General features: G+C 43.3%; 1 protein-coding gene across 3 annotated transcripts; it reads left to right on the top strand.

The window, feature by feature from the left end:
- Positions 1-9,637: 9,637 nt before the first annotated feature.
- On the top strand, positions 9,638-49,778 carry LOC122174994 (mothers against decapentaplegic homolog 2). Of its 3 annotated transcripts, none has more exons than XM_042862358.1 (11): positions 9,638-9,701; positions 17,908-18,191; positions 36,226-36,315; positions 37,448-37,641; positions 38,250-38,384; positions 41,659-41,733; positions 42,215-42,268; positions 42,838-43,050; positions 44,185-44,322; positions 44,500-44,644; positions 47,867-49,778. In XM_042862358.1, the coding sequence occupies exons 2-11, from the start codon at positions 17,959-17,961 to the stop codon at positions 47,988-47,990; spliced, it is 1,401 nt and encodes a 466-aa protein (XP_042718292.1). In that variant the 5' UTR covers positions 9,638-9,701; positions 17,908-17,958; the 3' UTR covers positions 47,991-49,778. The 3 variants fall into 3 exon arrangements, with proteins under 3 accessions (XP_042718292.1, XP_042718294.1, XP_042718293.1); XM_042862359.1 differs by lacking the exon at positions 9,638-9,701 and adding an exon at positions 9,726-9,744; XM_042862360.1 differs by lacking the exon at positions 36,226-36,315.
- Positions 49,779-68,909: the final 19,131 nt, after the last annotated feature.

Below are 68,909 nucleotides of genomic sequence, written 5' to 3'. Positions count from 1 at the left end.
AGTCAACAATTTGAAAGGGTAGATAACGGCAGGACAAGGGGAAATGGTTTGAAGTTGAGGGAGGGAAGATTTTGGTTGGATGTCAGGGGAAGTTCTGTGCTATGAGAGTGGTGAGGTGCTGCAGCAGCTGCCCAGAGAGGCTGTGATGCCCCATCCATCCCTGGAGGTGTTCAAGGCCAGGTTGGATGGGGCCCTGGGCAGCCTGGGCTGCTATGAAATGTGGAGGTTGGTGGCCCTGCGTGTGGCAGGGGGTTGGAAATTCATGATCCTTGAGGTCCCTTCCAACCAGGGCCATTCTGTGATTCTGTGATTCTGTTATCTGTTTCTCTCTCTTCCCAATTCCCTCTGCTCACTCAGCACTGAAAGCTGGAAAAAGACACGAATGTTGATCAAGCAAATATTTAAAATTCAGTATTTAATATTGTGATTTAACAGAAAGCTCCAGTGGAGGTTAATGAAAGATTCAAACTTGTTCTGAATGACAGAGAAAAAAAGGGAGTAATTACTTAACTGAAGTCTAATTTCATTCATTGTTATTAGGTGGATTTAGATTATTGCTTGCTCAAGATTAGAGATTTGAAGTGCATGGCTGAAATCCTCTTTCTAATTCAGAACTGCTAAATCCTTGGGTATTCCTCCATTATTGTGTTTTGATTTGCATCTATGCTCATCTTCAGGATATAGCTGAGCAAAACATTTTCTCTTTTCTTCTCTCTTCACTGTTCTCCTAGCAGCAAGTGCCGTAGGCACACTAGCACTGACTCCTCTGGGTTGATAATTAATTCAAAGCAAATGATAATTAATTTTATCCAAGCAGAAGACACCAACAACATGAAACCAACTAAAAAATGTCTTCTAAAGACTTTTTTTTCAAGAAGGACTCCAGGCCTTGGTTCTAAGTATGCTGACTGAGATATAAGCACCCTTTTCATTGCAGGAGTCGGACAAGATGATCCTTGAAGAGACCTTCCAGCCGAGAAGATTCTGTGATTCTATTCCACTGGTGGTGGATGGCATTGTTAATTGATTACTTTAGTATCAGTATCACTTGCATGGTCAAGGGAAAAGCACTGTGACATCCAGTTTTTCTCACTGACGTCGAACCCACACACTACTCTGGGGCAGTGGGATGTCACATTCACTGTCACATCCCAGCAACTGAATATCACATGGACACATGGAGCAAGTAGTTCGGGATGCCTTGGGTAGCAGAAGTGGGGATGGCGCTAGGGCAGCCGTTGAACTGTTACCAGCTCTCAGCCAATGGGTTAGGGATAAGGGAAGGGATAGGGACAGAGATAGGGATGGGGGGTAGGGTTAGTGTTGGGACATCTTTTTTGTGTGTGTGAAATGGCCAGAGCTCACGCTGGGAGCCAAGGAGAACAGACAAGCACTCAGGGATTAGATGAGGTATAATCCTCCCTAATCCCATTTCTAAACCCAGTCACTAGAATTAGCGTTATTACCACGAGGACACTACGGCAGATCATTTATTTCACAATTACTGACTCTATGAAGAGGGCAATCCCCAGCCTACAATGCACACTATCTCCTCCATCTCGCACAAAGGACACGAAGGGACAAAACCAGCAGATATGGCTTGCTACTCTCAGTGCAAATGGCAGCAAAACCATAAGCAGAAGCAAATGTGAAAGACCCTCTGCAGTCCTACAGGGCCAGTAGATGCAGATAAGAAGGTACACAGCAAACCCATTCTGCTCTTCTATTGCCACGACCCCAGGCCAAGGCTCCGCCCCGCTCCAGCTGCAGGCTGCCAGCAAAGCCTTGGGTACAGTTTGGGTTGTAGGCCACGCCAGGGACCATTAGCAAGAACATTTCTGTGTTTCCACTTTGTTTTGAAAAAGAAAGTTTTGAGATTTTTGTCATTCCACAACAGCTGGTATCTCCACTATCACTATCTGCCTGTAGGGATAAGAGGGTGGTGTTTGGCACCTCTCAAAAGACAAGGCACTTTTAGCTTGCAAATTCTGCACATTTATATCTCTTTTGAACATTACAGACCAAAAACATGCTCCAAATACCCTTTTCTGAATACAAAAGACTCTTCAGCTACTGCCTTTTTACCCAGTGTCCCCACCACCATTTCCAGCTGAGACCATTAAGCTGTACTCCATGTAATGGAGTGGAGTCAAACAGTTGCTATGCTCAAGGGAAGGCAAAAAGTCAGGAGATGGGAGAAAATGGTTGGATTCTTTCTTGGCAATGGTCTTGTCTGTCTGGAATTGTAAATTGTAAAGATGATGACTGAAAGAGGATTCGCGAGGAAAATATTCTTCCCTATCATTTTGTTAACTCTACAAGCTGACAGCACATCACTGCGTCTAGACACCTTTGTGGGGAGCCTGACAGTTGGCTGTCAAGGACACATGGTGGTGAGATGCTATGTGCACCTCTCCTCCAGCTCCAGGGGAAATAATGGTGTCAGCAGCAAAAGCATGAGGAGAGAGCAGCCAGGGAGGGGAGATCAGACAGCAGCCAAACCCACAGGGTATCATTTTTTAGGGCACCACTAGAACAGGGCAATTCCTACATGGAGTCCATCAGCAGAGGCATAAGGATAAATGCAGGACATTGTCTTAGGCAGGATGACACCAGATTCAAGGCATGTCTGGCTGTCTTTCTTAAGAGTGGGAAGAGTTCAGACTGATTTTCCCTCCCCAGACAGTGCAGTCAGCCGTAATGCTGAGTGTTCTGTATTGCAAAATCTAGCCTACCAGCCCCGAACTCTGCATAGAGCACCTGGAACACCTGAGCTGTCAAGCTCAATCTACGGGGTTCTGTTTCTGAATTACAGACATCCTTGCAGAGAGGCTGCCCAGAGAGCTGTGGGTGCCCAAGGCTGTGGCTGGGGCCTTGGGCATCCAGAGCTGGTGAGGGGCACAAAGCTCACAGCAAGGGAGACTTTGAGGTTCCTTCCAACCCAACCATTCCAGGGTTCTATGGTTCTGTAACCATCTTCACGGCCGCTTCCAACCCAAACATTCCTTGGTTCTTCTGCTTCATTTACCTTCAAAAGGGCTCTCTTTCCCCTCATTTTTGGCCCAAATACAAGCTGAGCTCCACAAAATTTAACGCTAACTATTACACCCACTTTGTGGTCCTTCGAGGCTTTGCATTCTCAGGCTGCTCATCAGGATCTCCTGGGGGCTTCATGTGGTCAGAATGGTCAGTCTCTGCTCTGCAACAGCACTACCATCTGTCACTTGTATTACAGAAACGAGTTGTAGAATTGTTGTAGTCTGAAGGAAAACTGGCCTTAGACTTGCAAAAACTTGTGTTTAATCTTTACTTTGTGCAAGATACTTGCATTAGTGATATCAAGGAAGGCACAAGGTCCTTGGAATGCCTCTGATACCATGTACTGTTGAGTCTGAGACCCAAGCTACTTTTGTTGCTTTAACCTTCAAGCCAGAGGCTGGATAGCAAGGCATTGACTCTCAAGGATGACACTACTTGCCTCCAGGCACCACTGATTACAAACTGCTGCAGATTACTGTTTCTCTAGGCTTGAAAACTGATTTATCTTAGAACACATATTGTACTAATACTGCTTTAGCAGGGGGGTTGGACTCAAGGATCTCTTGAGGTCCCTTCCAAATCCTGCAATTCTGAGATTCTGTGATTACTGAGCATTACTCTCTTTGACTTTTTTCATGCTCTTTGCAGCCCACTGCTTTGATTTCAGTTGGTGCTTCTATTGATTTCTATGTGGGGTGCATCCTTCTTGCTCTCTTGTAGCTCTTCCTTGCTTTGCTCCCTGCTGTGACACCTGACAACAGCCTGATCAAATTCTGAATCTGTCCTTTGCAGCCTATGTTCTTTGCCTTTCTTATCTCTGGTGATTAAAACTCTATGATCTGTAAGAGGTACACCTGTAGTTGTGTCTAACTTGCACGAAGAAACTAACTCAGGTTGGCTGCAGTTGGGGATTTGGTTTGATCACGTATTATCAGAAAACACAACACTACTTCCATCTTCATCGTCAGTATTACTCTAAAGTGTTTAAGATCTCATTACTACCTGTCCTTTCTTTAAAGTATTTAAGGTCTCATTATTATCTGTCCTTTCTTCACCTGTAAATGCCAAAGTCTGAAAAGCCAGAATATCTCCTTGCCTGCAGCTGTAAGCTGTGAGGCCTTCCTACTGCCACATTTCATAGGCGTTGACACATTTCCTTTATAGAGCAATCTGCAAAGTGCAATAAAGGCAGACACTCCAGTGGTTGGTATTAAGATGGCTGTTGCAGGAAATCAAGGGTGCACATCTCAACTTTAAGATGTGGCACTGCGTTTTGGAAAGCAGTGACTTCAAAAAGGATTTATGGGTCACTTCTGAAAATACTGTGAGCACACATATTCCTTTTCTTTTTTGTAGTAGTAGTAGCAGCAGCAGCAGTAGTAGTAGACAAGAGAGGAATGTATAACAAAGAGGCAAATGAATACAAGCAGAATCACAGAATCACAGAATCATGGAGGCTGGAAAGGCTTCCATGATCCCCAAGCCCATTCCCACAGCCACTAAACCATCTTCCCAAGTGCCACATCTCCACTTGAACTCCTCCAGGGACGGTGACTCCACCGCTTTCCTGGGCACCCTGTGCCACAGCACTGGCACTCCTGAGAGGAGAAATTGCTTCTAATATCCAACCTGAATCTCTCCTGGCACAACTTAAAGCCATTACCACTTGTCCTAAAAAGGGAACTGTTATTATCCAGTGTAAGTATTTAAATACAAGTTTAAGATTCCATACTTTAAGAAAAGACATTGGAGAAGTAAAGAGCATTTGGAATAAATGTTGAAGTCTGGAAACTTTCCTTGCAGTGAGAGACCACAGAAACTCAGCCTGATTCATTTAAGAAAACCACTCAGATGTAATTCACTTCCACTTGTCAAATCCTTACATGCAACTGAGATGTCTTCTTACAGACATGAGTCTAGCAAAATGAAACCTTCCTAAAGGTATAATGAGCATGATGTTGAAGCTGAACAGATTCCATGCAGATAAACAAGGAAATGCTCTCACTTTCATGCCAGGTTGGTGGATTTCTCCCACCTCAGGCTCATGGATGGAGCTGAGCTGCCTTCTCCACGACTGATGGGCAGTAGCACCGAGCTGCAGAGATTATGAGCTTGAAAAAAGGGATGCTACTGAGGAAATGATTTGGACTTTGAAATAAATAACATAGAGGAGATGATTGTAATGGTCTGTCTTCGTCATAAATTTGAAGATTCTGGTTAAATGTTGAATTTTAACCTCTTAGTGACTTAAATCCTGCAGCAAGAACAGCCTAGTTTTTTATTATGGCCATATTTTTATTTTGTGATATCTCCATCTGCCTAACAGTAATATACGCTTTATGTCTCTAAATAAAAATAAGCAAGGGAGATTTTTGCAGCTTCTCTGAATGCTTGCTTTATTTGTGCTACTCATCAAAATAACAGCAACTATTTAAATGATATTGCCCTAAATCACCAGTTTTTAAAAGCACAAATACTCAAAATTTGCAACTAAAGCTTGGCAAGATCAATAATAACACAAAGAAAACTTTTATCTCGAAGGATTCTAGATATTTCATAAGCTAATAGAGAAAATATGTGGAGAAATCACTTCCAACTCTGCTACCGATGTAGCACAGATGGTGTAGAAAAGTGGGGTAAATCTCATTGAGACTAATCTATACAAACATATGCTTAATTAGCATAGTGCATCTCATACAGGGTAAAACAGAAGCAGACTGTATTGCAATAACTGATCACAGCATAAATTGGTTTATTTTGATCCCTCCTTGGGAGGCACCAACTAATTTTTTTATCGCGCAGATTTCACTGTAATGATGAATTAATTTCAGTTTGCTGGAAAATGAAAACAGAAGAGGGGAATATGGATGGCAAAAAAAAAAAAAAAAATCAGAAGAATGATCTCATTTATGCTGAATTTTATTCTTTTGGCTGATTCCACTGCCTTCAACAGACCCATTCACTACGCAGATTTAAGTGCATACACAAATCCTTGCTGGACTGAGGCCTGCCATTAATTCAGAAACAAAGCCATTGTCCCCCAGGCCTCCTCTCAATTACTCTTGTTTATTTAAGTCAATAAAGATAAACGGGTGTAAATCTCTCTGTAAACAAGGCTATTTCAGTTTAACATGGCTTACTTGGGGTTAGCATAAATGTGCTTGTAATCAACTTCAGTTAACCCAAACTGAAGGACGTAGGCAGAGGAATGGCGCCTTATTTGGGAGAATAGCAAATGATGGACGAACAACCTGAGAAAAAAAACAGAACTGGTGAGGACACAAAGCATGTCAGATCTGCACAGATCAGAGCGGAAAAGGAAAGAAATGCTATTTGCAATTGCTATGGGCAGCTGAAAGCAGCCAGGCCCTTGGTAGCAGGGTGAATCATAGAATCATAGAATCATGGAATCACTAAGGTTGGAAAGACCTACAAGATCCCCAAGCCCAACCCCAACATATGCCCGCTGACTATGTCCCCAGATGCCACATCTCCATGGTTCTGGGACACCTTCAGGGACAGTGACCCCATCACTTCCCTGGGCAGCCTGTGCCAGTGTTGACTGCTCTTTCAGAGAAGAAACTGTTTGCAATATCCAACATGAACCTCCCCTGGTGCAACTTAAGGCCAATAATTAAAGTGTTCTGAGTTCAAGCCGTGTAAGAAGTTCCTTGGTACTGGCTGACCACACCTACAGTTAGGCATAAAGCTGGGGCTTTGAAGCCAGGAGACTGCCATGATGTTGAGATGACCAAGTTTAAGGTATGCGTAATGCCTGTGATTGCATCTGAGCTACCAAGCCTTCGTAATTTTCCTCTATCATGACCTTACTGCCTTGACTGCATGGAATTCCTGACCCATTTCAGGGCAGAGTGAAACAACTAGGCACTGGCTGTTAGGATACATGGATATGTTAAGATAGTTTCATCATTTACTCATGAGAATTATACCATGCAAATAAAAATAGTGGCCTTCCAGTACCTCAAGGGGGCCTGCAGGAAAGCTGGGCTGGCACCTTTTATAAGGGCAGGTAGTGACAGGACAAGGGGAAATGGCTTTAAACTGGAAGAGGGTAGATTTAGACTAGATATCAGGAAGAAATTCTTTACTGTGAGTGTGGTGAGATGCTGGAACAGGTTGACCAGAAGGACTGTGGATGTCCACTCTCTGGAAGCACTCAAGGCCAGGCTGGATGTGAGTGACCTGGCTTTGACCAGGCTGTGAGCAACCTGGTCTAGAGGGAGGTGAGCTTGCCTACAGCAGGGAGTTGGAACTACATGTTCTTAGAGGTCCTTTTTAACCCAAACCATTCTATGATTCTATGATAAATACATAAATCTTCTGATTATGTTACAAATTTCTCCCAGGAGATGTCCATTCTAAAAACCATTGTCTAGCTCTATTACATCTGACAGATGCACTTTGTAACAGGAACACCAACCAGTTTGTACTCTGATAAAGTCAGAAATGTGTCTCCACTTTTAGTGTGTTATTTTACACTGATTATTTCTTAAGTCCACTGTGACAAGCTTACATAAGAGGCTATCAAGTTCTTCGCACTGCGTGTTCTTTTCATTGTTATGCTTTTTGCTTTTTTTTTGCTTTGCTCTGAAAACTTCTAAGAGCCTGATCTGAAACTAGAGTGATTTATATAGTATAGGAAACATACTTCTGCATTTTGGAAGAGGCAGTGAACAGGTTAGAGTTTCAACATTACAGACACTTTTCATTAGTAAAAAAGATAAAAAGAAGAGCAGGAAAATGAGATGTCCTTTTATGTACTTTGCTGTTGCTCCCAGCTTTAAGTCTTGGAGTTTTTTAAAGGAGGGAAAAGAACACTGCTCCTTTGCACATATTTAGTCTACTACATGCTGCTGTGAGTGAGAAGTTTCTGGAGAAGCAGCATTGCAGCCACTGATGTAAGAATCAAAGCTCTTATTGAAGGATCTGCTAGAGCTTCAATAGAGTGAGATGAAGAAATCTGGGAGCACTTCACAGTGCTCCTCCATGGACTCACAGTCATTTTCAGCATATGTTATTCCCTGTCTTGAGCATGCTGTCTGATCCTTTTGTACCCAAACTCTGTTTGGAGCTCTCCCTTTGTTATTTTCTGTAGAACAGATCATTTTGACACACTGCTAAGAACAACCTCAACACGGAAACTATCTGCCCTGTCTCCAAAGCCCTGCCTGCTTGGCAATACACTTCATGCTTTTCTTCATCTTCACGGTGATATCTGATAGTGTCTTGTCATTTAGAAATCCCAGGTGTCTTTGAACTTATCTGGTATCGGTTTTCTTTCTTGTATCCTTCAAGGGATTTACTCACAGCCTTTGGGAAGTCAACACACAGCACGGCGCAGCCGATCACCATTTCATCATGTTGCCTTTAGATCACAGATTACTCCCTTTGTTCTTTCTCCCCAGCAGGTGAAACAGTGGCTGGGAAGTAACCACGAGAATGTAATTCTTGGGAGTGTTGATCCCTGAGAGAACCCTTAGAGCCCTTCCTAGAGATGCTGATGCTCTTCCACCATGGGTTCAAATCTAACAGGGATTCGTATCTATCCACCTGCACCCCGCTGCTGATGTGCAAATCGTGCTGAGCAACACTGATTTACCAGCATCTAGCAACACCCAGCTTCAGCACGAGGGACTGGATATTGCCGTTTACTTTTACCAAAGGAGGCACTGCTCCTGCGGGTGCAGGTCTGTGTCTGGGAGTGCTTTCTGGGGCTGCTGAAGGAGCAGACACACACCTTGCCTGGCTTCTCCACAGCACCCACGCTCCTCAGGCAGCTTCTGGGCTCTGATGCTGTCTGCTTATTTTGCCTTTCCTGTCCTAAAGAAATGAGGCTCATGCAGCTCCTGTTTGTTTTTGCCAGGAGTCCCCCAGCATCGGCTTTTTTTTTTTTTTTTTTTTTTTAACCTATTGCAACCCAACCGGACAGAGATGCAGAGGCTCTGAAGAGACACCTGTCTGCAAAGTGGCTGCAGCAGAACAGGCGCGTTAGGGACCAACCGTGGGGAAAGGCAGAGAAGGCTCTGAGGAGACTCCGTGGGGCTGAGGGGCTCTGGGGGGTCTCGGCTGGGGCCTAAGGGGGTTCCGGAGGAGCCCTGGAGGGGTCTCGGCTGGGGTCCAAAGTGGGTTCTGGAGGGTCTCTGTGGAGGTTCTGAAGGGACGAGACCCCGCTTCTCCATCACCCACTCAAGGCCGCCGCAGCGGATCCCCACGGTACCACAGCGCCCCTCAGAGCGCTTGCGCACTACGCGACACACAAACTCTGCCCCTTCAACCGCCCCCAGAGGGCGCGCCGGCCGGAGAGTGACAGCTGGAGCAGCCAATGACGAACGCTGTTTTGCAGCGCCGCCGTGAGCCCTCCCACCCGGTTCCAGCCCTCCTCTCCTTGTTCTTTTTTTTTTTTTCCCCCCCCCCTCATCGCCGCTCCCATTGGCTGAACAGTCCGCCAATCGGCTTCGTGGAAGGGTCAAACCAATCCTGTCTCTTCTTTCTATCAGCCGCAGGTAGGTCGGCCAATAGGCCGTCTCCCCTCCCACCTCGGTGGGCGGAGCGTAGCAGTCACCAACAGGCACGGGAAGGGTGGGCGGGCAGCAGAGAGCGCTGAGGGAGGAGGTGGACGAACAGCGGCTCCGAGAGGAGAGGTCGGTGTGGGACGCTCCGGCCGAGAGGAGGACGGGACTGAGGGTCAGCGGGAGCGGCGGGGAGAGGCAGGAGAATCGCGGGGTATTCCGGGCGGCGGGGAGCAGCTGGTGCTGGCTGAACGGGCCTGGGCCCGGCGGGGGCCGCGCGGCGCCTTCTCCCCCTTTGTTGTGGTGGGGACGCGGCCGCGCTCGGGGCGGCGGGAGCGGGGAGGAGGGATGGGGGAGTCGGATCCAACGCGGGGAACAGCACGAACCCACACCGTGTGTTTGAGAGCTGTGCCTCCTTGAGCTCTGGCGGCCGTGCCCCTCTGGGGAAGGACCTTTCATCACGCCCCTCTGCTTGTGCACGGGCGCTGCGATGCTCCTGTGAGAGCGGCGTGGCAGCTCTGTCTGTGCTATCTTTTGTTTCTTTTTGTTGTTTTGGACGGGAAGAGGGAGTGCCTCGGTGCGGTCTTTCAGCCTTTGCATTGGGGAAATAAAAGAGCCCTTGTGGCACCCGACAGCCCTGGAGAGCCGTTGGGTTCAACGGGCTGCAGCTTGGTTTTTGTGTGTTGGTTGGGTGTCATGATCATTGATTAAAGAAGCCATGTATGTTGTGCTCCCTTTCAAATCCCTTTACATTAAGTAGGTAGTTTTAAGGAAAAGTTGTGTTTTCTGGATCCGCTGCAGGAAAAATTTCTGAAAGTGCTGCGCCTGGTCACAGGTGAGTAACTTCCATCTGCACAGAGAAGTTAGTAATGACAACTTACGAGGAGCCCACACCTAACAGCAGGTTTGTCTGTCCGTAAGTGTTCCACGCTTAGCCTGGAGAGCTGCGCTTTCAGCCTGATTCACAGCGTTACTTTTGTGGGGTTGGAGTGTGCAGTGAGGCTGATGAGTCTTTTCTCTGTTCTCCAGACTGGAAGAACCTCCTGTTGTTAAGTCGAAAGGCTTATCTAACGGAACGCAGTTGCTGTTTAGACTTTAAGAAGCGTTATCACAGTGTTGGAGCCGTGGTTGCATGGTACATGAGTAGCTTTATTGTTTGATGGCTTTAAAACCTCAGTGTTCACAAACTCCAGTGAATTACGGGGGAATGAGAATATAAATAGAGAAAGGTTTGAAGTTTGCAGTTGCTTCTCCCTGCCTCGCTCCATTTGCTTAGCACTATCTTGGTGGAAGATAGCATTGATTATCAGTGCCTTTAAAAGAGGAGTGGGGGAGGATTGCACTAAGAGTGGCTCAAACTTCAGTGTGTTCTTAGCATCACCTTTAACAGTAATTTGGAGTGTTTAATGACTTGTTAGAGAATTGGTCTGTAATCGCGTGGTTCAGGATTGGACTGCACTGACAGTCACCAAAATGAGCAGGAGTGCAGGTTCAGTTTTCTTTATGGAAGAATATGGCCACGCGTAATACGGTTTCAGAGAAAAGTTGTCAATGTTCCCGAGGTTTGTTTGATCATAGTAATAATAATTCCCTCCCTTTCCCCCCCAAAATAAAGCACATCTGGAAAAAAGTGAATTTAAAAAAATTGATCTCTTAACTGATCTCTTTTCCCCTCCTAGAAACCAGGGGCATGAGCAAGATCAGATGAGTTTGGATCACAGCGTATCTCTAAATGCAAAGCCCTGCTTGGGTGCTCCTTCACCTTCCTGTTCCACTTGATCTTTCAGAAGTGTTGAGCACTGGTTGATGTAATTGAGTGTATTGGAGCTTAGAAATCTCTGCTGCTGAGTGCAGATTTAAAAACAAAACTTGTCTCCATCTGTCTAATCTCCTTCCCACAATCGTACTGGGAGAACAGGCTTGGTAGTACGTTCTGGCTAACAAAGAATATGAATTATGGTTGAGACTGAAGAAAACTCCCAAGTTTTCTTTCTATAAAGAGCAGCACACAGAGTTTTAATTATTATAAAAGTATTCTAGATTTTTTCAAATGTACTCAACGCTGCCTTAATGACTGTGCATGTAAATGCCCTGTAATTGAAAGCAGCCATTTATGGGCCTGACTTGCTAAGTGAGCTGTAAATTCTGCTTTTCAGATTGGATTTAATGACTTTTATCATAAAGCCACAAACTGGTTGTGAGCTGTGCCGAGAGGCAAACAATACCTAAGCTTACTTTGCCAAAATATTTGTAATTGTGGATTTGTTAAACTGAATTGCTGCAGGTCATGCGATGGGATTAGTTTTTTGTAATAGAATGGGGAGTGCAGGCAGTGCTGTGCTCAATACTCTCTGGGCTAGAAGAAATTGGTGACCACAGAAAATCTTGCTAAACGTTGCTTTCAACTTCCTGCAGTGCTGCTGGATTACAGAGAGGAAGACTTTGTTCCAGATGACTTTTTATTGTGATTAAGTGTGTTTGACAGCAAGAGTGTGAAGGGAGACCAAAAGAGACTGTGAGAGAGCAGCTCCTGGGTCTGCTATCAGTGTAGTCCGGGGCTTGAGCTTGATTTAATTAAGCTGGAGCAAGATGAGCTTAATGGAAGACACTCTTCAAGCTTTGCCCGTGGTGGAGGAAGGGGAGTTTGAAGAAGTTGGGAATCTGTTAAGTTATGCAGATAGAAGCTGACACAGGCACCCAAGTACCTGCTAATCAGTTCTGGGACTGCTCCTTTCAGATTTACCCAGCAGCATTTCCTTTCTAACCTAATGGAACTGACTCTTGCCTGTTACACATGGAAAATTTTAATCAAAACAAATTAGGTGAGAAGAGCTTAAACTGCTGTGGTTTGGAATGCTCATTTGGTGCTTTTGTGGCTCTGCTGAGGTCTTCCAGTATTAAGGAGCAATGCTGTGAGTTCATAAATACTAAGTATGTGGGAAAAGCATGCTGCTTTGCAGACAGGTGAATTGGCTGCCTGCAGGTGTGGTACACTTTCCAGGCTTCTAAGAGAATGGCTAAGATATATTACTCTTATAATTATCTCAATCAGAGGTCAGTAAAATTAACGTCTTCTTTCTCGTATTTCTGGTTGCATGCAGTTTAGTGTCACTGGGTGAATGTGTTGCTTTCAGTCTGTTAGTTTTCTTCTAACAGTTTTTTCATTACTTTTTGAGTACTACTTAGTAACTGGAGAAAAATTCAACTTCTGAAGCTTTCCTCTTGTCATGTTGGTGCTTATTTTGGTTCTGCACGTAAGAGATGTGAGTTTTCTCATTTGATTCGTAATCAAACTTTGTGAAATGCGTGAGAGGAAATATGTCTATGCTCAAAGTAGATGTCTAATTCTCAATGAGCTACACAGAGGAAAAAGTTGTTACGCAAAGTTTCAAGATCCCCTTGAGCATAATAAACTTCAAAATCAGTGTGCAAATTGAGTCTATATAACGGCATGTTGCAAAATCCTCCTTCTAAGGTTGTCCTGGAGAAGGAATTCTCTTTGCTGCTGGTCCCCTGGATCACAGGCCTGCCTTGAGCTCCAGCAGCAAATGCAGGAGCTGAGTTTGGAGCTTGGCTTTGCCAATGAAGCTGTGGCCAGATGGAGCCCCTGGGGACAGTGTTTCCAAGCCCTCCTCTCAGCTGGGTAGTTGGCTGCGGGGCTCAGCTGGGGGTGAACCATGGCACAGGGCTGGATTTTTCTCCCAGCTCTCTGCCACCGTCGGCCCCACAGCAACAAACTCCAGCATCCTAAGCACAGGAAAGGAAGGAAACACTTGAAGCTGTCCTATCCCAGCCTGAATGTAGGGAGAGAAGGAGGTGCCTCACCTGAGTTCTGTGCGTGGTTGTTCTTCAGAAACCTGTGTGTGAACAGCAGGCTTGAGCTTCTCCAGATGATAAAAGAGGTATCTAACACACCTTTGTAGGGTAAGAAGTAGCCCCCATTGGGACTCAGGGCGTGATTTGGAGGGTGCAGGAGAAGAAGTGAAATGTCCCCTCTTGTCCATTCCTCTAAGTTCTGTAAATACAACATATTCCTTCTGCAGGGAGAAAGAGCTTTTAGTTACAGTGTGCAGAATTCAGGTTTCCTGCAGGGTGTGATAGTTAGCACTGGGGAAATTCGTTTCAGGTTCAGCTGTCTTGTTATTTGGAATAGCACAGCTTAAAGATTCCAGAAGCACGCCATAAATTCTGTTATGTTTCAGTTTAGTACAAGATGAAATGCTGCATCTTTTCTTAAAGTTTCACAGTCTTAATGACTTTGCATTGGTGTAGGTGACATGGAATACTACATATGCTATAGATCTTAAAGCTTTATCTCTCAGTGCTGTTTGGCATAATGTAAGATCTTGCTACTGCCTTAAACAGATGATGCTAGAATTAATATCTTTATTGTGAAGGAATTATCATAGGGAGGCATGTGGAGGAGAAAGGTGGATATTCCCTCTTCTTCTGAGATATGTGAAACGTTGTGCGCTGGGTGAAATTGGTATAGAATCTTGTCCAAATTCCAGGATTAATGAAAAAAAAAGAACCTTTTATATCACAAAATAGGTCTGAAACTGGGAAGAAATAAAGTTTTAGACTCTCTTAAATGCCACAAAAAGGTTTTCCTTGATTCTCCTTTAGCTTCTGTCCTCTTTATTGCAGAAGAGCACTTGAAAATGAAGTTATTCTCAGCCAGGTTGCATAGAATAAAACCAGGAGAGATCAGATTTCTTGATTTCAGATTTAAGATGAATGAACTGGTATGAAATACACTGCATAAGGCTTTACAGTAATTATCCAGAAGCCACTTGATATTTTTGCTTATGTGTATACCAGACACTCAGGAAGGGGAAACTTCCCTTGAAGATTTCAGTCTGCCTGCATGCTGCCCTGAAGTTTTCCTTCATATTTTACGCTTAGTTATTGCTGGGATCATAGGCTTAATATTTAATCCCCGTTCCAGAGAACCACAGCAGAATTGAATAATAGCAGACATGATTCAAACTGCAACTTTAGAAGTTGCCAGCGATCACACTGTTTGACCAACTATAGAAACGTGTGCATGAGGAAGCGGAATATACTGCGGGGGTAGAGATGGAGCATACCACCACCATTAGGCAATCTGCGAGTTTTCCAGCTATAATCTGTTGGATGTAACAGCACGTGTTCCCTGTGTGCCAGCAGTTCTGACACTGGTAGCCCTCTTTCAAACCCTTGAGTACTCGGAGCTGCAGTTTTAAGGCACAATCTGGCAAATGTGGTAGGGATTGAAGTAGTGACAGCTTTCTGCTCCGTGTCACAGTTCTGCTGCCTTCCTATGGACGTGCTCTATGGTGCCTTTCTTGTGATGAGAGGCTCAACATGGAACAGAGCACTGAGGTATGGCCTCACCTGTGCTGAGTACAGAGGGATGGCCACCTCCATGCTTCTGCTGGCAGCGCTGTTTCTGATACAAGCCAGGATGCTATTGGTCTTCTGGGCCACCTGAGCACACTGCTGGCTTGTGTTCAGCTGAGCATCAACCAACACCCCCAGGTCCTTCTCCTCCACACAGCCTTCCAGCTGCTCTGCCACAAGCCTGGAGTGATGCGTGGGGTTGTTGTGGCCAAAGAGCAGGACCTGGCACTTGGTCTCGGTGAAGCTCATCTTGTTGGCCCCATAGGCCAGCTATCCAGCCTGTCCAGATCATTCTGTAGGGCCTTCCTAGCCCCAGGCAGATCAGCGCTTCCTCCAACTTGGTGTAATCTGCACACTTCCTTAGGGTGCACTCAGTCCCCTCCTTTGGTTAATCAATGGAGTTGTTAAGCAGGATTGCCTCACTACTGACCCCTGGGGAGCACTGCTCATGGCTAGTTGCCAGCTGGATGTATCTCTGTTCATCACCATTCTCTGGATGGTAGTGGAAACAGTAAACAGGCAGGAAAAACGATTTTCTGCTTTTGGGACAGAGCACTAAGCTAGATGCACTGACTTCTGTCATGTTAGGGTTTTTCTTAATTACTTTATTGCTGCTTTTTCCTTGCATGATTGAGGTTTGTACTTTGCTGTGCCTCCTGTAGGCATGGAGAAGTGTGTAACTTCTGCATATGTTAAGCTGGCTGAAAGATTGTCCTGTGTGTATTCATCACAGTTGGCTGCAGCGTTAAGGTGAACAAAATCCTGTCCTACTTGTGTCACGTTCTCTTTGCTCACCCTTTGGAAGAAATGAGATTGCTGCTGGAGTAGCTTGTTGAAATGCCTACTGATAGAACTGGCAAATCCATGACATGGCGTAACCATGGCTAGAAGAGCAGTCAGAGCCTCCCAGAATCACACTTACTCTGCAGCCATGGCATATACATTGTTTTCTTAAATCATGTGTCCTCCTATTTAAAAATAAATTGTTTTAATGTAAATATGACCGCGGGACTAACAGATAAACTGTGCTTTATGAAAGCATCTATGAAAACTAGTAAATGTGTAAGGGAAGTGGTAGAAGTCAGGTAAAGAATCTGAAAATTCTGATTAGTTAGGGTTGAACTGTCAGTCTTATGGAAATGGGGAGAGGAGGATTTTTGCCTCAGACTATCTGGAAAATGTGAGAGTTCAAATGTAAACCAAGTCTGAGATGCACGGGCTTTCTGCATGTAGTCTATTTCAAGACTTAATCAACGTGCATTTGAGGCAGAAACACAAATAGTGGTCTGTATTTAAAAAAAAAAAAAAAAAAAAAGCACCAGAAATTGTATATAGATATCAGTGTTATCTCAAGGGAGAGAATACAGCAAGCTTGGACGCATCCTCTCGGGGGTGTTGTAAAGCTGAAAATAGATAAAAGGACAGAGAATGTTTAGAAGGTTTGAAAGAATAGGCAATTCAACATCTTGGTAAGTGAGACTGCTGAAGTGCCTACTTTATAATGCTGATAATCAGGGCAGTTGAAAGGTGACAAATCAGAAGCTGAAGAGTTGGTGATGTCTGTATTATATGTTAGTGAGCTGCATAAACTTGGGAAGAACGGGTGTGTGGATGAGCAGTGATGGAGGTGTTCGGTTGGGGATGTCTGTCAGTATTGGCTTCCAGGGAATACGTAACTTGAGTGTCCTGCTTAGCACTGGATTGAAGACGTTAGCTGTTGAGATTGTTTCAGTAGTTTGCTGTAGCTGGGGCTCCAGTACAACGCTTCTGCAGTTTGCAAAATGTGACCTCCAGCCTGACTTACTGGCCACAATTCTGTAATAATTTAACACCACTGAAAGAACAGTTCTTCTCATGCTGTGGTCTTATGTGAAGGTGAAACCTTTCATGTAGGATAGATGAGTTATTATTTAAAGCTGCCTGTGGAATATAACCCAGCTTTTGTTGACCTGTTGGTTCTCATTGAAATTGTGGAGGTGTGATGAAGCAAAAATCAGCCAGGAATACCATAACCTGAAGTGTCCCAAATGAACCATTGCTCTTTTGCAGATGAGAAACCTTACAAGGTGAGGTATATTTTGGATAGAAGGGAGGAGCGTGCCTGCACAGTATGCACATAAGCTGCCTAGAAAGCTCTGATTGTGTAGCTTGAAGGTAACACTTTGTACTTGGCTCAACAAGGTACTAACTATTACAACTTAGAGTGCTGAAGTTTGACAGCACAGTAAGTTTGTGGAATTCAGATATCCAGTTCCTGCCTGGAAATAAGACTAGTTCTGACTTCAATGCAGTGCTTCTGTCTGTAGATGATGCTGTCCTCAAACAAGCTCCAATAGCTGTCTGCTTAAAATGATACAGCTGATTTGGGGCTTGTATTTTAATTCCTGGAAGTAGCCTGATACAAACTGTAAAACTAGGAAGTGTGTGTGTATGTATGTGTGTATATATATATATATATATATATATATATATATATATACATATATGTAAAAAACTGGCTATCATTTCTTCCAATCCGTTTGAAGTACAAATAGAGACGAATGCCAGACACAGCTCAAGATTCAGCATCCCTCCTGATGTTTTATGTGTCCCGACTGGGGTAGTTGATATCAAATGCAAGGGTGTCAGAATTCAAAACAAACACAACTGCGCCACTCAGGTAGCTACAAAATGAGACTTTAAATATTCTTTAATGGATTTTTGAAAGAGTTGATGATTTAAATTAGTGACATCTTGGAAGGTTGATTATCTGTCAGCTGTTGAGTTGTAAATTAGAGCCACGGAGTAAGCTCATCATCAAAATTTAAAGTGAATTTCAGATCCGCCTTCTGAACTATTACCTGAATTGTTTGGAGGTGGCGTGTCCTACAGCATTTGTTAATGGAAGATCCCAAGCAAGGAATGTTCTCAAGTAAAACCTCGGTGCTAATGTGTCTGTTTCGGTTTGCGTTTTTAGGGATCAGACAGAAATCTCTAACTGTGCTGAGCGTTCTGTCTGGTGGGAATCATGTCATCCATACTGCCATTCACTCCACCGGTCGTGAAGAGACTTCTTGGGTGGAAAAAATCTGCTGGTGGTTCCGGAGGGGCCAGCGGTGAGCAGAATGGGCAGGAGGAGAAGTGGTGTGAAAAAGCAGTGAAAAGCTTGGTCAAGAAGCTAAAGAAAACAGGACAGCTGGATGAGCTTGAGAAGGCCATTACCACTCAGAACTGCAATACCAAGTGTGTGACCATACCAAGGTAAGTCCTGTTGCATTCAACATTCCTTACAGCCACTTAAGGAGTGACTAAATGGATGTTAATTTGTGTGAACAAATCAATAACAGAATCAGTTGCATGCCTTTGATTCTTTAAAAGTTCTTTAAAACCTGTTTTGGTTTTATGTACTGCTTGCTTCAGTTCTTAGAACTGAATCACATGCTTTGTACATTCACAATTTCTTGTAAGTTTACAATTCAGTTTTTATTACTAACTGGATTCCAGTTTGTGAACGTTCTGGTGGTGCCTAGCGCAGCTCTTAGCTCGTAACACTGCCATATGCTTTTATTTTATAACTCTCTCTGTATTTGGAGGGGCTTATTTGAACTCGCACTTCCACATTAAACAAAAAAAGACTAGTTTTTCCTTGGTCAACACTTCAGTCCTCTCAATTATTATTTTCAGTTGTGTATGGAAGTTTTGTTGAAGTTTTGCAAACTGCATCCATTTTCCCATTTGAAGGGAAACGTCAGTGGAAGCAGTTTTTCTGAAGACTTATTACTATTTGTTATTGGTTAATGAAAATGCTTTTCATTTAATAACTTAAGAGTACTTCTAGATCTTCTCTTCTGCTCCTTATATGCATGTATATTTAGGTAAACAGCTCGCATTCTACCCCTTTGACTTTCTCAATTCATTGCAATTGCTGTGCGAGGGGCAAGGGTCGTGTTTGTGAAGTGTATCTCCAGGTTCATGTTGTAGGGAATCGCACTGATGGTGCGTGTGTAAGCTCTTCAGGGCTGCGACATGAACCTCAAATCACTCTGTGGTTTGTTTCTATGAAAATGCAAGGAAGTCTGGTGACAGGAATATTTTGGGCGTTGAGCCCCCTGACACTTAGAATTAGTTTCTAAGAGAGAGAAACTGCATATTTTACGACCTTCATTTCTGTATTATTAGCACACTGATCCCAGCTACTTTTAAGCTTTGTGTTAATCATAGTTGCATTTACATTCAACTGATGTCAGTCATGGTTGCCACTTATCGAATGTGTTACGGCTGTTACCTGATCATGGTCTTAGCATTACCCTGTATTTGACATAGCCTTTTCTGTAATCCATACACATAGCTGCTTTCATTCTGCCATCCATTTTCTGTTCATCTTTTGTTTCTAATGTTGCCTCCCGCCTGCATTTTCTTTCCAAGCTGTCCCCAAATTTTCTGGGTTTCTCATCTTCTTTGTATAGTCTCCTTATTGTGATGGGCATTTCTGGCTGGATTGAGATGTTCTGTTCTCATCTATCTTTGGGTCAGCTGAAGGAGAGCTCACCTACATCTTACTTTTCTCGACTGTTGTATAAGTAAACTGGTAGCTGGAGCTCTCTGGGTAGTGTTGGCATAAGGTTTGGTTTTAAACTAATGGCTTTGGTGCTAACAGGCAAGATGATATCAGTACACAGACTTCATTTTCATAGCTGGCTTTTGGACTGTTGCTGTTATTTCACTTTACGGCAGTAGTCTGGGCTCCCAGGGAAGACCAAATGTCAGCTCAGTGCTGTAGCGACTTCTGGAGTTTTTTGTTTTTGGATTCAGTAAGCTAATAAAACTGCTGCTTGAGACCCATTCCAATGAATTTCTTAAAGATCTGCAGATCAGCATGGGTGAACAACAAAGGGTTGACTTAGAAACATCTCGCCCACAGCGAAGGAACAAAAAGTTTGGGGTGCTCAGTTGCTGAGGCGCACATCCATCATGAGTGCAGGTTTGTTTGTTTTGTTGTTGCTGGTTTTTGACCAGTTTTAGATTCAGTTTTGATAACTGCTTAACTCAGGATATCGGCAAGTGCTGTGAGATGCCCCTTTGTGGAGCTGTTGCTTTACAACATCACTAGAAGTTTCACTTGTGGTTTCAAAAGCTGCTGGTCCCATTGCGAATTTCCATAGTTTGTTAAAAATGATTAATTGTAGTGTACTTTTTTTTCATCTCAAAACTGAGAGTGGCTTGGATGGAACTGAGTAAAGCTTGCCCTTTGGAAATCTGCATACGCACAGCTTTTGATAATCCCGTTGCGTTGTTCTGTTTCTGTTTGTCAAGGTGACCACACAGAAAGTGGGGCTGATGCTGTGTGAGCTACCCAAACTGCTCGTGTGAGTTACCACAACTTCTTATGCAGACAAATCGAGGTTCTGAGAAAGCAGAAGCAAACAGATGGAGTGGGTGTTGGCATCACGCAGCAGGGATGCTGAGCTCCTCAGAAGTGGGTCAGTAATCTAGAGCAGAGGCTAAATAAGTACAGAGGTCCATTTCACACCAGCCCTTGAAGTAATTTGGAGTTATCTTGCTGAATCCTCCCGGAAAGCCAGTGGGATTCTAATCTCATAATCCTTAGGTATCCTTAAACTAAATGTGGAGACTTGAGTTCACTTTGATACAGTATGTAATGAATTCAGGTGCGTTTAAGATCATGTCTTTATGCTCTCCCCTGCAGTTCCGATATAAATAGAGCACAAGAAACAAGTCAGTGAAGAAACATTTTATGTAAGACTTCTATTGGAGTAGCTACTTCCTCACTAGCATGGATAGAAATGAGTAGTTTGTAAATAACGTTAATTAAAACCTGCATCCTTAACAGACCAAACCACACCATGCAGTGCAGAGCTAGCTAGCATGTTCATAGCCTGTGTCCATGGTTTAAGAAGTTGTTGCAGTGGTGACAGAACGTTTGTGCTCAAGGTAGGGAAAAATAAATCTCTGGTTTCAGTATTTTTGACTGTATCAGCTGTGTGGCTCTCCTGTCTTGAAATACAGCAATGGTTCTGCAAACGAATTCCATCCTGTGTTGTGCACAGTCTGCATGAGGCAGCGTTGGACTGAGGTACATGGTGTCATAGAGTGTAGGCACTCTTTCTGTTCCAGTATACGTGGGAGGATAAGGAAGGGCTGGGTGCCTTCCATCAGTCTCAGCATCTGCAGCCTTCATTCATTTCAGCTTTGCATAATGAATAGGGCTTCCATGCGTGCCCTGACAAGGTGACTGCTAACTGGGAGGAAGGAGCAGCTGAAAGGTGTCTGTAGCAGTATACTTCTGTTTCTATTCCAGATGCTGTGTCCTCGTGTCAGTACTCTAGGAAGGTTTCATATTTCATATAGTTGAAGACTTTCTCCTTGAACAGACACAATTTTTGTTGGTCTTAATGCTAGTGGTTATATTAGAACTACTACGTACATTTGCTGTTGTTACTGTGCTTGGAACTTAGCATTGAGTTTTCTTTGTGATGGGGAGGTTGAGTCTCTACAGAGGTGGTAAATCTTACCACTGCTTTTTAGTAATCTGTGGCTCAAAAGATTGGATTGGATGTGTTGAGACATGATCTGCTGGAGTACTGGCTGAAGGAAGGCTTTAAGACCAAGTTTCCTTAAGTCCCAGTTTAGGGATTTTTTTTTTGCTGCGGTGCTTTAGAGTCCAGAGTGAAATGAGCAGCTGCTCTCTGTGCAGAGAGGAGTCTGACCCTCTTGCAGGCCCTTGTTTTCCTGCCTCCTGCGCCATTAGAGTTTGGGAAGGTGCTCTCTGGGAAATGGTTGCTTTTACTTCAGTTCAGTATGAATATGGAAAATGTCTTATCTCTGCCCTCTGCCCTTCTTGCTTCACATGAGGGATAGCATCTCTGTGCTGTTTCCTGATTTTCAGACACTTATTGTTACTTGCTTTTCAGCAGCCTCTCAAATGAAAAAATCAGAGAGGCTCAAATCCTGCTGTTGTTTGGGTTTGGTTTGTTGTTTTTTGTTTTTTTTTTTTTTGAAAGGCTATAGCTGAATTGTGGAATTTGTAGTCAGTAGTGAATTCCATGCTTTTACCATTCAGAGGCAGAGGAGAAATCCAACAACAGACTCCATCATTTTGGAAATATAGAAGATTTCGAGGAAGCGCTGGGTAAAATACAAAGCAGATAACTGCTGGTGAATTGTTTGCTTTGAGTTGAGATTACAAGCTGCCTACTGACCAGTTCCTTAACTTTGTTGTATTTCCAATGTATTCTGAAAGGACTGAGACGCTTAAAGCTGTATAATCTGGTGAAAGTTCACCAATCACCTAGAGGCAAGATCACGTGCCATGGTCCGAATTCTCCAAAGCAACAAGGAATTTCTCAAGCATGCCAGTGTTGTTCCGTTGTTTGCTTGCCCTGCAGCACTCTTCATCTTCTGCAATGAGTTAGCAGTATGGCTAAGATAAGTAGCTTAGGCACAGCATATTGTGTTCTGAAAGTTGGCTCTTGTGTTACTTAACATAGCCTCCGTGCGTGTAGCTAAATAATGCTAATGAAGTGTTTACAAAAGAGTTAGCAGCAGAAGTAAACTAGGCAAATAAAGGCATTTGTAATGATGGGACCAAGTCGAATGCTCGTGAGCAAGCATATTTTAAAATGCTGAGATTTGGTTGTCTTTTTCTTCATACATTAAAAGTAAATGGTAGTTTAGGTATAAAGCTCACTGTTTTTATTTAACATAACCTGTGCTACCAGTTACTTTTTTTTTTTTTTTAATTCCTTGGGAATGTTTGTTGGGAAAGAGCTCAGACAGCTGCATGCAGTCACTTAGTTTTCATGATGCCTTTGATTATCAGTAGAACAGAGCTGTTGAACTTACCTGTCTTCTAGAACAGATTGCTTCTGAGCTTTTAATATTTTTCCCCAAAATACAGTACTACAGAGAAATAAATTTCTATGTTCCTTCTCAGATTAAAGCTATAGAATATGAGTGATTTCAACAGTCCCCCTGGGAGGGGGCAAAAGGTCCCTCTGAAAATGCTTTTAGAATTCCAACATCTGCTGTGAAGCTGTGAGGACAGCAGCAGGCAGTTGGATTGGCACAGCAGATCCTAAAATAACACTGCTATCCAGACAGAGGTGAAGTGTGTTTTCCCAGAAACACAACTTGGCAGCATCTGTTGGATTGTAGCTGTGATAATTCACTACTGGAGTTGGGGACGGAAATTAATTTTTAATCATAGCTCACAAACTGAGAACTGCTCTGGATAAAGAATGTCCTCAAACCATATCCTGTATTTCGGTCCATGTGCATTCGTTTAGGCATAAATCAGTTTCCATAAATGTTTGAAGACTGCAGTCGAACATCTTAAGTTTCTAAAAACGTGTATAGACGTTTAAGAGAGTACATCAAAATACACAAAAGCAGCACTTTATTGCTGAGATTACAAAGAGAGCATGCTTGTAAATTGTTTGCTGTTAAACCAACTCTTTTTCTCATTTTATGGTGACAGCTTTCGGCTGATTCTCTTCTATAGTGCTGTGCAGTGTAGTCTGGATTTGGGCACCAAGAGAAAACAGTGCTGCTCTGATGCTGAGCTGCCTTCCTTGGAGCCCTTTTGGAGTTGAGTGATAATAGCCTGGAGCCTGGTTTTCCAAGGCCATTTCACGCCCAGAGGTAAATGTCTAGAGACCCAGGATGGCACATCTGCATCTGTAGGCAGAAGGAAACTCACCTTAGTTACATATAGATGAAATGATGTGGATGCAAGTATGAGATTGCAGAACCCTTATATGCTACATATAATGAGAAATAATTGATGTCAAATATGACTTCCTGTCTCAATGAAATTTAATTTCTAAACCCAAAGTGAACAAATAGTAAGGCAGTATTGGTGATACTACTTGCATCTGCTGTGTGAAAACTATTGTTGTGTGTTTCCTTGACAGTTTAACCGGTGTCTTTCCCTGAAGCTAAACTTAAAGGGGAAGGCAATTGAAGACCTGCTGGTCACTCCTAAATTTCTTGATTTTTCTTTCAGCTGATGAAGGAAAAATAACTTTGGATCAAGTGAAGTTACCAGTTCGGATCAACTTCAGATCACCTGTGAAAGCATTCAGCCGCATGGAAGTGCCAATTTGTCTGGCTTTGATATTAATAACCATATATTTATAAATGCATACTCAAGGGAGTGGAGTAACTACACAACATGTGTTCTTGTTTTCAGAAACCAGCTTTATGCGAATGCCTCTTCGAAGCCTCTTTGCAATGAGCTTGGCACTTGGAGCATTTCTTACTGAAAATCTTTTCTGAACCGGTCAATGCTGTTTTGTAGTCCTCTTTTTTTGAGTGGAGCCATTGTGGGGTTGGGATGGATGGAGTGTAGCAGAGGGCAGTGAATGCTCAAAGCAGTGGAAGGCAAGGAGTTGAGTGGTGTCACTACCATTTCCCAGTTCCTTTCTACGTGGTGTGTGTTCTAGCATAGGTAAGCCAGTCTTTAAAAGATGAATTTGAAGATTTATGTTTACTGTCCTTCAAGGGCACTGTTAATTGAAATTAGGAGTAATGACTGTTCATGTGTAGTTGAGAAAGGATTTATTACATATACTCAGATATTACTTTTGAATTTTTCACAGCTGTGGCAACGTTGAGGACTGAATTGCTGTTGACTAGGATTAAATTATGCTTTAGCCATTGCTCAAATTGCAGTGTCTCATAATATTTGTGTCATCCTGGAAAAAAAAAAAAGTCTTAGAGCATTTAACAAAGAAGCTCAGGGCTGCCAGTTTCAAGCTCGTGCAGCTCAGGAAGTCACATGGCTTGCCCACATAATTTGTTAATGAGTTGGTGTGCCAAGCAGAAAGTATTGGCATGTCATTGGAGTCAGGTCAGCTTGTGAGAATTCAGATGTGTGAGATACTCTGCCAGTAGCAAAATGCTCTGTAGCTAAAGGAGCTTGCCCCTCGAGCCAGGAGGGAAAGCTGCTGAATTTTGAGGACCTTGTTAGTGTTAGCTGATGTTGTATAAAGGCTCGAGGTGTGCGTTCTAATCTTAGCGCTGCTGCTTTTCCCAGCGTAACCTTGTCAACTTTTAATTTGCTGTCACTTTTCAGTCTAAGTAAAAGTGAGTTTTTGTTATGCTTGTGTTAGCCACCTCCTCACTGACATAAAACGAATTGTGTTTGGTTAAAGAGTCTAAGACATTTTCTAATGCAGCATTACTGATGTGGAAAGCAAATTTGGAAGTGAGAAGCTGCATCTCTGGACGCCCCTTTGCTTCATGTTTCCATTGATCCTCATGAAGATAGCTTTGATGGTAAAAAAAAACAGGAAGAAATAGTCAAGAGGCAGAAACAAAAATTACGTGTTAAAATGGAATATATATTCGCATAAATGTTTGTGCCAGGTTAAAAGCTGATGCTGGGGTTCAAGAACCCATAAAGTTCAGAGGGCACTTTATTGGAAATAGCTATCTGTGATTGCTTCCGCCGTCGTCTTGCTTGGTGGATCCCAGCATGAAGCTGCAACCAGAAAGAATAATACCTGTGTCTGGCACCTTGACTTACTGTTTAGAAGATGTGTTGGTGACTTCAGAACGGGTTGACTGTGCTTCACTGTTGGTATTGAGCTCTAAATTACCTCATAAATACTATTTATTTTTTCTCTAGTAAGGAGTTGGGGTTGTGATCAGCCCAAGTCAGTGCTAAACTATTCACTGCAATAGTGGAAAACTTGTGAGAGAAACTGTATGCAGTGCTGTGTTCTCATCACAACCAGCTCTTGTTGGCTTCTGTCATGCTGCATTGTTTGCAGCAGACCAGCAGGATACAGGAGAACAATCAGAAGCCAGAGCAGGTTCACATCTCATTGCATGGGCTTCAGAGTTGGCAGAGGAACAATGAGCTTGGGGAAATCCCCTTGGATGGGTGCTGCACAGTGATCTGACTTCAGCATTTGTTTAGAAAAAGATTCCCCAAATGGTGCTTTTTATTCTGAAATGTGTAAGTGCATTTCAGTAGGTCAGAATTGAAGGTCTGCTTGAAGCCTTTGCCTCTAATCTGTAGGAAACTGACCAGTTCTTTTTGTACTTGGGTTGTCTTTTCTTGCCTTCTGGGTAGGAAAAGCCCGATGCAAAAGAAGCTGTTGCTCACTGTTCCTTAAATTTAAATTTACTGCTTGGTTAAATTGATGAGTTCTATCCTAGAACTGGTCTTCACTTCCTCTTAGTTTTGTGGGAGGCTTCAAGTCAAGTTCCTCTGTAGATATTTGAAGTAATTTTAACATATGCCGTAGTTCTGAAGTCTTGAATGTGAAGAAAGCATATTATCAACTGATGGGGAGACTTTCAGTTTTATTATGGAAAGTTGTGTCGAAACAGCTCTTGACTCTGGTGCTTGGTTGAAGAAGTCTTTTCTCTTAAATATGTCACTCAAATGTTATTTTCAGGGACTCCAGCTACGTTTTCCATGAGCACCTTCTGCGCATTCATTTGTTTGTGAGTGCAGCAGCACAGCATATGCTTGCCAAAGCTTATTCTTTACTGTCCTTCTACAATATGGATGTCCCCTTCTGTGACAATGAGGGCACTTGAGTATTGTGTAAGGGCCTTATAAAGGAAAGAATTCAGCTGTGTCCCTTCTAATTAATTCCACTAAGCTGAGAATGAAAATACCTTTTTCTCTTTTGTCTAAACATGAAGTGTCTGATGTTTTTTTTTTTATGTCCTGTGTATCTGTCTTGCAGACTGCCTTGTCAAAGCACCATTAGTATCTAGAGAACCATGTCCTGCTGTCTCCTACATCTTTCAACTGAATGAATATAGTTGGAGGAGATAATACCTGCCAATAGGGTTGTCCCTGTGGCAAATTGCATTGATGGCAGCTCTTTAAAAATGCTATAATATCCTGCTTGATATTTTACTTACTGTGTGGCAACTGATTCGTATTTTGTGCAGCAACCTCCCACACTTTCAAGGAATGATTTAACCAGCTCTCCTTGCACCAGGAAGCCACTGTTTTTACTTGCATGTTAACCTGCATAACTGTTTTTACTTGCATGCTGATATTCTCAAGCCTTTTAAACTCTGATCTTTGGCTGCGTTAGTACGGGGGGCAGAGTGCCACCTTGACACAGGGTGGGTGGTGGTAGATAAGGGTTGTCTCCCGACAAGTGGAAGGAGGAAGAGCAAATTGTTGGACACCCTGGGAAAGCACTTCAGCTGTTAAGCAATTGCATGTGAGGCAAGAGTGCTTGTATGCATCAGCTTCAGTTGCATGTTCTGGGTGTGGATAATGAACGAGATGCTAAGGACTTCAGGACTTGTCTGTAATCATAACACTTCCTTTTTGTCTGTCTTTAGGCAATGAAGCTCAATAAATGGGCTTTGATATCCATTTTACAGTACTTGTCCCAGGCATTCCTGCGTTTTAGGGCTGTAATTCAGTGGGCATGGTGGCAATGGTCCAATGATTGGACTTGAGGACCTTAGAGACTTTTTCCAGCAATAATGACTCTGTGGTTTCTGGTATGAATATCTAATGTGGATTCCCATATTCTGGCCCCTGGAGTAGTTAGGCATCTTGGCTGTCAAGTTACGTTCTTGATTTTGCCTTTACTCATCTTTCAGGCAACATAGTGTCTCAGCAAACAAAATCTATTTAAAAGAAGCAAAACATGCTTTCCTGTACCTGAACGTTGATACTTCATCCAGCCTTTTCATGGGTTTTCCTAATAGTTATTTTCTTTATTATCAACATGCATTGCTGGAAGTGAAGGCAGTGCCATTGCCTGACTTCAGTTAATTTTTATATTTACTTGTATATCAAAATTTGCTCTAGCAGTCGTGACTTAGGTACCATTTGGTTCTTTTTCCCAGTATGTTGCTTGGGGAAACCTGCTTTATGGCTCAAGTCTTGTCTTCATTCGAGTTCTGTTGCTTAGGAATTCTGCATGTCCTGTGGACTTTATATCTAATACCTGTCTTTATTTGAGTTTTTATGCTCCTCATTCTTAAAGATACTCATGTTTGGATTAAGATCAATATATTCTCACACTGCTCTTCTTGTAGATGTACCCACACAAGTGGTGTAGATGCAATGGGAGTCATTCTAGCATGGTGTCTAGGCACTCCATAGTGTTAGCACCATCCCACATACCCACTGGTTTGAGGTAGTTCATCAGAATGTCAGATCTTCAGGTATTCCAGTGTCCACCAGTTGCCGTCCAGCAGCCTCACACCTGCAGCACTCTGAGCTGCTCACCCACTTGGAGGGTGTTGGACTGTTGGAAGTCAATGACTAGGCTTTGCCTTTGGTAGCTGTACCTCTAAGCTAGTGACAGAAGCTTCCACTGCACCTGCAGTGACTAACAGTGGTTAGAGAACTTCAGATGAATATCATTCTTAAGTGCTTGTTTGAGGCCAGTCCTGAAACATGCTTGCTGAGCTCTGTGTATGTCTTCTGAAAGCCTGAGCTATGAGAATGCTGTCAGCTGGTAACTGACAATTCATTCTGGACAGATTAGCCAGTGTTATGATGGGTATGGCTTCCTGTAAAGATGGGTTGTCCTTTGCCACTCTTTGATTCTGTTTAGGTCTGTCTCCATGTTAATCCCTATTTGGATTGATACAGGGAATTATCTGTGAATTTGCAGTGGGTGTTATCTTAACCCACTTGTGATATTGCTCTTAATATTATCCAGGGAAATGGAAAGGTGGGGACACATGGTGTGAAATGAAATTGAGATAAATCTGCTACATTGTCCATTCCTTACATAGCTTGTGAAGGAAAGATGCATTTACTAGTTTGGCATAGCTCCTGTCCTGTGCTAGCCATCTGTAGTTGGAGCAATTCAGTGACGGTTTAAGTATTAGAAAGGAATTGCTCAATCTCTTTCAGTACTTTTTCAGTAGGCATGGTATAACGAGACTAGAGAACAGATGGGCATTTCTCAGCTGAACTGAGTTGCTGAGCATACTTGCTTTGTAGCTGAATGCTTGATCTGGGGCAGCACCTCACTACCTGCATGGAGCTTCGAGAGGTTCTTTTCCTAAGAGATGTTCTCAGAACATGTGTGCTTGGATAGCCTTTCTTTACTCCAGTGATAGTTTGGATCCTTTCTTGCTTCTAGGATGTGATGTCTTGAATGTCTCTGGACTTTCTGACAAAATCTTTTCAGTGTGTTGTTTTCAGATGAAATACAGTTTTGTTAATACCAGTTCACTCAGACACATAATGAACACAGTGCTTCCAGCAGTGGGAATTTCAGAATTACATAATTCTGTCTCAGTTGAGTGCTGTGTTTTCAGTTCTGAGGATAGCATGATAAACAGCAAAATAATATAGCAATCAGAAACTTTTTATTGGCTGTAACAACATTACAAATGAAAGCATGGCAGGAGTTTCAAGGTTGCATTTCAGGAGTGCCATGTGAGCACACAGAGCTGCATCTCTACAGCTTATGGAGCTGTATATTGGTCTGTTTGGTAGTGCCTGGTTAGTCTTTGGGTCTTGTGGCCACTTCTTGGTGGCTTTTGAAATATTTCATTGAAGGTAGAAATCAGCATTGTGTTTCATCTTATCACCAGTAAGCCAGCTGCAGAGATAATCGGATATAAATTGCAGCTGCTCAGTGCAGTCATATTATCTTGGAGAGGGAGCTGCAGGGCAAGTTTCCCAACAAAGCTGTTAGCTCATGGTTTCTGCAGGCTTCTTGTTCCTGCTTTGTTTTCAGGCTCACCAGCATAAAACCCCTGGCCAGCTCCCCGTTGGCTCTAAGTGAGGCTGCGCTGTAGCTCATGCCCTTTATTCCTCAGTCCTGAGCACTGGCACTTTGCACAACTGAAGAAGCAACCTTCTGCCCCTGAGCAGAGTGATGTGCAGCTCCATGCTGAGCTATAACAGAGGGTCTTTAGTACTTCCCCCTTCACTTTGCATCTCCTGTGGATGTCTTCAGAGTTTAAGCTAGAGTAAATGATGTTCAGTGCCTTTTTTTTTCCCCCGTAGTGTTAGAGGAGTGAATTGTATCCTTCATCTCCTGCTTTTCTGATTATTTTGATGTGTTAATGTTTTAACATGGATCCATATATAAGGAAGGTAACTTCAGTTGTTTTCCACAGTTCAAATGCTGTGTTTTGTATTTGATGGAATTATTTTTACATCAAATTTTATATGACTGTTTTCTTGAAAGAGTTCTGATTGAGAGAAGAGTTGTGTAAGGAGTTTGGAGGCATAGGGCAGACAGTCACAGTTGTGGAAATAAAGCAGCCAGCTGCCAGTCTTACTACTGGTGGAGTTTGTTCTGGGAGAAATTTGAGCTTTCTCTTTTGGAGCCTGGGTCTTCTTAGACATTACTTAATATCCGTTTCCTACAGTTAGCATGGGCATATCTGTTTGGTGGCTGTCTACCTGCACTTCTGCTCACATATCTCCTTGCTGTGGTTGTTAACGCTGTCTTGCAATACAGCTTACCATCTTTTTTCTTCCTTTACTTCTCTATTCTACTGTCTGTCACACAATGGATCTCTGTGAAAGTGCCTTGTCCAACTTCTCTTAATGATGAGTGGCACTGCAGATTTGTATAAGTGATTTTATAAGAATTCAAAGTTATGCTTTTTATTCAGCCAGGGGATTAGCTCATCTGTCTTACAGACACTCAAAAGAAAAATCATTATTTCATACTAGATTCCCAAATCTTTACACTTTCTGTAGCAAGAAAGAGAGATCAGAACTTCTGTGCTAGCTGCCAGCATGTAGAAAGGACTGTCAGGTCAGAACACAGAAGCAGCCCTGCAGACTTTCAATTGAAAGTATGAGGAAACCGCAGTCAGGCAGATTTCATAGAAACTGTCTTCTATGCTGAATTGTACAGGAGCAGTGAAACTTGTTAACTGGTGATTTTGATCCATCTCTATCACATCTCAGCCTTTCAGGTCCGTCTTCTGGTTTCTGTTATTTTCAAGGCCCTCATTCCAAAGGTTTGCTATACGCTTTGTGTACCTCCCTGTGAGCTCTATGGGTTCGTGAACCCCAGTGTCCCCAGGAAGAAAATACTGAAATAGAAGGGAAGGTTCACTTTCATTCATCAGTTGATCCTTTTTGTGCTATTGGTGAAGTACTGAATGGTGTCTTTGCAGGAGTACAACTTCAGTCCAGCTGTGCCAGTGCTGAGCAGACGCCTCAGTCAATAGAGCTGTCCTTGTTTTCCAGCTGTGTGTTGTGTATCCTAGATCTGGGATCTTACGTAGCAAAACTCAAGACTTGTGAGTATAAGGTGCAGGAGGAAGATGGTCAGGTGGTCTGGAACATAACTCCCAAACATATTACTGGGTGCAGACTCTGAATGATGTCATAGATTTAAGGAAATCATGAAGGATTCAGTGTTAGTACTTCACAAATACGGAAGATCATTCTGTAATGACTTCTGTGCAGCTTTGGCTTTAACTAGTTTGATGAAATCTGCTTTTCAGATTTTTTTTTTTCCCTTTTTTCTGAAGCTGCTACTTCAGTTCCCTGAGTCTCCATTCCTGAACAGCTGCCCTGTTGCTTTGCAAGGCTGCAGAGAAGAAAGTGGAATTGAGTTATGTTTGAGCTATGACAATATTTAACAACTTCTCTATATAGTGTTTCTGCTACTTGATAATGTGAACGCCTTTGAAGTGGTTCTGCCTTGCTTGCATCTGATGTGCTTGCTGCAGGAACTGCACTGCGTACAAAGAAAGCAGCTGGAGGTTGCCAGTGCTGTGAACAGTTTTAGTGGTAAGATGGTTACTTTGTTCATTGTTTCTGTCCAATTATTGAGAAGACCTATGTGACCTACCACCTTTATGCTGGCTTGTTTTAGCTGTTCTGCAAATGTGCTCGGGGCAAGTGCAAATCTATCATGGAGGGATGGATCCGCGTCCTTTGCCACACAGGGTCTATCTTCAGCCAGTGTGTTCCAGCTCAGAGATGGTCTGTCTGTAATTGTACCCTTAGATGCGTGTTGCTTTAGACTGTTGGATCTTTTGTGGCTTATTATGTGGATTATTATGAATTTTGATGCAAATTTTGATTCCTCCGATTAGAGCACGATGCGTTAAATAAGCAATGATTACTTTCTTTTTTAAACAGCTCAAACCACTTCTGTCCCATGTTTATTCTTTATGTGCAGGTTTAAAATTCATTTCTATTTGGAGTAATGTCCAGTTTTTAGTAGGCTTGTAGGCGTTCCAATTAGATGGTTTGTGCTGATTGGAAACATTATCTGTAATATGCACACAGAAGCAGCGCAAACACATTTTTGCCTATCTTTGATATTTAGGTTCTTCCTGCCCCCACATTTTTTCCTATGTGTCAGTACTTTGTGTCTTATAAAGAGAAGCTGTTTTGGCACTGGGTCTCAAAATTGTGAAGTATTGCTGCAGCTTTCTGCTGTTCAGGTCATTTCTTGCCCAGAGTAGGGTTTTTTGGAGCTTGGATTTTCCTGTTAGAGGAAATGATGAAATGGAAGAACTGAAGGCATGCTCTATGCTGCTGCATAGTGATAGCCACATTAAAGATTCTTCTTGCCAGAAATGTTGAATATCATCTGAGATGCTGCTCCTTATAAGCAGATAAAAAGGATTGAAACACCAACTCCTTTCCTTTTAGGGAAAGTGTCAGGCAGAAGTAGGGCTGGTTCCACCCAGAGCAATGAGTCTGACCCTTTCTTTTGTGATCAATCCCAAAACTGGGATTGCAGGGCTGAATTGTCCCAGTTTTAGTGTGTATTAGTTGAACCTAGATATATGCTAGAATGTTGACTTTCCCCTGAAAATCTCAAGAGTTAGCAGTCAGCAATTGTGAGTATGCTTTGATGGTTTCCTCATTTTCTGGAAAATAATCTTCCTGTTCCTAGAACTTCAGAAGGCCTGCAGAATGAGGCCAATTGATTCTTTGAACCCCTCAAAAATAAATGTGGTAATACTGCAGGGTCTGCAAAGCAACAGTCCTGACATGCCATGAGTGCTGGAGGCCACAGAATGTTGTGGTTTGCTAATCTAAATCAGTGCTGAAAACACTGATTAAATAATAATAATAATAAACTCCCTAGCATTTGAATAAATGGTGTTGTTTATGTCAACAGTTAAATTGTTTTGAGCAGTTGTGAAAACATTTCTTTTAATGAAAGTGTCCACTCTTGTGGGACAAAATACATTAACTTTGAGGGTTTTTTTTTTTCTTGAGTATAGTGAAATCTTTCCTGTGTAGACAGGGCTTCAGTCTTGCTTGGCTACGGGAGGCAGATTATATTTTGGAAATAGTGATGGTTTACCATGCTGAGATACACAGCATGTTCTAAACCAAAAACCCAGTTTTGCAAAGTGCGAAGCCTCAAGTGTGCTTAGGGCTGCAGCGTGAGGGCAGCCTGCTTCCTAAACTTGAAATGGTGGTATGTGCTGGCTCCTTCCCTCCTCATAAATTCAGCGTGCCTTGGAATGTCCCCAGCACTGTGGCCAGCTGTCTTCAGGGCTGTCTGCATCCAGTACATCTGTGCTCTTGGACTCTTCCTTGCAGGACAGGGTGGCTGCAGCAGAGTTCCCAGTGCATGTGGTCCCAGTGGCTGGCAGCTCACCAAGCTGGTAATGGTGTAGGAAGGCATAACTGGCATCATGCTGGGGAACATCCTAGCTGCTTCCTAGGATACTTGTATCCTAGGAATCTTGATCCATGGCTTGGGAATGTTTCCAAGCAAGATTTACCTTAGAAGTACATATGTTAGTCCTTTATTCTTCCAGAATCTTTATGGGCTAAAGCAAACCTACATCTCATAAGGGATTTAACACACTGTAGAAAGGCAAGTTTTTAGGAGAGAACACCACCTATTTTGAAAGGGGGCACAAATCCTTCTTGAGTCTGTGCCTCCATTTATGTGGCATTAATCACTGCTTAAATATTGTTCAGAATGCAGTTGCCTTTGCAGCCACCAGCTCTCCATGAGTCCATTGCTTGTGTTTGAGTGAACCCACTGTGTAGGTGTAGTAAACGCAACCTTTAATGGAAGCCCTGTGGATGGAGATTGGATTTGAGATGTGTGTTTGACTTACAAGAGCTCTAGTTTACTTGGATGGGTGACATGGAGCAGGGAGGTCTGGCAGCATGTAGGCAGTGGATCTTCTGTGTGAGCAGAACAGAGAGGCCATTAAATGAACCACAGATCTGTGTTGAGATAACTGTCTTTGAACTACAGGACAATTTCCTGCAGGCTGTGCAGTGTATTTGGATTTTTGGACCTGGAAAATAGTCCTACTGTAGATGAGCCAGTAAGCCATCAGTATTAATCCCAGCCCGGGCAGGCATATGTCCCAAAAGACAGCACTGTAAAATGCAATGGATGGGTAATGGAGCAGGTTTGCTCTCTTGCTAATCGGTTTTTCTGTGCTTTCTTTTCCAGTACCCCCATGTGCTTCCTCACCACCTTCCTTCTCTGTGGTGTCCTGGGTCCTAAGTTACACCTCCATCATACAGTTACTTCAGAGTACTGTTTGTCTTTTTATGGGTTTTGGACTATGAAATCAACCTTGATGGTTCGAATACTTACAGAGAAGAGGTTGATAACGTAAAATACTGTTCCTGTTTGGCATACTGTAAGGCTATAGCACTTGTGTGTGTTGTGAAGTAAATATGTGGCACATGGTGCTTACACCCCACAATTTTGAGAAGGTGGAATCTGTGTGACAGCATCAGCTTTCAAGCACAGAATCCATTGCTCCAGGGAGTAAGCTGCTAGAGATACCTGTGTCAGTTAAATGCAGCTCTGTGTCTGCTTACAGTTCTTCCAATTGAGCGTATGTGATGATTGTCTGACAAGCAGTAGTGGTGCAGATTTAAGGACACAGGGATGTTCCCTGATGTCCCACAGGCAGCCTGTGTGTCTTCAGGGCAACAATTCCAGTCTATGCATGGCTGCTGGCAGCCCACCATGCAGGTAGAGGCACCTTTGGAGTAGTAGTGATGGTCACTATTCCCCTTCTGCCCCCTGGGATTCTGGAGAGCTGTAGATTGCCTTAGAGCATCTCCCCCTTCCCTGGGATGGTATTTAATTGAGGTATGTGAGACAGGCAGGAAGGGGAGCAGACCCACTCCCTCCCTTTCCCTGTGGCCTGCACTAAAGTTTTTAAAAAGTGTCCGTGGAATTGTGGTGGCTATCTGTGCTAGAAGTGCTGTTAAGAACTGTGTCAGCTGGGGTTGGTAACTTAAATGTAAATCTCAAACTCTCTTTTTAAAATCAGGGGTGGGGCGAACTTCTTGTCCTTTTCTTTCTGTTACAGCTTTTCAGAGGTTGTTAACTTCAAAGGTGAAAAAGCAGCCACATCTCTGGTTTTAAGATGTTTGTTGCCCGAGTTCTCTCCATTTCTGAGTCTTGTTCTGTGTTATGTAAAATAAATAATCATTTCTCAGTGGTCACAGAGCACGTCTGTGGTGGACCTGAGGTGGGCCCATGCCTCTGAGAACATGCCCATTTATACACTCATGCTATTCTTTGCTTTGCCTCCATCTGCTGCTCCTTTCAACCTGTGCTTGTGTCACTGGAAGTTCCTTCTTTTGAACTGTTGTGCTTGTCACTGAGCTGTTTTCCAAAAGTTGTCTCTCATTTCCTCCTGCTTGATTTCACAACTAAAGTTTTGTTGTTCAGTAGCTGGGACTTAAGGTTACAGCACTGTAAATCTGTGTAAAACATACATCTTGTATGGACTAAAAAATAACAAAAATAACACCCATTACTTAACCAAGGAGAACGCAGAAATTAGTGAGAAGCATCACTGCAATATGCTTCTCTTTGGAGCCCAAGTTTTCCTGTACTGAGAAAAGCAGTAAATAAGAGTATACGTGGAGAACGTGGCACCTTGGAGCTAGGCTGTGATAGTTCAGTTCCAGATGCACATGGCCTGTGATGGTAATTTTAGGGCAGTTTGCATTGAACAACAAACAAAAACAAAAAAGAAACCAACCCAGAAATGACTCCTGAAAAGATAATTTTGGTACGAGCTAGGCTGAGGAAGTTTTGCCTGTTTTAAGGAGCATTGCAGCTGTATCAAGTACCTAAAGTCAGAATTTGTTCACCCTTTAAAAACATGATCATTTACTTTGAATCACGCGTTCCATTTTGATAGCCTCCTTCATATAGAAAATATAGCATGCGACGTCCATCCAAGTGCAAGCCTCCCAGTGCTCTATCTTCTATGTGGAAGGAAGTACTCTGTACATTTCTCCATGTTTGACATCATGGTGTTTTGAATAACCACGTTCCATATTCATACCGATTTTTTGTTTTTGTTTTCAATTTATGCACAGCACTTGCTCTGAAATTTGGGGACTGAGTACACCAAACACGATAGATCAGTGGGACACAACAGGCCTTTACAGCTTCTCTGAACAAACCAGGTGAATATTCTGCCCTCTCTCCATCATAGGACCTTGTGGGAGGGATTGGCTTTGGAGGGTCTGTCATGGGATGCTTTAGCTGTAAAATAGACTGAATGCTTCTTAGGCCTCTCATGGTACAGCATTTAAAGACATTTGCTTGCCAGTGTAGCAATCCGAGTATTCTCAGCTGATGTTTTGACCAATGAAATCCTAATGGTGGAATATTCATTTTTCACACCAGTTGAAAGAATGGGAAGACTTGTTAATGCAAGCTCTGATGGGATTTGGTATTTCTATTAACAACGTTGGACTACTTAATTCTTTAGACCTAATCTTACAAAGTGTTTAAACTGCTTTGTATGCCATGAGCTTTCAGTTAAATCTCACTAATTGGCTCTGATATGAGCTGCTAAAGAACTGCTTGTCAATTCTTCAGTAGTTAACAGCGGGCAAATTCTGAACAGGGTCTTTATTTTTTCATATCACATTGCTTGATTTGTGTACTGAGGTTTGTCTCCCATCCCATAACGATCATAAACATCTGCATTTGTGTAAGCATATGCAGTCTGTCTTAAAACTAGCAAAACGTTTTCAGCTGGTAGCAAGGCAGAGGAAGGCAAGAAGATAAAGCATGTAGCCCCTGTGAGATGTGTGTTCTCACTTGTTGCATTGCAGTCACACCGCCATGTGGATCCCTTGGGCAGCTGGCTGCTTAGAGACTGACCTGCAGTACCCAGGGAATTGTTAAGCTTAAAACCATAAAGCATCCATGCCACGCAAAGCCTCGAGGTTTAGAAACTGAAGGGACTGTTAAGTGTGTGATTTTTTCTCTCAACAAGTGTCTTCTGCATTTAAAAAATGTGTATGAAGCGATCACCCCAAATACTTGGCTGGAGGTAAAGTGGCTTTTAATGACCCCTAAATTCACTGGCAGTAATTTGAGCAGCTCAGAGATGAGTTAACGCTGGTTGATGCCATCGTTTTTCTCCCATCTGAAGCATTTTAACAAGAGCACACATGTCACTAGCAGCGTCAGTCCGCTGAATTCTGAAAATGAGCAAACTGCCCTTCCTGTGTGTTACGCTGTTGACTGAGCGGTTTTGAGGCAGCGTGCAGCCTGTGAATTCCTCTCCACATCTTTCCCATGTAGATCTCTCGATGGCCGGCTACAGGTGTCGCATCGTAAAGGACTTCCGCACGTCATCTACTGTCGTCTGTGGCGCTGGCCGGACCTTCACAGCCACCATGAACTTAAAGCAATCGAAAACTGTGAATACGCTTTTAATCTTAAGAAGGATGAAGTGTGTGTAAACCCATACCACTACCAGAGAGTGGAGACACCAGGTAGGAAGACAGGACTGCTTCTGGCTTTATGGTCTGTGTGTATGTGAGGGACGTGGGTTAGTGTAGGGGTGAGTTGGGGCTGGACTTTGTGATTCTGTGAGTGGGCATTTTGGTGATGGGTGGACGGTTGAACTGGATGATTTTAGTGGTCTTTTTCAACCCTAATGATTCTGTGATTCTGCGTACTTGTTCAGCATGATGTGTCAAATGAAAAATAGAGAAGGATGGTGTGTTCTTGTGCCAGGACTGCAAGATGATTAAGGATAAATATTTGGAGAATACCATCTGCTTAAAGTTTTTAATAGGAAAGGTACTGAAAAATCTTTATCAATGTGTTGAATACCCTGTTAAGTGTTTCCAGTAGTGCTAGCGATTTCCAGCTGGCTGAGGATGGTCCAGCATGAAAATGAGAACAGAAAATGAGAATAGTTCACTAAGTCATGTTCAAGAACAATCTGCTTGTTCTAGTAATTGGCAGTGCAATTGCAGTATTAGAAGTACTGAGACGCACCTAAAGAAATTGTTATATGGCTTAGATTTGTTTTTTGTTTCACTTCATAGAATTGTGAGTTTGGAGGATCCTATTAATATTTTGACTTCTTTTCCAGTCTTGCCTCCTGTCCTGGTGCCACGGCACACTGAGATCCTGACAGAGCTTCCACCTCTTGATGACTACACCCATTCCATTCCTGAGAACACTAATTTCCCAGCTGGGATTGAACCACAGAGCAACTACATACCAGGTATTTTCTTACCTCCCAAAGTGAAACAGTATGCTTAACATTGCACCATCCTCCTAAGTGATCAAATGAGTTGAAGGATGTACCGATAAATCAAATCGTGCTGATTTCTTTTATTAATTCCAGTGGAACTCCTAAAAATGAAACAGTGACTTAAAATTGTTTGATCTGTAGCTCATAATCTATAGAAGTCTGTCTTGTGTATTTGTTACTACAGTGTATGTACAGTTTTGCTGTTAATATTCAGTATAAGAGTATTGAATTAATAAAGAATTCTTCCTCCTGTTTGCTTCTTCCTACCTCAAGACCAAAAAAAAATAGATCAAAGTGAACTGCTGCAGTGCACACACAAGCCTCTATTCTTATTGAAATATGAAAAGAGTGACCTTTGTTTCCTATCCCAATTCCCTGTTTCATGGAATCGTAGAATGGCTTGGGTTGGAATGGACCTCAAAAATCATATAGTTCCAACCCCTGTGTCGTGGACAGGGTTGCCCATTGTTAGATCAAGCACTGGATCAGTCTGTCCAGGGCCCATCCACTCTGGCCTTCCAAGAACGGAGCAGCCAAAGCCTCTTTGGGCAGTCTGTGCCAGTGCCACAGCACCTCAGCAAGTCCAGGTAGATAACATCAGTTTTCTTCTCTTTGCCCACTAATGCCGTTGCTCCATCACAGAAGGCCACCAAATGGGTCAGGCATGATTTGCTGTTGGTGAAGCTGTGCTGGCTATCTAGGATCACCTGTTCATCCCTCATGTCCCTTAACGTGTCTTCCAGGAGGATCTGCTCCATGATCTTCCCAGGCACAGAAGTGAGGCTCACTGGCCTGTAGTTCCCCCAGTTTCCTGCTGCTTCAGGAAGTTTCTGGGAAGATTCAACTGAGCCAAGCAGCCATTTTTTCATAAGTGTTTAAGGCAATTATATTCCAGCATCCCAGTACTGAAATAAGCTGGTAATTCAGATCCTGACATGAGAGGAATGACTGCCTTTAAACTCAAATGCGTCATGTACATATTTTATCTGCATGTATAATACCAGGATGTTACATGTTTCCTGTAAATCTATCTGAAAGCTGAAGTAGAGCCAAGAAAATGTCAATGAATTTGATCTCTTTTGTTAAATCAATGCCAAATTTGTTGCCCCCATAAAGAGGTTGGAATTGGGTGATCTTGAGATCTCTTCTAACCTAAGCCATTCTAAGATTGTGACAAGATTTTTAAAGGGCTGTTCAAGATGCAGGAACTTGATGTTGCTTTCTTCATTTTTGTATGCTTTTTTGACTCAGTCTGAGGGCTTTTTGATGGTGTTTGTGGACTTTGCTTACTGCAAAGAGACACCATTTGGAAATCCAGGAAATGAGCTCAGGGAACTCTGGGTAGCTGTTGGCAAGAAGCCTGCTCAAGGTGATTGCAGGTACTCACGTGATATTCACTTCTTTATGCAGCTCACCACGCCTCGCCTCCTTCTCTTTGTCACAGACACTGCTCTTGTATTCAAGAATCATATCTGAATCTCAGTTTGTTTGATGTTGATAGCTAATCTTTGCTGCTTAGCTGGGTTCTGATAAGCCTTCTTTAGTCTGACAGCCTGCTTTGGAGAACCGTTTTCTGTAGCAGAAGGCCAGGCTACAGCTGTTGGTCTACAAAGAGATCATCACTTGTGTGTACTTCATGTGCTTTTTCTGGGCAGGTGGTGACTGCAGAGATGTAGGATAACCTTCATGGCCCTTCCAGTTTGAGCTACAGTGTCCAGACTTCTGGCTGGGATTTGTTAATTAATTTCCAGCTGTGCTGTTTCTCACCTCTGACCCTAAAATTGTATTAATAGGTGGAGGGAGGCTGTGTTCAGACTGAGTGGATATAGAACATAATCTGTGCCAAAAAACTCAAATTAAGAACTGGAAGCTGGAAGTGTGGGTTGGATTGGAAATTATTATTGACTTTAACCACATCTGTGGGCTTCACTATAAACAAAAAATGAAAAGATGGGTGCAGTCCTGTTTATCACAGTGAGTTCTATAAAAATGTTCAAAACAAGTGTGATTTTTATCATCACTGTTCTTGGTAGTAAAGATTTCCCTCTATTTTTCTTTTAATTCCTCACTTGAATTTTGTCACATCTATATTTAGAGTGAACTGAAAATGTAGTTCTTTTGGTTCAGTTTTATTTAATCTGGTGATTTAATCAAGTTTCCTCTTGCTTTCTTCTGTTATTACTCTTCTCCTATAAATCTCTGACGTGATAGTAGATACAGTTTTATTTTAATTCTGAAGCAGAACACTTTATCTTTGTTCTTAGTGTTTGGTAATACGTAATTAAATGTTTAAACTCTTAGATGTTTCTGAGACAATTCTGAGGTGATTATAGAGATCAGTTAGCAGTTACCACTTCCAATAAAGAAATTGACATTTTATTTTCAGTAAGTAGGAAGAGACTCATGTCCAGTTCAAAGAAAATTATTTCCTGAAAGGCAGTTGGTTAGCACATTATCTGAATTACAAATTAATTTTGAATGGAGGGAAGGAACAACCACAGTCTCCTGGGCTTTAAAGATATTTCTGTGAAATTTGATATTTTCTAGTGTCAAAATGCTTGTTACTGAGTTTACTTTGGTCAGTGATACTCCCATTTTTAATAAAAGCTAGTGATGAGAATAGATGGTTTTTGTTGTTTTTTTTCAATACAACTTGGGATTTGTCATAATAAAGAGAGCTTGTGCATCATAACTGATTAGATAATACCTTATTGTTAATGTGTGAAAGCAACTTTTAGGTGCTGAAGAAAAAGTGAATGTAGGGACCAAGCTGGAAAATAACCTTTAAATCTAAAAACTTGTAAGGCGTAGGAGGGTGTCTGATCTGATGGTTGTACTGCACGAAGACAGCTCCTGTCTTTTTTGTAGAAGTCACCAGATGGTTTTTTCATTTGTAATTCGACTAAATGTGAAAGCTGCTAATCACAATTGCAAAATTATTACTCATTGTAGTGGAAGTATGTTGTATTGCCTGGAAAAAACAGGGATATCCATTAATTGTGTAACATGTTGGAGCAACCGATGGGCGCGCAGGGATGATGCATTTTACATGGACAGTGGAGCAGGTAATGGGTCTGAGTTCTTACTGGGAGGGAGGAAATCCAGCAGAATGAAATTCCAGTTCAGTGTTCAGGTATCACACAAAGCATGCAGGGAGTTGACGACCAATCCCCAAATAGTGCATCGTGCAAGTTTCTCATTCGTTTAAACTATAAATTAAGTTTGATATTTTTTCTTTTAACAGAAACACCACCTCCAGGATATATCAGTGAAGATGGAGAAACGAGTGACCAGCAGTTGAACCAAAGCATGGATACAGGTAACGTTTCTTTTTTCACCACTTTGAAGACTTGGAATTGCTTGTTGTGGTCCATTCACATGTAATAGCGTGTCTTCAGCCCAAGTCATGACAGCAGCAGCCTTCTGTATAACCTGTTGTGTTTCAAATTAATTCTTGTTAGGGAGGCTACACTGAGAGATCTTCCTAGTGGAGAAGTGCATAAATAAATAGATGTTCACAGACTGTGCGTGAAGAGAGCTCTGCCAAATGCCCCACTGAGATGTTAATAAGGCTCTTTATGAGGAGGGCTAGGTTCCCAGGAGTCTGGAAAATTAAATGTAATCTGAATTCTGAATAAAGATGGGACCTGCTGGAAATCTGGTTACAGGTTTTCTGAGGGCTTTAAGTCCTAAGAACTCTTAAAAGAAAGCTAGTTCCTAAATAACAGTCATACCTGTCTGCCTAAAATAAGAAGAATATATTGTATATTGCTCTGAACCAATCTGTGTTGTTCCAACAGGATCTCCAGCAGAGCTGTCTCCCAGTACTCTCTCTCCAGTCAACCATAGCCTGGGTAAGCTGGAAACACTTTCATATGTTTGAGTGTGTGTGATGACTCTATTTTTAGTGTACTTGTATAGATAAAGTGAAGATATAATTTAGGAAAGTGAGTTTTGGTAGGAGACTATTGGGTTGACCCATGTAGCTGGGTTAATAGCTAATTAATAACTACCCTATTTCTGCAGCTCAATCTCTAGCAAAGAGAGTAAAACCCGTGAGTGGTTCAGTTTAATTTCTTCTTTACCAAAGTGTTTTTAAGTTACAGAAAGGCAATAGAAATGTCTCTCAGTGTCTGAATTCACAGTAACAGTTGCCTAATCATTGTGCTAAGCTAAGTGCAAGTGCTGGAATACATGAGCTGTGCTCATTCTACATCATCCCTTCTCCTCTTCCCACTCACCTTTGTGTGAAATACTGAATTCCATTCTTTTTATTGGGGTAGCTAAGAACAACAGCAAGCAGAATTGTAATTTGTGTAGCTTGAGGAGACTGTCATTTCTGGAAGAGAAGAACAGCAGGGCAGGTAGGCTCCTTTTCAGGCTCAAATTCTGTGCTAGCTTTATTTCTTTCTTAATTTTTTAGACTTGCAGCCAGTCACTTACTCGGAGCCCGCATTCTGGTGTTCAATAGCATATTATGAGTTGAATCAAAGAGTGGGAGAAACCTTCCATGCATCACAGCCTTCTCTGACTGTAGATGGCTTCACAGATCCATCCAATTCCGAACGGTTTTGTCTAGGTCTGCTTTCCAACGTCAACAGAAACGCGACAGTGGAAATGACAAGGCGGCACATAGGTAAAGATCTGATCTTTTTCCTCTTCTAATGCTCCAGGCTCCAGATTTCTCTCTCTCAAGGCTCAATTACAACATGATCAGTATTTTCTCTTCAATGATTAAGGAATATTGTTTTCCCACATTGCAACATCTTCTTCCAGAAATCGTATTTCATTTTTTCAGATTATTTTATTTAGCAGTAGCCACTGTTTTTAACATTCTTCTTGCTGCTACATCTTGAGTAGAACCTGATTTCCTCCACCTCAAATGGCAATGCTTGGGTAATAAAATTGTAGGTTTGAGGAAGCTCAGGATGTGTCTGTAACAAATGATGAAAATGGTTAATTGTGAGGAAAAGCAAACATGTCAGGGGTTCTCCCTTTTTGTAGAGAGTAGCCGATGTTTTGCTGGAAAAATGGTTATAAAGAAAAAAGGGGAGTAGACATTATAGTCTTTAAAAGACCTGTTAATTATAAATAGCTTTTGGAGGGAAAATCAATTGTACATTCCTTCTTACATGTGACAGAAATAACCCATGCAGATTTTTTTCACTCTGAGGCAGAACAAGATCACAATTCAAAAATGAACAATAGGATTTCATATTGGTTTCTTCTCAGCAATAGGTCTAAATGAAACCCCATTGTTTTTTTGTCAAAGCAGTAAAGCAAAAGGGATATGCAGTGGGTTGGGAAATGGTGTGGGTGCATCAAGAGGAAAGTCTGTGCTAGTGATAGACTTGCTCTGTTAGTTTTTCCCATCTCTTAACAGCACAAGACACTTCACATACAACACTTCACGTTGGCACACTTTGTTTACACTGAATCTGATCTGTTTATTTCAATTGTGATATTTCTCAAGTTCTCTCTAAGTGAAAAAGCTCTTGTGTTTGGTTGTAGACCATTACCTGGCTAGAAAATTCCGTTCATGCCATACTGAATATTATTCTGCTTTTTACTTCCAATACTGTGTGATCTATGAAAGCAAGTTAATGCTGTTTGGCTACAGCTGTCAGCCCAGCAGTATGCTTAACCAGATAACTGATTTCTGTTTTTGTTGTAAGGAAAAAACTTGGCCTTCTCTGAAACAAATTATTCCCTTGTTTGTTAATGTGCCTGGGTCATATCACAACGAGAGTTGCTTTGAATTCTGTTCCAGGGAGGGGAGTGCGTCTCTATTACATCGGCGGCGAAGTCTTTGCTGAGTGTCTCAGTGATAGCGCAATTTTTGTTCAGAGCCCCAACTGTAATCAAAGATATGGCTGGCATCCTGCAACTGTCTGCAAAATCCCACCAGGTCAGTTGCCTACTGAAGGCTTCCTTACAAAAAAAAAAAAAAAGTCTGGTGAACGGATTCACAGGATGTTGTTTGCTTTGCTTTTGGTACTTACAAAGGGTTTCTTCGTGGTTTTGGTCTTTGGTGTAGCTAACACCAGTATTTGTTAAGTGTAACTTTTTGATCTTTTCTTTGTAGGATGCAATCTAAAAATCTTTAATAACCAAGAATTTGCTGCTCTTCTGGCTCAGTCTGTGAATCAGGGTTTTGAAGCAGTTTATCAGCTTACCAGAATGTGTACCATCAGGATGAGTTTTGTTAAAGGATGGGGAGCTGAGTACAGGTAAGAAAAAAACTTTTCAATTTAGAGTTAACAATTTTTTCTTTCTCTATTGCATTTTTTCCATCTGTATTGAAATCTGTCCATATGCTACTGCAGCTGTGCTGTCTGTAAATTGAACCCATATTTTTTTCCTCTGTGTCAACTATAGAACTCGTCAGTCAAAAAGACCAGTAAACTGATTTTCATATATCACTCAAGTTCACTGAGCAAGGAATGCCATCAAAGTTCCCTTCATCCTGCTTGCTGGCTTACTGTGGTGAAACCATTGACAACATCTTCAAGTTTCAGAACTTGTTTTACAGTTGCTGCTAGATCTACCATCTCTGTGCTGTTTGGTGGGGAGTAAAATGAGTTTATTAGGTTGTAGTGTGGGACGCAGTTGAGGAGATCCAAAAGAAGGTGTTGGAGTGACTCAGAGTGCAGCAACTGGAGAACATGCTTTTAGGTGATGGCAAATGCACTGGGACTTACAGTGGAAAAAACTTTGAAAGAGTAAGCTGTGCATTTTTGTAGTAAAATTGCTGAAAACGGTTGAGTGGGGAAAAAAAAAGTCTTTTATCTGTTCTTGAATACAGTCCAATTATATTGTTGCTTAGGACAAACTAAAAACCATTTAGGATGGTGCCTCTTTATGACGTAGGATGGCAGTTTGGAAGGAGGAGAAAGCAACTTCTAACTGAGCAGCTTGCAATACTTCATTATTTCAATATTTCGTTATTATAGGTGTGGTTTCAAACAACAACAAAAAAATCCCTTAAACATCCTTAAAAATTGTTTACTGAAAGCAGTCTGACATATCGATACCCTACTGCAATACAGACCATAACAAAAAAAGCCCTCATGATTTCTGAAGCTAAACAATGCCAGGTTGCACTGTAGATCCTGGGGTTTTTATTCCTTTCTTGCAGTATATCCACGTAAATGTGAGCTGTCAGCATGTGGGGGAGGATTTGCAGCTAAATGAAGCCAATTTTGTAAAAGCCTAATTAGATGGAATGAAAAATTTGAGTAATGGAATAAATTGGTACCTCTTTGTTAGCAAGAGGTACGCAAGGAAAAATCTGGCTCCAGTTTAAAGAACAGTTGGATTTAGCTCTGAAGGAGAATGCATACATTCACACATAATTAAATACAGCATTCAAATCAGAGTAGAAGAAAGGCTCAGGCAGTCAGATTGCATGAGGACGCCTTGAAGTGAATGGAGTTATGTCTTGGGCTAAAGCAGTGAGGAGGCTTTGGGTGAAGCTTTTACTAAGGAGAGAGTGTTGATTGTAGTCTACCAACCCGTCAGAGGTCATAGGATTAAAAAAGCTTCAGAGGAAACTGCTCAAACAGCACAGAATCTGCTGAAGGAATACTGAATGAGTTTCTGTGCATCTCTGCTGAAGTTGGTGCTGTTCTTCAGAAGAACATTAGTTAGAGGTAATTACAGCGAAGATTTAGTGATGCTCAGGTGAGAAATCTATGGGTAGAAGAAACCAAGCTTCAGCTTTGAGATGGCTGCAAAGGGACTGTCACTATTTGATCTTCTGCCAGGGCTGTTGAACAGACCCAGTTATAACATATTAAGGAAGTGTATTGTGGAACACATTGTAGGGGAGTTGACAGCCGTGGAATAATGAACTTCCTTCTTTGGGAGAGGATTCAAGACAAAATGGAATTACATTTCCTGTGGTTTAGATTGTTCTTTTATTGGATCACTTTGTTTTGGCACAGGCGCTCAGGGCTGAGATAACAATGTTTTTTAGAGTGTTGAGAGAGCACAGACCCCAGCTGCTTTCTTCTAGAAAATGTAAAACTACAGGCAGCTTTCAAAATCCATCTTCTCACCAGCTTGATTTCTCTGCCTTTTCAGTTCCTCTGCTTCTATAAACACATTTCCTTCAAGCGAAGGGTTCCAGTGCTGACTGTAAAAATGAAGGGGCTGGAATTCTGTCTGCTGATTTGCTGTCTTTGAATCTTAATGCTTCCTCACTTTGATTTGGGAATAACTAGAATTACTGGGAAAAACTGGCTTAGCAACAGTAGTCTTGCCATTCTTGTTTGAGAAAACTTCTGTGCCTCGAGTGGGTGCGGGGAAATAACAGGAGTTCTCAGGCAGAGTAGGTCCAATACTGATTTCTTTACTTTGGAGATGAGAAGGAAGGTGTTTGAATAACAGGTCTCAGAAACAAGGAGGATGGGAAAGTGAATGGAACTTTTATGGCTGTCAAGCTTTCAACTTCACTGAGGTGTTCGAAATGGTGTTTAATTAACAGCTTCTGTTGTGGGAAAATAAGGCAAGTTGATGTAAGAGACAAGAGAAACACATTTTTTTTTTCTGAGCTGTTTGCGTGAGGGTGTGCAAAACGCATGTGGAGCTAGAAATAAGACGACAGGAAATCAGAGATAAAGTTGAGTGTTCCTTTTGAGATAACATCAGTGCAGTGTAACCACACGCTCTGTTACAGTGTAGTGTTTCTGACAACATCTACCATGGTTGCCTTGTACGTCTCCCTTGACAATTGCTCTAAAAATGCAGATCTTACGATTACTGCAGCGTTCTGCTGCTGGACCATCCCACCTGTGCAGAGCTGAGTGTTTCAGTTTCTTATTTCTTCTAGCAGTCAGTTAAATTCAAACATGGTCATTATAATAATATAAACAGCTATATTATTATTATGTAATAATAAGTTGTAATTATGCATGCAGGCTCTTTGAAGGTGGAGATGTTAGCTGTGTACAGCTGTCTGTGACATCAGCACCACAGTCGGTGCACAGTTTTCAGTTTGACTTTCTTTTGAAGAATGAGGCATTTGGCATGGTGCTCATAGCACTTGCTTCAGCTCTTATTTTATTCTTCAGAGCAGCATGTCACAGAATCATTTCGGTTGGAAAAGACCACTAAAATCACCAGCTGGCCACCCATCACCACCCCATGCCCACTAATGATGTCCCAAAGTGCCACAACTCCATGGTTCTTGAGCACTTCCAGGGGTGGTGACTCCGCCATCTCCCTGTTGGAATACTTCTTGATGGTGTTATTGCTGCTTCTTATAGACGTGGGATGGCTGTTTCTTCTGAAGGCTGATGAGCTGTTGGTGCACTTGTCACAATGGTTGCAGATTTTAACCTTTGCGTGGCAGGGAGAGATGAACCCCGCCGTGTGAGGGATTGTGTGATGGAGAACCTCACGGTTTGAAAAACTGCCTTCTGACTTTCCTCTTCCACCTGATTTTTCAGGCGGCAGACCGTGACAAGCACTCCTTGCTGGATTGAGCTCCATCTGAACGGACCTCTACAATGGCTGGACAAAGTATTGACTCAGATGGGCTCCCCTTCAGTACGCTGCTCCAGCATGTCGTAAAACTCCTTCCTCTGCTACCAGTGGGCTAAATACTAAGACCTATCAACAGACTTCATAGAAAAGCTCGTCTATTGTAGTATTTGTGTGTGGTCCTCATGAACTCTTTACTATCCAAAAAAAGCTTTTTTTTTTTTTTTTATTAATGAAAAACAGCACTTGAGGTCTCATCAATTAAAGCACCTTGTGGATTCTGTTTCCTATACTCTGATACTAGATGAAAACTTAGTATATAGAAATGCCTTCTTCAGAGAGAAGAAGGAACAGCTCTAAAGATTCTTAATGGTGTTTTTATTGGGTATATAATTGAGTGTCCTAATGGTTTATCAATAACATGAATAGCTAAGTATACGTAAAGGTAATGTATCATGATCTCAGATATCACAGTATTGTGCTGTTCTACATTTTAGTTCCCATAGTTAGATGTTTGGTTTGTTTTTAGATTGAGGCAAATCTCTCATAAAATCTCAAGACTTGACTCCTATCTTCTTTTATATTTTTTTTTTTATATAAGCAGGTTTTCAAGTTGTCCTAAACATAAAAAGCAGACTTTAGTTGTATACAAGCTTAACTTTTTTGCTGCCTTCTTAAAGAAAAATCCCTCCCTTGGAAGGGAAATAAATGTCTGAGATTTACTGAAATCTCAAGACAATTTGTATATTCTTAATGGGGCCTAAAGTGAATCTCTGTACTCTAAATTCTGAGTATCCATCACACTAGGAGTCTACGTTTCCCTACCCATATGAGCTGATGCGTCTGTTGCCAGCAGTATTGCTGGCACTGTGTTCTTTAGGATTTTTTTGTACCTTGGATCACTGAAGTCAGTGCTTTTCTTTTTCTCATAGAGTTGATGATAGCGTTGGATACTGGATTAAATACAAAAGTGACTTACCCCTAACATCTGTGTGCTTTCAATAAGCAGATGCTACTGAAAATCTAGGGTTTTTTTTTTTTTTGTTTTGGAGCCAAACACTTTGAAAAATCCTTTCCCAGGGTAAACTAGACTCTAATAGGTTTTAAATAGATGCAGCTTCTTAACATGTTTCAGTAACAGAACGTAAATCTCTGATCTGATTAGCTTTGTACAGCTTACTGACATACCAGGTCATACTCATTCATTATGTCATAATGGGCCTTGTTATTAAAAGTAGTTGCTTCTGCAAAACCTTTAGGATAGTGGTTGCTGAGGTATGACCAGCGAAGAAGGGTTTCTAGGTTCTTCACAACTGTGCATGTTATTGTGAACCCTTGGACACTACAACTGCACCATATTAAAAATGCTCTGAAATATATTCTGCAGATAAGTCTGGGTTGGGGAAGGGTTGGGAAACTGTATAGAAGGGTTATTCTGACTTGACAAGTATACATCTTACTAACAATCTTGTGATCTAGCTGTCTGTCATTCTTATGTCACTGTGGCAGTAGCAGGATTGCTTTTGTCCTTTCCCATGGTTTCACGCGTTGCACCAGCACTGTACTTTGTAAGTACGGCTAGTGATAACTTGGAGAACAAAAACGTGGCCAGTGTTACAGCTTTTAATACTGACTGAGTTGAGGATAGTCGTGGATATTCTTATGCCGTAATGACTAGGACATAGAAGCAATACCAAAAAATCGAGCTTTGAAGAAGAGGGCCAACCACCTTTTGAAAATTGACAAAGCAGTTACCAGTTTGTGCTAGTTTTACCAGTAGACTAATGTATTGGTAGAACTTGTGAACCTAAGAAATAAGCTTCATGAGTGTTGCATTTGCCTAATATGTGAATACACTAATAAAAGTTTTAATTCTCACCTTGACTCCTTTGTCATTATTTACTGTATGTTTTCTTGTGAAACTGGGGGTGATTCTAACCAGCCCAAAGAAATGCCACGAATTTCCCACATGTTGTGGCTGGAAGGGTACAGTTTGGATTGTAAAATCACCTCTTGGGCAGCTATTGCGAGGATTCTCAATGTGTGTTTTTGGCTGCAGACTTCTACTTCAGACCAAGTTCAATAAAGCAGTTGCTTTTTTCCTACCACGGGTGTATTTCATCCTGCTGGCACACGTGTTTACTTTCACCTGTGAAACAGATAAGGCTGACTTGTCTGGGTGAAAGACATTACTCTGTGTATGAGCAGGTTGAGACTTGAACCAACTGGATGGGCTAATCCTTAGTCTCCTTCCTGTGGATTCCTGTGTGTGTTCTCTCAAAGAGCTGTGGCAATATTCCTCGTTTTGCTGTGGGCATAGCAATAGCTTTGGCTACAGGCTTCTCTGGTACGCCTTTCCAGCTGGCGTACAAGGATGCGTGGTGCTGCTTGCAGACAAGGCCATCTCACTCCGTAGAAATCAATTCATTTTTCTCCCATCAGCATCACTGAAGTACTCCTGCTGTGTTTCTGCCACAGCTTGGTGGAACGAGGGAACTAATCTTCATCTGGAATGTTGTTTCATTTTGTTTGAATCACGGAATGGCCAAGGTTGGAACCACCCTGCCACACGCAGGGCCACCAACCTCCACATTTAATACAAGCCCTGGGGCTGCCCAGCACCCCATCCAACCTGCCCTTGAACACCACCAGGGGTGGACGGGGCATCCACAGCCTCTCTGGGCAGCTGTTCCAGCACCTCACCACTCTCTGTAAAGAACTTATTTTGCCCGTAGTTTGTTTAAATGCCTTTGGCAGCCCTGGGGTAACTTGAACATACTCTTGTTTCTCAACCCCGTGCCTTTCTGGCTTAATCCCACCACTGTTCTGCTCAAGCATCTCGCTGCAGAACGCATATGGTGTGTAAGGAACGTGGTTGCAGCTCTCTTCTGCTGGGCAAAGTCATCACTTCAAAAGTACAAATGTAAAGAGCTGTGTTTTGTTGTGTTTTGTTTGTTTTTCCCACTGAGACTTTTGTTAAATAAAATACCAAGTGTAGAGTAAGGCAGCTTCATCGCCAAATCCTTCCAGGATTTGAGAACAATGCCAAACACCTGACGGCTTGCACCTTTAAACTGAGAGCTTATGATTGAAAGTCAGCTGTGTGTTTTCCTGTTGCTTTAGTGCACGGTGCCTAAGGAGGTGGTGAGCTCTCTGCATCAAGATTCCTCTGCTGGTATTTTAGCATCTTGTGCAGAGCACTCCCACCTCCTTTTGCCTTCCAGGTGCTATTGTACAAGCCTACAACGTGGTGGGAGCTGTGGCATCTTGTTCTTACTTGGGGCACTGTACTTAACTGGGGCTTACCCACTTTGGGACTGACTGCAGGCAAACTGTAGTTTAGCTTGCATCTCTGCAATGATAGTGGTTCTGAAATGCTCAACAGCCAGAAATCACTCTTTCATGATTTCTGGGGGTCCCTTCCAAACCCTGCAATTCTGTGATCACAGCTACTGTACTTCACTAATTTTCCTGTGCCCAACTTCTTGTGTTGCAGTGGGAGGTGTGATGTTTGGGCCTTTGATAGTCATCTGCCTCCAAATTGTTGGCACGCTGAACTGAAAGTGTTTTGTTTGAACCTTCCAGCTCGTCATGCTACATTGTGGTTATGGCTTTTTTTTTTTTAGCACTGCAAACTGAAATTTTCCTGCAGCTGGGTTTTGAGTTAAAATATTGTGAAATACAGGATTTCACTCTGCTCCACCCACACAGTGTCTTACTTGTGTGTGATGCAGTGTTCCTCTTACCAAAACAAGGCTGGTTGTAACCTCATTCTGAGGCTTTGTTAAGCTTCAGCACGAGCTCTGAGCAAAGTGCAGTCTCTGATAGAAGGATTACACATATCCCAAGCAATGTGCCGTGCTAGGAAGTGCTTCTGGTGGGCCTTAAGGAATTACCTTGCTGCAAGTCTGAAAGTTTATTAAGAGTAGGAAAATACTGTTGAAACGTGTGCTTTCCTGTCTGGGAAATATGTGTTTTCCCAGCCTGGCTTGGAAGCAACCATCACAGACTCTGTATGTTCCTAGATACACAGGTGATAGAATTGTTCGAGTTGGAAAGGACGCTTAAAGGCCATCTTATCCAACTCCCTGCAATGCACAGGGGCACCTACCTGCTCCATGAGGTGCTCAAAGCCCTGTGCAGGCTGACCTTGAGCGTTTCCAAGGATGGGGCATCTCATTAAAGAAGGTCATTTTAAAATAGCCTTTGGTAATGCTAGTCCTCCTTTCCATGTCTCTTTTGCATTTATTAAAAAAGAGAAGAATCTTTAAATAATGTTTCTTCTCTTGGGAAAGCACTGCTTGAAGAGTGAGTTTCTAGCGGCGCATTGTCGTGGCTACAGAAACTGGAATCAAGGCTTCAAAGCTGGGAGCGATCTTTGATGTAACGTTAGCTGTTTTAACTGCAGTCAGGATTAAATCTAGGCTGTTGGCAGAGGAAAAGTGGATGGCAAATGATGGATATGTAAAGATCTCAGCCCTCAGAGCTCTTGATCCTCTTCCCTCATGCAGAAGATGTATGAAGGATGGCTTACAGGAAAGCCCAGTTACTTGTGGGACCCAGAGTGGCAATGGACACCCATATTCCTGCACTTCTGTTTGTTTTTCCTTTCAACTTGCAGCTCTGAAAAGCTGCCAGTGTTTTCTCTGCACTAAAAGCATCTAGCTATTTGCTTCTCTGAAGCTGTAGTAAACTGCTGTAAAAATACATGTGTTACGAATGCCTCATGAGTTAATTGAGCTGATGGGCAGTACGTACCTGAGGCTGCAAATTCCATTGTCTTTTAAAACTGATCTTTGCTCTAAAGTCTTGCTTGTTTGCATCTTCATTTTGAAGTAGAATTCCAAGAGCAACCACCACAGCTCCAAGCATAGAAGATTATTAAATGTAGGTTTGGCAGCTACGGTTTATCTTTGGATAAAAAGGAGGATGCTGTCCATCGGGCTCGTAATCAAGCCTTAATTTGGAGCAGAAAATTCCAGACTTCGTGGGGTTGTATTTCAGCTGCTCCAAAGTCCCCGAAGACACAAAGCAGTTTGACAAGGAGTAGAATGTAGGTAAACTCGAGGTGCCCAGATTGATTAATTATTTGAAATAAAACTGATGCATAATGAATTTGGAACCACTTCAGAAGTTCTGTCTCGTCTTTGTGTTCTTGAAGAGTTGATCTGTAGGTACAAGTCCCAGTAAAAATTCGTATGGACCCAAGCCAAGATGTGTACCAGCAGATTTAATTGTTCTTTGTGCTGCGCTTCCTTACGTGCCTGGTTCGAGTGTTAGCAAAGACTGGTGAAGCACAGGCTGCCATAGATGGAAAGGGGCTCAACAGAGCCCATCCGAGGGTTGAATGCTTACTATCCAGAAGGGAGTTTGGAATTAAATGTGCATCCATATGCACATGCAGATGACACTGGTTTCCTTTTGTTACTATACTGAAAGAATGGTTGGAGCACAGGAGCATGTTTTAAGGGAAATTAGGCTAATGGGAGCACAAATCTCATCTTGCACCTCTGCTGCCATCAGTATGAAGACTCAGTGGAATCCTCTATGAAGAAACTTCAGGTCAAGGCTGAAGAAGTGTCACAGCTTGTCCTGTAGCATGACACTGAAGGCAAGAGACTTTAACTCAGCACAGGGAGAAGAACGAATTAATATAAGAGGTCTACAAATGTTCCTGTGCCAACAGTTGTCTTAAGTAAGTTGTCTGAGGGAGGGAGGAAAGAACACCTTCCATCTTTGCTACTTATTAAAAAGGGGATAGGAGTGTTTGGGAAGGAATTAGTATGCACGTAACAGTCTGAGGTTTTTAGTTGTTGGGATTCAGAATGCTGAGCTGGAACTTGCCTAGCTGATGGACCAAAGCTTGATCTCAGGTGTTGAACACTTGATTGCAAATATGCACAGCATGTCTGTGTTGACTGCCACAAGTCCGTGGGGCCAGACGGGGATACACCGAGGGTACTGGTGGAGTTGGCAGAGCTGATTGCCTCCTGGTGAACCAGAGAGGTCCCAGGGGATTGGAGGTTTGCCGGCGTGACTCCCATCTACAGGAAGGGTCGTAAGCAGGATCTGGGAAACTACAGACCTGTCAGCCCGGCGTTGGTACCAGGGCAGGTTATGTAACAGATCGTCTTGAGTGAGGTCACACAGCGTGTGCAGGACAACCAGGGGATCAGGCCCAGCCAGCACGGGTTCACAAAAGGCATGTCCTGCCTGACCAACCTGATCTGTGATCCCACCTGGTGGATGAGGAAAAGGCCGTTGAAATTGACCAGTGCCTCACCACCCTCACTGTAAAATCTTTTTTTCCTTATATCCAACCTGAGTGATCTTGAAGCTGTTTCCCCTTGTTCTGCCTCCACAGACCCCGCCGAAGAGTCTTATTCCTCCTTTCCTGCAGCTCGCCTTCAGATACTGACAGGCATTCTCGGGTCTCCTCACAGCTTTCCCTTCTCCATGCTGCACAGCCCCAGCTCTCAGCCTGTCCTCGCAGGAGAGGTGTTCCATCCCTCGGGAATGTTCTCAAGCTGCATCAGGGGACGCCCATTTTGAAAAACTTCTCCCAGGGGGTGAGCAGGCACTGGAATGGGCTGCCCAGGGTCCCTGGAGGTGTTCAAGAAGCAGTAGATGTTGTGCTAAGGAGCGTGGTTTGTGGGGAAATACTAGTGGTAAGTTAATGTTTGGACTAGGTGATCTTGGAGGTCTTTTCCAACCGTCGTCATTCTATGATTCTACGATGTGTTGGCAGACACCATTGTGTTGGTGGTTCCATGGAGCTAACCAAGCCTCGTCTCCACTGAAGATGCTTTAAGGCAGCTCAGTCATCAGTTTAATGACAGGATTTGTATGCTGTAAGGAATGAATTGGGCACACCTGGGAAGATTGTTCTGATTTTGGTACCATCCCAAAGGCACAAAATGACTCCTACTGTTCCCTTTCTTGTGCGCTCATATACCCACTTGGGACCTTAATTCATACAGTAGAAACCAAAAGAGGCTAACAAGAGACTTTTGGCTTCTGTAGTAATTGCACAATTACATGATAATGACCATAATTTGTGTTGTCTCAGAGCTCTACCTGCTGCCAGCTTACATGGAACACCCTACATGGAGTCAAAGCCCTCTCTGCTATGAAAGCAAAGAGCAGATGTAAAGTTACAGGAACGTGCTTGCACCCAGTGCTTCATGGTTGTACTCAGGAAGCTGAGATGAGCAAGAGGGATGGTGTGATATTGGTAAGGTGAGCAGAGCTCTAATAATGTGGCTTTCTGACATAGGGTAAGTGAAGGTTCTTCCCTCAGACCCTGCCCTCCTTGTCTGGTGCTGTTGAAAGGTCTGTGGCTACACCAAACAGTTAGTGCTCTGCTAATTAGCTCTGCAGGAGGTCGTCCTGGCCACACTAATTGCTAATGTTGGGACTGTTAGCTCCAACTCTGTGGCTAACCAGAGATAAATGCAGATGGCAGTGGATTTACTGATAGCTTGATTGTGGTTCAGATACTGACTTGAAGAGTACCATAAGCTGCTGGTAGGGTGAATTTTTCCAGGATCTTGACAAAGGTCACTTTAGTGAATTATCTAGGAACTGAAATGCTGCTTTTGTGTTTCTTTATTAGTGATCTCTATCATTGCAAAATGTGTTTGAGAGGGCAGGGCTGGATTAAAACACCTGGGCAGCAGGGAGGAACAGATGGATTTCCCTCCATGATGCTTAAGTGGCAGTTTCACTTCAAACCACAGCTCTTGAATTGGGTGTTGATGACACGGTTGCAGCCACGGGGCTCTGGCTGCCTGACTTCTTGCCAGCAGTTACTGTGCTAATTCCTACACTTTTCAGCGGTACCTTTTGAGGTACAGGAGCTCTCTGTCCTCCTTTGATACCCTGAAATGCCATGTGCTCTGACTGTTGTTGATGGTATCTAGCTTCTTCCTGAGCAGCCCGAGGTCATCTCTGTGTTCTTATTATCTGTATGGTCAAGGCAACACCTCTATCGTAAGCTGAGTCACACTGAGGCTGTTTTCCACAGAATAAAGGAGTGTGTAGATTTAAAAGGGATGAAATTCAGATGCTCATTATGACTGTAGTAACATGACTGTCATTTCCGAAGCGAAAAATAGAAGAATAGTAAGAAATAGGAGAACTCTTTTCTCATCTTTTCTCACCCTAACTTGCTTGCATGGATGGCTCTGCCCAGAGAGGCATGTGAGTGAGTGCCAAACCTCCACAGCTATGGAGGAGTGAGGGGACAATGATCTGCTATTGGCTGTGTGGAGGATAGCCATGGAGTCAGAGCTGGAGTATGACCAGCAGTATTCATGTATGTGGAGATGGAGCACAGACCACTGCAGCCAGCAGGGAGCATTTTATTGCTCGTGTTTTGCTGGAGTCTTCAGCTGCATCTTGTGTTTGTCAACCCTACATTATTTCAAATGAACGTAAACTCGTGTGGAAATCCGTGGTGCCAATTACCCAGTGCTGCTGCAGCACAGCCAGGATGAAAACCCAGACCTTCCTGCCTCCCAGCCTTATTTCACCGAGCCATGTGGTTTTTGTTGGGGTACCACCATAGCTCTGAGTCACAAACACTCAAGCGCAGTGCCAACAGTTACATTTCAGTCCTTCAGCCTGTGGAACTGATTTGGCTTCAGCCCACTCAAAACCCATTGGGGTAGCTCACTCATCCTTCATTAATGAGAGGGTGGTGGAGGTACGTGACCAGGTTGTAACTCGAGATGGACTTGGCTTTCTGACCAGCTGCGAGCAGAAGGTATCTTCTCCAAAGGTGCAAAGTAATGAGAAACAGGTGTTGATTTATGACAGTAGCAGTAGATCAGCTAACAGACTATTTTTGCTATTAACTGGCTGTGGAATTTGCAGATGTGACATTAGGATGAGCTCATCCTTGTCTTTGAGGGGGTGCAGCCAGTTTGTGCAAGGGCAGAGGACCCTCACTGTTGCATTGCCTCCTACACCTCACCCACCTTGACCCCATTCATAAGACAAGTTCATCTGACCTAAGGCACCAAGCCCAGGGCACATCTCTAAATGAAATGTTACGTGGAAAATGAATGATTCCATGGGAAAATTAAATAAAAGCAAAGAAAATGACTCAGCCCTTTGGTCTTCTCTCAATTTCCGTGAGCTTATGTCACTCCGTGTGTCCCCAGTTATCTCAAAAGGAAATTTTTCTGAGAAGTCTTCTGCTGGATATTTCTCACCTTGAATTTCCTTTTCCCACAAAACATGGAAATGGATTGAATCCCTCCACACAGAGTAGATGTTGTGTTCTCATGTGCCTCCTGCTGTTGCCATAGACAGCACAATAAGTTGTTTGGATGTGTTTTGTTTTCCTGAAGTCCTTTCTCTACCACCCAGCAACAGGACTGCCAAAAATTGTCTGTGTTATGCCACCACTTAACTCCAGCCTCATTATCTTGCAATGTGGGGAGACGATCTCTTGATCTGGGGCACTGAGAAGGGTCACCTCCCCCTGTACCACACTCCCCAGATATTATGAACCCTACATCTAACAGGTTTAATGCCTTACAGGACGACTAGAAACTGGAAAAAGCCTTCAAGAACAAATCTCAAAGACATCTGGCACTTGGACCTTGTGGTCCAAGATAGGTTTCAAGCTTGATTTGAATTATGTACTGTTGTGAGCATGGAGTTCGTTGGATCATCTTGTGACTGCCAGCCACTTGACTTCCTATGGGCAAAATTTTCCACTATGCTGAACTTGATTCTGCAGCTGATGTCCCAGACAACACCATGGTCAAATGGTGTCTATCCCTCTTGGGCGCGCAGTCTTTGTTCTTCACAGAAGCTTTATATGAAAGCTTTGCTTCAGGTGTTCCCACATGGAGCTGCGCTCTTTACTCTCTTGCCAGACTTTCCCACAGCAGCTTGGTCACCATCTGTGCTGTGGCAAGACTTGTTCAGTGGTTGGGAAGGAGAAAACACCGTCTCTTCAGGTTGGAGCAGCTCGTAGGCAACGTCACTAGTCTTGATGTAGTCTTGGTAGATGAAGAAATCTCACATTCATGCCCTAAAGCTCAGGGCTGCTTTTTAAAGGCATTCATGCAAAACTTTCTGGCCTGTCAAGCACTGTTACTATATCAAAGCAATCACCTTTTGCTCTGTCAGGCAGCCCTGATCTCCCCATGGGTTCGGTGTGAAGGCAGCAGGGCTTGCTTGCCTCAGCATCTCTCCTTCTGCTCATCCTTGGACACTCTAGGAGATGTATTGAGCGCAGTTTTGCTTTTTTTCCTCTAGGTAGGAGAGAGACTTTTTGAAATTATTTCAAGGGCATGTGATGTGGGAATTAATCAAGTCTGTCTATTTGTATTTCCATGATCAAGAATCATGGAACCATAGAACCATCAAGGTTGGAAAAGACCTCTAAGATCATCAAGTCCAACCCTGAGCCATCAAAAGAAACACTGATTCTTCAGCTTGTTAGTAGGTGTGTGTACAAGGCCCTCCTCAGCTTTTTCAGTCTGCATGGTTCAACTCTTGGAGTCACCATCTTGGGTGTTGCTATTTCTCTGCAAAGCTCTGAAGAAGACTCTGGTGAGACTCTGATGATTCCAACTGAAGCAAGGTGAAGGTGTTATCCAAATCTCCCTTGAGCTTCAGCAGCTGGGGCCGTGCTTACTATCCTGGGTAGCCTGCGCCATGCCCACCACCCTCTGTTGCAGGACCCTTTCCTAACATTCACTTGAGTCTCCCTTGATGAGGTCCATGCCAAGAAGAAACAGTGGGCTGTCGTGAGAGAACTGTAGGGCCATGAGGGGCTGTAGGGTTATAAGGGGCTGTAGGGTCGTGAGGTCTCCCTTCAGTCTCCTTTCCTGTGGGCTGAAACAGGATTTCAGCTGCTCCTCACACACCTTGCCCCCTGTCCCTTCTCCATCCCCATCCACTGGACATTGTGATAGCTTTATGACTTTTTCATATTGTGGTGCCCAAACCTGCACCGAGTGTGGAAGTCAGGTGCTGGATTCACATTTCTGTACAGGAGAGGAGAATGGAAGCTTTGGGAGCAGCCTTCATCCATCCACACTCTGAGCTGTAGCTATGAGGGCAGCCCTGGTGCTGGCCCAGCTCCTGCAGAAATCTCCATTTGTTACATTTGCATTGTGCCTTTCTTACATCTCCTCTTGCAAGGGAGACACAGAGCTCACAACACAATCCTGTGCCATGCAGGAAATTCTCCAGCAGAGCACAGTGTGCTGATCTATAACGTATTGCAAAGCACATCTACTCACTTAGCAACACAAGGCAATTCCACCCAATGGTATCAAGGGAAAGGAAAAACAGGAAATAGTTCATGAAAACACATTCAAAATGTGCAAGTACTGAAGGCCATGGTGCACACAAGGAATTTATGGAAATGATGCACAGCAAAAAGAGCCTTCTATGAAAGGGATCTGGGTCATGGCTGGTTGTTTTATGATGATCCTGGCTAACAGTTCTTTGTATTTAAATTACGTTTACTGGGGAGAAAGTTTCATGATAGCCCAAAGCCACGAAAATTTAGAATTATTATTATTATTATTTTGAAAGAGAATGCATGTGGCAAAACTTGAAATGAGAAAGCTCGGGAAAGCCATATTCTGCAGAACATTTGCACTGAAACTTCATAAACAGGGAAGGAAATACTCTGAAGTAAGCTAATATTCGTCAAAGGGGGAAGACTTTCCATCACGCTTTGGTATAATTTGAACTGTGTGCATTTCAAGCTGTCAGGAGAGTAATGAGATTTTTATGTCAAATGGTATTTTTCAGATGTATTACTTAAAGCCATTCCTTCCAGATACCTCAAGGCCAGCTTCGCTGCGTTGGTTTTGCATGAGCTGTGAGGATTCAGTCTCCAAATTTCTGCATTTTGGTGTTGGGTAGTTCTGAGTGTTTGGTTTTTTGAGGGGTGTTTTTTTGCACAAAGAAAATGTTAACCCGGCAAGGTGGAAGGGTGAATAGGTGAAAGCTGCTGCACTGCGAACAGATGAAACCTTGAAACACGCAGTCATTATTGGCACAGCGTTAGAGGGGGGAGAACCATCTGACGAGGCTCAGTGCTCGTTAGAAGTGATATTTGCAATGCTTGTCATCGGGGACAAAGTTATGCCCAAGTACCCTGTGGCCTAGAGAAGCCTGAAGCAGCCCGCAGAGGTGCGCGTGTGGCACAACACATAAAAGCACACCAGCTCCAATGAGGGTAAATGAAAGGAACAGGTTTGGTCGTAAAACTCCCGGAGAATGCGAGGATGTCAAAGCAGGCTGGGTAATTAGCGTAATTACATCACGGCGAATGCAAAGGAGATCGTATGGAAGATGCTGTACTGTGGGAGCTTGGCTTTGACTGGGAGTGCGTGTTGAGCGACAGAGTAATGGAGCGCTCCAGGGAACGGCGCAGAAACATCTTGTTATGAATTTGTTTATCCAGCGCACGGAGAGAGGGAGGAACAGGGCTGGCACTTAGCTGGCTGAGTTATTGCTTTTTTAACCTTGCTTTCTGCCGGTAGTCGACACCCGAGCATCCGATTCACTCTCGATGCAGAGGAAGAGGAGCAAAGAGACTCTATTTGGGCAGTGGGCACCTCGTCTGCTGCCTTCTGGGTATGAAATTTTTGCAGCTGCCCCCTTTTTGCAAGTGCACAAGTGTGCCCACACCATTCTGTGCCTCTTCCCTCTTGCAGCCCCTTGGATCTCCTCACCTGTTTGGGTTGCAGTTAACAGAGGATGCTCAGATTTGTGGCATCTTCCAGGGCCACACAGAAGAAAGACCCATACCGGTCTGCTGCTGTTTCTCTGCTATTTGATCTGTTGGCTGTAACTGTTGTACAAAAGCTTTGCATTGCCCAAGCATATGGAATAACAGAGTCGCTGAGATTGGAGAAGACCTCCAAGATCTCCAAGCCCAAGCCCAACCCATCCCACCGTGCCCACTGACCATGTCCCTAGGTGCCACATCTCCATGGTTGTGGTACACCTCCAGGACTCCATGCACTGCCTGTGCCAATGCATTACCACTCTTCAGGAGAACAAATTTTTTCTAGTATTGAACTGTAAGGTGCATTGCATCATACTGCGTCAGCATCAAACCTATTAGCAGTGCCCAGGGTCTGTCCAACTGTCAGGTTGGTTGACTCTCCCAGTGAACTCTCTAAGCTTTCCTTTGCAACTATGGTGTTCAGGCTGGATATTGGGAAAAATTTCTTCTCACAAAGAGTGGTGATACACTGGCACTGCTGCGCAGGGAGATGGTGGAGTTCCCATCTCTAAAGGTGGTCAAGAACTGTGCAGATGTGGCATTTGGGGACGTGGTCAGTGGGCATGGTGGGTTGGGGTTGGGCTTGGGGGTTTTGGAGGTCTACTCCAACACTAATGATCGTATAGTTCTATTTGGGGTCATGGTCAGTGGGCATAGTGGTTGTTGGATGTGGTTGAGTTTGGGATCTTGGAAGTCTTTTCCAACCTTGCTGATTCCATGATCCTGTGATCTATCTGAATTTCAGTCCTGAACAAATATTCCCATCTTGTGCTGCTGCAGCACAGAAAATAGTAATTTACGTTGCTCAAATTAGCTGCTGCTTTTCATCATTAGTGCAAAACAATTTCAAGAGAACTTTAAGCAGAACACAGTTGGGAGCAGTTCTCAAAAGTGCCTCAGAAGAACACATCACTAAAAAGATGTATCTGTAGAATTGGACAGGAGCAGTTCTTGTCTGGTGCAGCTTTGGCTGCTGGAGGGAAACGATGGAATGCTTTCAGTCTTGGTCAACATCATCACTGCTGTATCATTCAGATGGCCAAAGCTCTGCGGTGCTCTGCTGAACATGGACCTGCTCTGTGTTCTCCTGGGCATCCCTGATGGAGATTGCTGGCTTGTGCCAAGGTGGGTGCTGGTGGTGATCCTACACCTGCTTTAAACCATGGCCCTCCTCAGATGAGGTTTGCAAGGGAGATGCTTAGGTGAGGTTGAATGCAGATCATTGAGTAGAAGCATTTCACAGCCCTGCTGGTGCTCCCAGGCCTCTTTCCACCTCTCTGGATTGCAGTGGGCTTTCCCTGCGTGGCCAAAGGCGTTGGGATTCACTTCCCCGCAAGGAGACGCCGCGGGTTTGCAGCAGTAAGATGTAGGAAAGCAAACTTCCACTTGATGGCAGCAAAGGATGGGGAATGAGGAAACCCTGGTATGGATGGAGGCAGGCTTTGTGTCCTTCCCACGACCAAAGCCTGTGACCTCTGTCCCCAAGGATGGCAGCTGGATGTCCTTCTGGAGAGAAAAGGCCATGTAGGGTTTGGGGCTGTTGCTGAGACACGAGCAGCACAAAGTGCCCAGCATGTGTGAAAAGTGGTTTCCAAGTTGCAGCATCACCCAGAAGCAGGTGATGAGGGGCACAGGAGCAGGGTGGGTGGCTGCAGTTGTCTCCATGAGCGGCGCTGCATGCAGCTGCAGTCCCTCCAGCCATGGGCAGCAATGCTGGAGGTGCTGGGAAGAGCGTGAGAATGGGCTGAGAACGGGTGGAATGGGGGATTTGAATGGATATTCCCATATACCATGGGGATGTGAGGGTTTTCTCCAGTTCTCACTTTGCTGGTAGTGGGGCCATGGTTATATCTGGCTTTACAGGACTCCACCAATAACCCCAAAGCCACGTAGTCCTCTGGCACAGCTGGAATCAAACACCTGCAGAGTGATGGATCTCCTGGCCATGGGTCTGCACTCACTGCTTTGGGGTGAAGTTTTGGATAAAAAGGAACAAGAGTGGTGGGAAGAGCACAGAGGAGGCCCAGCATCCTGCCAGAGGGGCACAACAGGGCAAGTCCAGATGTGGTTTGGTGTAGAAACCTGTGGAGATCTCAAAGGTGATGCAGGGTGGGTGAGACCAAGGTGCTGAGCTTTAAGAAGAGCTTAGGAGAATACTGGAAAAAAAACCTAAATACTGTTAAATTCTCCAATTGAAGAAAGGTTGACCTGCAATTTGACATTTAAAGTTGGCACTTTTTGCAGTTGTATCCCTCAGATGAGTCTAGAGTTGTGATTCCTTCAGATCTGAGGCTCCTTGAGGTCCAGGTAAAGAATCCTCAACTGACAGCATGCAGGTAAGATTAAACCAGGTGTTACACGAAGTGGGAAAACTGAATTTGGATGCTCATCACTGTTGTTCGCTTTAATAGCTGGCTGGTCTTTGTGTGACTACCAGATCATTTGTCAAGAATAATTGGAAAACAGTACGTATATCCATGTGACCTTCTGGTGACCAAGTAATCAGAACAAGAGCGCATCAGTGACATGGTTTCAGATGGAAAGCTGTTGCCACAAATAGGTCTGCACTCAGGGAACGCAGCACGGTCCAGAGGGCAGCGTTTTCTGAAGAACCAAGGGAAGGAGAACGAGCGTACTTCAAAGATAACCTCATCCTGCATTCAGAGCAAACATTTAGCTAATAATACTAAATGCCAACAAAAGAAACTGGTCAGTTACAGGTCATAAACTATTAATTAGAGCTTTGCCATAAATGACTCTCGATCTCTGAGCCAAGACAATAAGCAGTTGAGGTTCCTTTGTTTCCAGGCTCTTGACTCCAGCAGTGTCAAGTGTTGGATACAGGTGAGTAGTGTCCTTCTCCCTGTTCAGGAAAGGTGATGCCTGGTAATTTGAGGATATTCAGCAACTTAGAAACTAATTAGCAGAAAATTAAATTTTCCGCTTCGCCAGAGCAAGCACACAATAAGACAGGTCTTAAGACACAAGAGGCCACGTTGGAAAGGAGTGAAGGGTGAATGGGCATGTGGAAGACCCAGCACATGCTTCAGGTGGATCCAGATGAGCTTATGAGGTGGAGCACAAAGCCATGCTGACCCTGTGATCCCCCTGGTGTCCTCATCCCCCTGAGTCCTCCCCATCCACCTCCTTGCCATGGGCTCCCTTGTGTGGGAGCTCACCGAATACGTGCAGGAAAACTGGAAGAATGGAAGTTCAGCTGAGCAACTGAGAACTGTTTAAAGTTATTTTTTAGAATTAAAAATGAGTTAAATCTGGCTGAAGCGATGGGCTTGAAAGATACCACTGTGTGCATTCCATCCCGTTGCTGATTAACTGAAATCCTCCTTGGAAGGGTAGAAAACAAAATCCCACCTCTTCTGTGTTGTTGGGATTTCTGTCCTTGATCTCCTTGCCTGCAAAGAACCTCTCTGGGGAGGCCTCTTGTTCCCTATTGTGTGAACGTCTTGGTTCCCACTGGGGAGGCTTCTTGTTCCCCATTCCCAGTGTCCTGTTGTAGCCCTGTTTTGCTGGGAGACCATTTTGGGATCCTTCCCACCTTGGGACACCAAAGGACAGACGAGAATGGGGCTGTTTGCCATTCATGCAGGGCCATCTCTCACTTTCTTGGCCAATCTTGTTGTCATTGTGAGATGCATCCCAACAAGCCTGTCTGGATGCCCAGTGTTTGTGATGAGGAAAGGTGGGATTGGCTCACGGGGTACTTCAGAGCACCTATTTACAAGAATGGGCTCTACTTCAGTGAATTCTACTAGGAAGCCCCTTTCAAGGATAATCAGTTAATTTGCATTCCCTTAGGAAACAAACAAACAAAATGAAAACCACAAGAAAAAATCCCCACAACCTTTCTGAATGCTCTCAAAATATTTTCTTTAACTGAAAAAAAAAAAAAAAACCAAAAAACAAACCAAAAAAAAAACACCAGAAAAAATTTCCTCAGGTTAAATTGTTCATAGCTAAAATCTGCCCCTGCACTCCCAAAGCCCCCAAGCTCTGCTCCGATCCAGCTGTGCACCGCAGTCCTGTTGCTTGTGGTTAGCACCGCTGAATGCCAGGGAAACTGTAATCATTCCTAAGCAAAGTAGCACTTCCCAAAGTACAGTATTTGCTTAATGGATCATTAAACCAATATAAATAATGCTGAAGCACGCATGGAAGCAACAAGGATGTCAACATAATTACGCAGGGAAACATGCAGCATGGCTGTCTGCTTCCTGTGGCTGTGCTGTGTGATGGGATAAAACGAAGCTCAGAAGAGGTTTGACTTTCCCAGGCTGCTTGACATTCTGTTTTTTTTTTCTTCCTGAAATCATTTCGTAGTTCCATCAAGATGAGTGGAATCAAATTTGAAAGAATTGTGTTTTTCTGACGGCTGTGGGAGATGCTGGGAGCGAGTTGAGGGATCACAACACTTGGAGCCAGGTTTGTCAAATGCTTTTGGGGTTGGTTGCCTTTGTGAGTCCCCCCTAGGGGAGCAGTGAGAATTCAGCATGGGTTGGGCAAACTCTACGCAGAAGCTGCACCGCTGCTCCCTAGGTAAGATGTTCCTGAGCTTACAGTCACAACCTGGCACTGGGAATGGCAAAGCCACCAGGAGATTTGGTAGCAAATTGCAGGGCTTCTCTGCCCGTAGGTAGTTTTGTTTAATTTGGAGAAGGAAGAACTCGTTACATCTGGGAGAAACCAGTGCTGTTGTGAGTAAGTGTGGCTGCGTGCTGGCCTTCTCCCGTCACTCTGAACTCATGCTTTAATCCCCTTTACAGAACAGAGAGGTGAACCCATGTTGACTGCTCCTGAGACCTTCTTTTCTTGCAATTGCTGGAAGATCACATCCAGAACAAAACACCTTTCCAGAAGTGGAAAAACGTACTGCTCCAAAAATGCAGCCTCAATGGCCAGTCAGTGAAAGCTTTTGCTTTGTTTGTTGCTGGTTTGTTGCTGGTCAACACAACTGCTATGCAAAGCTGCAGGTCCCCTCGCTGCCCAGGTCTTGCTCTGAGCCCAGGGCTGTATTGCAACATAGAATCATTAAGACTGGCAAGGAAAAGACCAATCAGACCCCATTCATCACCACCATCATTCCCATTCGTGAGCCGTGAAGGTTGGGAAAGACCTCCAAAACCACAAAGTCCAACCCATCCCCATCGCCCCCGTGAAAGCACGTCCCTCAAGGCACGGATGGCCACAACACTTCAACCAGCACCAAAGCTGCTCCGTCCCCCCGTGTCGGGTGGGCCCTGGAGGGCAGCTCTTCCCCTTGCAGGACCTGGAGAGGGCAGCAGAGAAAAGCGCAGCAGCTCCGGCTGCGAGCGGATGGAGCAGGAGCAGCTGCGTTGCAGCATCCAAACACACTTCTCGGTGAGGAGGGTAATTTAGAGCAATTACACCGATTATTATTGCTTTTCTAATTAGTGCTTTTCCTACAGAATTAGCGGAGTGTTTATCAGGAGCCGCTTGTTGCCAATAGCTTAACTGCTTCACTACCAGTTTTTATCAAACATTAGAGGGGCTTAATTTTTTTTTCTTTTTTTCTTGTGCGTAACTGGTTTTGTTATCTGGTTTCACATAAAAGCCCCAATTAAATATTCATTTTGCTTTGTTACATATGGCATGAAATTTTCATGAGCTGTACATTCTCCTTGAAATTTGGGGGGAGGAGAGGGGCGAAGTAAGCCCTTACACGCAGGCAGGAAAGTGTTGGTGAAGGAGCACCTTCAGGAGGGGAAAAGTATGTATAAAATAGAGAAAAACACATCTCTTCTCCAAAAGAGCAGTGATGCAGTGCCCAGTGAAGTGGTGGAGTCCCCAGCCCTGGAGGTGTTCAAGAGATGTGGCAGCTGGGGATGTGGTCAGCAGGCACGGTGGGGATTGTTTGTGGATCTTGGAGGTCTTTTCCAACCTTAGTGATCCTATGATTCATTGATGTCTCTCAGTGGTGTCCCTTGTGGCCCCCCTGCTCCCCAGCTTCTCTCTGAGAACAGCCAGGGTTCATGGAGTAGAGAAAGTCTATACTGAAGGTATGAGTTTCTAAAAACTGTACTATATGATGAGACAAAACGTGAAATCCATATATATGTACACACTATTCATACATGTGTTCATATAAACATGCACATACAAGTATTATTTTCAGTATCAAAGCCAGGAGATACAGCTTCCAACAGTAAGCAGAAAAGGTGCTCCAAAATGTTGTAATCTAAGGAAGAATTTCCATGAAAATATTATTTCTTCATGCACCTTAGAGTGTTTTTATAGTCATTGTTTTGCCACGGTAGAAGTATATTTTTGGTTGACTTTTTCAATTAATGCTCTTTGGTTAATTCTCGACGAACAACCTTTCATAGAAATCAAGCACGCTTCTCATTTTCCCTACAAAAATCCTTTTTACTTGTATCTGCAATTAGAAAGGCAAAGAGATTTTGGAAAAGGAGGGGAAGTGTTATTTTTAGCATGTCTTCCCCTTCCCTTGCTCTCAGATGGACGGTGGGACATGGTGAAGACCATCTCCGTCTTCCTCCTCTGTTAATTTTGTCCAAAGCTGGAGAAAATGACTTTCCAGTTTCCTGAAAGCTGACAGTAAAAGCAGTTCTGAGGACTCTTTAATGTCCTCAACATTTTGTTGTGGTGTTTCCTTTATTTATTCATTTATTTTGCCACAGGACATGAAGGAATTCCTGTGCTCCGTCTCCCCAGCAATGGGATACAAATTATTATCCCTCGTGAAAAAACTACGGCTCTCATTTGTCGCATTTTGTTTTTAGTGCGTCTTCCTCCACAATAGCAGAGCTTGCACAATAACTACATCACAAAACATTGACCAGAACACCAAAATCCTCTGAATTATGTCATACTTATGGGTTTCCAAAAGCAAGCTTTAGAATAAATTCCTGGGGATAAGTAGGATAGGAAATACACCGGCGAATATGTGCGCGCACACCGCGAGCGACGCTGCTGCAACTGCTCAGACCAAGGAAGGTGGGAAGATAAATGAAATTCATAGTCAATAGATCAGTCCTTATCCCCCTCTTGGGGCAAGGGGTTCAGGTTTTCTTCGGTTTGGATTTTTATTTCTTGTTTTGTTGCCTATAAGCGGCAATGACTTCTCTGAGGCCATCCCTGGGTGTAGGAGGAAGAGCTGGGGACCCTGTGGGGCCATCCAGACCTTCCCAGGGTCTCCAAGCACATCCCAGGCACCCAAATTCCCTATCTTTGGATAATATCATCGATGCCCACACTTTTGTTTCTCTCTTTTGCTAAGGTTTATTAATTACTCCTCTCTGTTTCCAACAGTGAAACAAGCGTAACTGAAACTATGGTGTGAATGGAAGCGGGAAGAGAAAAACAAATGGTTCCTTGTCCAAAGATAGACAGTGGGGTGAACAAAATCAGTAAAAAACAGCATCCAGTATTTTGTCTGATTAAAAACAATGCCCCAGAAATGAGGAGGTGGGGCATGGTTGTTAGTTAATCCAAATGAGATGGCTTCACTTCAGCGCAGTGTCTTGGGTCTGTCCAGAATTATGTTGAAAGTGCTCAAGGCCTGCCCCCATTGCTGTCTTGAACAAGAATCAGATCAGAGAATCATGGAATTGTAGAATCAGAGAACCACTAAGGTTGGAAAAAAAACACTCAGACCACTCAGTGCAGCCCCAACCACCCCCACATACCCACGGTGTCCCTCAAAGCCATGAATTTGAATGAGTCCTGTGTAATGAATTTATGTAGAAGGTTACGAGTCAAATTAAACACTTTTAATCTAAATTAGATGTTTTCACTGTTAAGGGAAAGAAGAAATCACACGTGGGTTAGATAAACTATTTTTTTCTCCAAAATTCCACAGGGAAGAGAAAGTAAGGGAGAAGGGAGAGGCCTTTTCTGGCTGCAGCATTCTCTGGGGGGATTCATGCAATGGGTTTTCCTTAAGATCATGAAACAATTGGGGACCTGAGCAAAACAGATGGGCATGGGAGCTGCTCAGGGTTTCCTGAAAGAAAGAATTTGCATTGAAAAATATAATTTTTGAGTGTGGAAAACCTAGCTGCTCATTTTCTTCCTTGTCTGAGCGTTATTTGAGTGATGGTTTCCCCTGTCTACAACAATACTTTTTTTTTGGAGTTTTGCTTTAGGTAGGTGACAAACTTGGGAGGGAAATGGAAAATAAAAATCACGTATGGGTGAGTTCCCTGCTGTGTAAAGCTGGTCATACATTGGGCCATCTA

Source organism: Lagopus leucura, unplaced genomic scaffold (assembly GCF_019238085.1).
Source record: "Lagopus leucura isolate 7727_CA_CO unplaced genomic scaffold, USGS_WTPT01 Super-Scaffold_650, whole genome shotgun sequence".
In the NCBI taxonomy this organism is placed as follows: Eukaryota; Metazoa; Chordata; class Aves; order Galliformes; family Phasianidae; genus Lagopus; species Lagopus leucura.
Note: the sequence above shows the minus strand (reverse complement) of the source record. Positions and strands in the feature narration are given on the sequence as shown.

Coding starts and splice junctions, on each gene's coding strand:
- LOC122174994 (XM_042862358.1), top strand. CDS start 17,959: ATGTCATCCATACTGCCATTCACTCCACCGGTCGTGAAGAGACTTCTT. Junction 37,642..38,249: donor CCAGAGAGTGGAGACACCAG/GTAGGAAGACAG, acceptor CTTCTTTTCCAG/TCTTGCCTCCTGTCCTGGTG. Junction 43,051..44,184: donor AATGACAAGGCGGCACATAG/GTAAAGATCTGA, acceptor ATTCTGTTCCAG/GGAGGGGAGTGCGTCTCTAT.